At 40.3% G+C, this 72,089-nt stretch overlaps 2 protein-coding genes across 2 annotated transcripts; both read right to left on the reverse strand.

The window, feature by feature from the left end:
* Positions 1-26,057: 26,057 nt before the first annotated feature.
* On the reverse strand, positions 26,058-28,141 carry LOC113028873 (zinc finger BED domain-containing protein 1-like). The gene is made up of 3 exons (XM_026179305.1): positions 27,489-28,141; positions 26,674-27,221; positions 26,058-26,468 (listed from the first exon to the last, which is right to left on the reverse strand). The coding sequence occupies exons 1-3, from the start codon at positions 28,111-28,113 to the stop codon at positions 26,058-26,060; spliced, it is 1,584 nt and encodes a 527-aa protein (XP_026035090.1). The 5' UTR covers positions 28,114-28,141.
* A 23,081-nt stretch (positions 28,142-51,222) lies between these two features.
* LOC113029910 (uncharacterized) lies at positions 51,223-55,708 on the reverse strand. The gene is made up of 9 exons (XM_026180927.1): positions 55,149-55,708; positions 54,703-54,849; positions 54,289-54,470; positions 53,909-54,045; positions 53,694-53,787; positions 53,097-53,429; positions 52,732-52,906; positions 52,518-52,642; positions 51,223-52,319 (listed from the first exon to the last, which is right to left on the reverse strand). The coding sequence occupies exons 1-9, from the start codon at positions 55,231-55,233 to the stop codon at positions 51,993-51,995; spliced, it is 1,605 nt and encodes a 534-aa protein (XP_026036712.1). The 5' UTR covers positions 55,234-55,708; the 3' UTR covers positions 51,223-51,992.
* Positions 55,709-72,089: the final 16,381 nt, after the last annotated feature.

The raw sequence follows: 72,089 nt of genomic DNA on the forward strand, positions 1-72,089 counted from the left end.
TTGATTTGAAGTGGGTTTAACAAACACATTGCAATGTGGAGAGAGCATCCCAGTGACACACCAGGACCATCTCTGAATTGTGGCCACCACCCTTACGTCTTATATATAGGGACCAGTGTTGGGTAAGTTACTTTAAAATAGTAACTTAGTTACATTACTAGTTATTTCTCTCAAAGTAACTCAGTTACTTCAAGTTACTCGTTACTTTCAAAGTAACTGAGTTACTAGGGAAAGTAACTTTGGTTTTACTCAGAATTCTCTTGTTAATGTGTTTCTTCCATAACTTTGCCAGTCTTCTAGCTTGCTTACTTGCCACAAGTGCACTGTGCCACCTACCAATAGAAAGGAAAAGATAATGTGCATATTTCCACGAGAGAAATCCCACGCCTGGACCGTCATTGACTGCTGCCATGATTCTAGCCTACGTCATAGCGTCATGTGCGCCTTTTACATCCAATACAAAAACTGCAGTCGTGGTGCTTTGATTGTACTCAGAACTCGGAAATTCTGCCTTCTGAATAGGAAGATGTAGGTAACACCAGACTGCAGATGAGCTGCATACAGGGCTTGACTGGGACAGAAAATTGGCCTGGGCATTTTGACTAGAGACCGGCCCACCATTATAGGAAAAATCATAAAGCCTTTGAATGAAAATAAACACTGTTGTGACAGTGATGTACACTGTTCTGATGGTATATATGCATCAATCTATGAATTGTTTGTTGTAAGATTCAGATAATTATTTTTTAAAAGCTATACATTTTAAATGAGAATAAGAAAGAAAAGTATTTCTTTGTGCCCCCCTTTCCCCGTTAATGCCCTACATGCCCCCCTGGCAACACTTTGCTAGATCCGCACCTGCACAGTTACCAGCTGTCAGCTACCTAAAAAAGGATCCTGGTGTTATTTGTCTCTCAGAAACAGTTCATAACTTCCCTTCAACTCATTCATGTCACCTAAAAGGTAAACCTGTTTCTCCATCACCTGTTCAGCTCTGATGATTCAGTAAGGACATCTCCTGGTTTCATCTTCATGTTTCCCTCTCACCAGATAACCAAACCATATCATGACCAGCAGCTTTTTTGCAGCTGTGGCTCCAGCCAACATCAGCTGATACTAGAAATTAATATTAAATAAATTCTAACAACAGCTGATCAAGCTTAAACGTGCTGCTGTTGTTTAGCTCGACATCCGCTGGTTTCCTCTTTCGGCGCAAAGTGAGCGATAAACAAACAAGAGAGCCGATCAGCTGATCATTGATCAGTTTCATGATTGAAGTAGAAACAGGAGAGGGAGGGGGAGAGAATGAAAGAAGAAGAGGCAGCTGTGCAGCATAAACACAGAATAACTCCAGCTTTGTGCCTTTTTCATTGTAGCTGAATTACAGGACAAACTGTTCCTTTTCACCTCAATAAGAAACGCGTAATATTTTCTCTGAATATCAGACGGGACGGTTGGCAACTCTAATAACTTATGAACAAAATAAAGTTCAACATCAGTATCATAGCACCCACCCAGCTGTATAGAAACTCCGTCATACTAGCTAGCACGCAGTACGGAAAACGTCAGAATAACGAAAATAAACTCCACCTAAACTTGGTTCATATCTGACCCAGAGAGACTGCAGGTCATAACTTCTTACCTGAAGTTCAGTTCACACTTGGACCGGCGGCCGCCTCGGGTCTCTTTTCCTTCTGTGTCCCTTTTCCTTCATCCACCTGCTGGCCTCCACCACTTGCTAATGTTACTGAATCTGTGGAAGCTCTGCGATAGCCACCACACAAAGTAACGAGTAACAACCCTATCTAAATCCCAGTAACGACTAACGCGTTCCTGATTTTGGCATAATAACTAGTTACCGTGCTCGTTACCACAATAATAACGTAGTTACTGTAACGCGTTACTTAATAACGCGTTAGTCCCAACACTGATAGGGACACAGACAAAGAACATTCCACAAACTCTTACATGTTGCTCCCTGTCACGGGGGGGGGGGGGGCTATACCTCCTCCCTCACAGAGAGAAGTATGACCTTGTTTTCTGCTTGGCCGTCACCTAAGGATTTACATCCCTGATAAGGAGAAGGAGTCCCACTATCTGTTCAACGTCACCCATTACCATGGCCTCACTGTGTTAACATTCCACATGCATGCACACTGGTGACAGGAGTGCTCTTACTATAATAAAGTGAGAAAGTAATATTACTATAACTAATATGATATGATTAAACATGTGATTAATACATGAGAAAAGAAATCTGCCACCACATTCCACCCTTTGTGATACCACAATTAAGAATTGAAAATAATTAAGAATCACATAAAAACACATGGAGATTTCTTGTCTAACTACTGAACATCAGCACTATTGCGTACTCAAAGAATTCACAATGTATATAGTCAGAAGGAAAACGCAAATTCACATTTTATGGTCATCTTCTCTCCATCTGAGTCTCCACCCTTTGTTCGAATGATGGCAGTTATATCATAAAAGAAAACACAATATGAGATCATTTACAGAAATGAAACAGCATTTGTTTTTCATCCACAAAAGAAAACTTCAACCTTAGTTACATCAAGCTGCTTTTTCATAAGAACCTGTTGTTTAGACAAGGAAGTCTTTCAGTGTGTGATATATTTTCCCACTTTATCATTAAATCCATTCAACCCATGTTTCCCATTTTATTAACTGTTTCTGTAAAAAAAAACCCAACTCATCCCCAGTGTTATTAGGGATTGAGGCACACATGCCTCACCAAACATCACACGCACTCCTTTGTGCCATTCTTATTTTACTTGTCCAGATGTTTGCCATTAAGGACAGTGAATATGTCTGAACCTGTAAGGCAAGGCAAGGCAAGGCAAGTTTATTTGTATAGCACAATTCAACAACAAGGTGATTCAAAGTGCTTTACAGAGACATTAGAAACAAGAACAAATAAAAAGCATGATTTAAAATTGATTAAAACAAGCAAATAAACTAACTAACTAATTAACAAACAAACAAACAAACAAACAAACAACAGTATATAAAATCAAAACAGATAAAATCAGAACAGTAGATAAAATCAGTAGTTAAATGTAAGTTTTGAAATTTAAGCTTAAAAGTGTGGATTTGGTGCTTTATTCAAATGCAGCTGAGAACAGGTGAGTCTTCAACCTGGATTTAAATAAACTGAGTGTTTCAGCTGATCTGAGGCTTTCTGGGAGTTTGTTCCAGATATAAGGAGCATAAAAGCTGAATGCAGCTTCTCCGTGTCTGGTTCTGACTCTGGGAACTGATAAAAGACCGGATCCAGATGACCTGAGGCATCTGGATGGTTCATACTGGGTCAGGAGGTCATTGATGTATTTTGGTCCTAAACCATTCAGAGCTTTATAGGCCAGCATCAGAACTTTAAAGTCTATCCTCTGACGGACAGGCAGCCAGTGTAAGGACCTCAGAGCTGGACTGATGTGGTCCACTTTTTTGGTCTTAGTGAGGACTCGAGCAGCAGAGTTCTGAATGAGCTGTAGTTGTCTGACTGATTTTTTAGGTAGACCTGTAAAGATGCTGTTACAGTAATCAAGCCTACTAAAGATGAATGCATGGACTAGTTTTTCCAGGTCCTGTTGAGACATCAGATCTTTTATCCTTGTTATTGTCTTAATGTGTTTTTCTAAGTTTAGGTCTGCATCCATCACTACACCCAAATTTCTCGCCTGGTTTGTGGTTTTTAGATGTATAGATTGAAGTTCTCTGGTGACCTGTAATCATTTTTCTTTGGCGCCAAAGACTATTACCTCAGTTTTGTTTTTGTTTAGCTGGAGAAAATTGTGGCACAACCAGTCATTGATTTCCTCAATGCATTTACCAAGAGCCTGTACAGGGCCTCGGTCTCCTGGTGACATTGTGATATATATTTGTGTGTCATCTGCATAGCTGTGATAGTTTATTTTGTTGTTGTTTATAATCTGTGCCAGTGGGAGCATGTAGATGTTAAACAGAAGGGGTCCCAAGATGGAACCTTGGGGAACTCCACATGTGATACTTGTCTGCTCAGATGTGAAGTTACCTATTGATACAAAGTATTTCCTGTTTTCTACGTATGTTTTGAACCAGTTTAGTACAGTTCCTGAAAGACCTGTCCAGTTCTCCAGTCGTTTGAGTAATATGTTGTGGTCAACTGTATCAAATGCTGCACTGAGATCCAGTAAAACTAGGACTGACATTTTTCCACTGTCTGTATTCATACATATGTCATTAAACACTTTGGTCAGAGCGGTTTCAGTGCTGTGGTTCTGTCTAAAACCTGACTGGAAGGCATCGTAGCAATTATTCTGTTTTAAGAAGTAACTGAGCTGTTGAGAAACTGCTTTTTCAATGATCTTACTTAAAAACGGGAGATTTGAGATCGGCCTGTAGTTGTTCATTTGTGTCTTGTCAAGATTGTCCTTTTTCAGTATAGGTTTGATTACAGCAGTTTTTAGTGATTCTGGAAACACACCTGATAATAAAGAAAAGTTGACGATCTGTAACAGGTCTGACTCTAAAGTCTTTGAGACCTTTTTGAAAAAACTTGTTGGCAGGACATCTAAACAGCAAGAGGAGGAGTTCAGTTGACCTAAGATGTCCTCCAGGTCTTTGCTGTTAATAGGTTGAAACTGTTTCATGGTGTTTAAACAGTTTTTTGGTGGACACAGTACATATCCTGGATCTGCTGTTGATGTACCAATTGCTTGTCTAATTTTTTGGATTTTTTCAGTGAAGAATTTGGCAAAGTCATTGCAGGCCATGGTCGAATGAAGTTCAGCTGCCACTGACACAGGAGGGTTTGTTAGCCTGTCAACTGTAGAAAATAAGACCCGAGCATTATGGCTGTTTTTAGTGATGATGTCAGAGAAGTAGGACCTCCTTGCATTCCTCAGTTGTAAATTATAATTGTGAAGTTTCTCTTTATAAATGTCATAATGAACCTGGAGGTTTGTTTTTCTCCATCTGCGCTCAGCTTTCCTACACTCTCTTTTTTCATTTTTCACCAGTGTGGAGTTTCTCCATGGAGACTTTTTCCTTCCAGAGATAACCTTCACCTTAATGGGAGCAATAGTGTCCATTACATTTAACATGTTAGCATTGAAGCTATTGACGAGCTCATTGACTGACCCTCTGGGCAGGTCAGGTGTTAATGGGAAGACCTGGTTAAAAATTGCACTACTGTGTTCAGTACTGTAGGTAAATTAATACAACAAACATATACTAACACTGGTGTTAGTGCTTCTCGAGTTCTAGAGTAAAACTCAGAAGTAGCCATGTATTTCCACACAGCCAACATATATCAAACACTTCAATTTTTTACAACAGATTGATAGATCTTGCCTCTCTATCTATGCAGTGTACTGCACTCCTTACTATTGTAGGGCAATCGACCCATTTAAACAGTGTAAACCCTCTCAAAGGTATTTACAATTATCTTTACTGTGCCCACATCAGTGATTGGGGAAACCAAAACAACCACATTTAACTCTGGAAGAACTACCTCATTCTTTAGGTGCTTCCAGCATGTTTGAGATCAAAATCCCTCAATGAAATGTGATGAACCCAAATCTTTACCTTTAGGGTGTCAAACAATGTGTCAAAGTTCCATACACATGTCAAAAGAACTCACAACTGTTGTTACTATGTTTGCTCAGACAATGAGGGCCTATAATGCACTTAAGCATCGGGAACTGACATGCTAGAAAATCAGTCTAGCTACCCTACAAAATATACACAAGTAATTATTAGTTAAGTTGCTGTAAAACTTGCATGCTATAATTACTCCAATCACTTTTACTCAGGCTCAGGACTCTAACAGTTTGTGATGTTCAGAAAGTCATGTAAATGCCTATCATTTATAAAATGATTATTAACGTCACACCAACGACCTCCTTAACTTAAAAACATACTAAGCTTTCCAGGGAAACTGATTGGCTGTTTAAGCAGGTGTTATCTGCATTCATTCGCTGATCCCTCTTTGGGTGCCACGGAGTCTGCTCTGCAGTCGCTGAGTTGGAGCTTGGCATGCCATTGTTGGAAGAGGGCGCTCTTTTCACCCCTCACACTCTCGTTCCAACGCAGCTTTATGGTTATTGCTGTGGTTCTGGAATCTTCTCATGATGGCTGATAGGGTCCCAAACTGCACGACCTTTGACCTCAACCATTGCCTGGCCTGTCAGCTGTGCTATGAATGGTCCCTGCTTCTTGCTGAGTTTCTGAAGACCTCTGATCAGCACCGAGTCTCCGTCAGGAGATTCCAGCCTTGGGATGATTTCTTCCAGCAATACTCTGGCTACTGCACCTGTATAACCTTACTAGGAGGAAAAACTTCTAACCATTTGGAAAATTTATAACAGCCAACATCAATCCACATTCTCCTTTCAGTTTAGTGAACTTTACTTATAGGTTATCAAAACCTCACCTGAATATGGGTGTACCACCTGTATAGGTTTAATACCTGTACATGACCTGTTAATCCAACAAATAAGCCATGGAAAAATCATCATGAAAAAACTCATGGAAAACATAGAAAGAAATGTTTCATGTTAAACCTGGAATCCCTTCTTTTGACACATGGTCTCTTCCATGAGTCAACTCATCAGAATTAGGAGAATAACAAAAGAAAAGGGCTAGTTAGATCATTTCTCAGACAACATCAGGGCTTCTCCTCTGGAGTAACTTCGCTCCAGCCCTGTAAACCCTGTGTTAGAGAATAAAATTAGTATTAATGTTATGTTAAGTGTGTCTAACTCTTGGCTCTGCCTGGAGCCTGCATCCACACCACAATTACCTAGAAACCAAAATCAGTGAGTAAATACAAACTTCACAACAACTGTGGGGTCGTAGGAGTAATAAGGCATCCAACACCACAGACACAAGTGTGTCATGCGCAGTTTATTTCCTCAAATCATTAGAAACACTACTGTTGCCATAATTTGCCCAAACCACGGATCATCCCATGTGTTTAATCAAAACTACTGTAACCAGTAGGGGTGCAACGATATTCGTATCGATATTGAACCGTTCGATACAGTGCTTTCGGTTCGGTACGCATATGTATCGAACAATACAACATTTGTAATTTTTATCAATTTTCCTTCTGACGATGCTGTCTGTGTTGAGCGCTCAGTGAATCTGTGTTCGACTACTCCGCCTAGGCTGCACTGTCCAGCGCAGATCCACTGAGCGCTCAACACAGACAGCATAGTCAGAAGGAAGAGCGCAGGGCAAGCTAGCGAGACAGAAGTTAAGCTCTGCTTGCAACAAGCAAATTGAACCTCATTCAGATCTGGCGTTTGGAATTATTTTGGTTTTCATGTGACGTATGACCCTGAAGGTAAGCGAGTCATGGACTAAAGTAAAACAGTATGTTGGATGTGCCATGCAATGCTCAATTACATTGTGTGAACTAGTGTGTTAGCGCAGTTAGCTCGTTAACGTGTTGGCCGTCTAGCCCCATGCACGGAGCGATCGGCGGTAGCTCGTTAACGGAGATTTGCCGTGTTGTGGCGTTAAGGTCATTTCAACGAGATTAACCTGAAAGCACTAGTGGGAACACAACGAATATGACTGCACATTTACGCCGACATCATCCTAGTGCAAAGACAAAAACAACAAGCATGCTACTAACTTTAGCAGAGTCATTTAGACAGCTGTTAGCACATGATTCTCCTTATGCTGCTGAGAATATAGCCCAGAAGAAGCGGATAGTATAGCTTTTATTTTGGAAAGAGACATTTCTCTGTAATAAACTCTCTTTTCCAAAGATGAGTGATTCCTCAATCAGATACAGGGCTTGCAATATCGCTAGCCCGACGTCCCGGAGCTAGCGATTTTTTCAGTCGGGCTACCAAAATCTATCTCTTCCCTGCCTGTCGGGCTATTGTACAAAAAATATATGTCAATGCTTTTGCATTCTTTCAGAAATGTAGCTGGGTAATTATGTCATTGGCATCGGTGAGCCACTGTCAATATGTGACATATTGAAATCGCGTTTGAATTTGCGCTTGTTTTTTTGCTTTCACTTTGCAATCGTGCGAACTGTGTATAGAGAGCGACAGCACTGATCTGTGAGTGATGATAATTTGTGCACCAATTCCTCTGACATCGTCTTATCAATCGTTAGCTTACTATGCAAACATGACAAGTGAAATCTCCCGCAGCTTAAACATGTGAGAGGTTGGTCGCGCAGAGAATCGCTGAGCTTATGTGAGTGCGTGTGTAAAAGCATTTCAGTTCTGCTGAGCCAAATAAGACAGGTCAGGGTGAAGAAGTGACAGCCAAAGAAAAGCTTACCACAAAACGGAGAAGTTATGACAAATCAGACTATAAGGCAAAAAGAAAGTGCAGCTTTATGGTTTCATGGACAAAAGAATTTCTGTGGCTGCAATATGATGAGCTAAATAACCAGGGCTGCACATAAGTGGTCCGCAGGTGCGCATTCGCTGTCAAAATAAAAAACACGCACAAGGGTTAGGGTTAAATTTAAAAACTGTACTTTTGAGTTAAAATATATATTTATAATTTTAATAAATGACAAATTAAAAATGCATGAACATTTTTTTGTATCGAAAAAATATCGAACCGTGACACCAAAGTATCGAACCGAACCGAACCGAACCGTGAATTTTGTGTATCGTTGCACCCCTAGTAACCAGTGACTTTTCTTAAGTAATGTCACTCGTTTTCACACTATGAGCTCAACAGTGATATGTTCTGTGTTCACTGCAAATCCTGCTTCATCTTCACTCATGTCTGTCTGTGTCTGTGCCGAATCCTCCACAAAAAAAAACATTAGCAGCGGAGCGTCCAGAGGTCAGGTCTGGATCAACAGATTCCAGAGGTGCTGCTGTAAATCATGTGGTCAACCCTCCTTTTCTGTGAAAGAAGTGATGCTGATTTTAACACAGTATGTGTTTCACACTGAATACACATTTCCCCACTGTAACATTTAACATTTTCCAACAAAACAGTGTGATACTATAACCAACAAGCAGCCAGTAAAACCGCAGTTTCTTTCACACAAAAATCAGTAACACAGAAACGTGCTATCTAAAGGGTTAAGTCTGCAGGTCCCACACACTATCATGTGAACCTACAGTCCCCCTTCCTCTGGTCTCCGTCATCCTTCTGCTCCTGCAAAAACAAGCAAACTAAAACACATACATCCACCCTTTTTTCACTGTTTTGGGGTGGATTAGGCATTAGAAGTGACTAATCCTAAAATAACTGCATTCCTTAGTTTCAATCTCAAGTCAATCACACTTAGTCCACATCATCAGTCCAGTCACAGTCCAGTCATGTGCAGTCATCCAGTCACATGCAATCGTACCAATCATTGCTGATAGTGGAAAGTAGGGCTGCTCGATTATGGCAAAAATGATAATCACGATTGTTTTCAATGAAATTGAGATCACGATTATTTCACGATATTTATTTAACAATAACAATAACAATGCACTGAATAATTGCTTTAAAGATTGTCAAAAAATAATATAAAATAATGTGCAAATTCTGATATGCAAATGTTTGCAATATAAAAGATAAATAAAAAAATGTAAACATTAATGTTTAGTGAACTTCAAACTACTGCATAATATTTATGCATACAAATAACCAAACATCAAGGCAAGCTGTGTAGCCACACAATGCACAATTGCATCAAACTGACATTGAGGTATGTCAACTAAAGTTGCTGCCTGAACAAAAATAAAATTAAACAATGAAAGTAGTACCTTTTTATAAGAAATAAATAAAAACTAGAAGGCCCGAGTCCCAAACAATCTCAAAATGGCTCAACAAAACATGGTTCCTGCAACCTTTCAAAGGTTTTTAGCCAAAAACACCAGCCTATTGACATGATCAGGCTTCAGGGATGCACGCAGGCAGTTGACAACATTTCCACCAATGCTAAAGACCCTTTCTGATGAGGCACTTGTGGCTGGGATGCAAAGATATTTCTTTGCCAGGATGGAGAGTCGTGGGAAGAGGTTCTGTGATAGCTTCCACCACCCCAGTGGGTCTTCCTCAGTGTCCAGGGTCCCTGCCTGGAGGTAGGCCTGAAGCTCAAAAGCTATGGTCTGGTCCAGTTGAAGAGCATGTTCTGCACCTGGAGCTGTGCTGTGAGGGGCCTTAAAGAAGCTGCTTAGGCCCTTTTTCCTCTTCTTTTGGTTTGATGCACCATCATCAGCAACCTCCGTGTTACCAACGGGTGTCCCCATCACTGCAGCCTCCATGGGACAAATATAAAATGACAGCAAAACAGAATGAGGAACCAGTTTTATCTGTCTCGGGTTTGGCATTCTAAAATACAATCCTTAAATAATTACTATAAATAATGATAGATACATGGATAGATGGATAGATAGATGTTTAGTATCTTTATAAATACCATGATGGACTTCATTTCCATTGTCAGTCTGGCTTTTATTGTCTCTTGGCTGACCTCGCTTACATATCTCAGTTTGAACCCTGGGTCCAGGACAGTGGCCATGTCAAGCAACTCTTGTGTTGGTGAGTCACCATACTTTTCATTTAGGTACTCCAGTATTCTCCTCTTGATGTATTTTGAGAGGTCTGTGTCATCATCTTGCTCAGCCAAGATTGAGTTGTTAAATAGGTGGAGTGTTGGTTTTCTTAAAGACACACTCACATATTTCTCTCCAGAAAGTGCATCAGTGAATTCAACCAGAGGTCCCAAGGTCTTGTTGATGGCCTCAAGGACATCAATGTCCTGCCATGAGGGGATGAGGTGCCTAGTTCCTTTGTCTTGGGTGAGGACATGGGCAATGGCCTTCTGCTGCTCAAGGACTCTGGAAACCATGGCCTGCCTAGATCCCCATCTGGTTGGACATTCAGTCTTTAAGGAGTGGTCTGGCAGTTTGAGGTCTATCTGTGCCTTTTTCAGCTCTCTCTCTTTTTTAAAACTGAATGAAAAGGTGCTGACCACTTTTTTGCAGACCCCCACTGCACGCTCAATCCTGTGATCTTTCATGGCTCTTTCTATAAAAACATAAAAAATATAAACAAGCATTATCAGGATGATGATTGTCATTTCCTTGAGTGTGAATGAATAAGAAAAAGTGATGGTAGCTTATTTATGTGTTTGTATAATTCATAGAAAATGTGTATGACTGTGAGAATGAATAAAAGTATCTCTGAATTTAAATTGTTTTTTATTTATTATATTCATTCGAACCATTATGTTGTATACTTCTTGAAAGAAAATCACATTATGCATCATATTCAGTAGGAATTAGGCCTACTCACCTATGGCCAAATGTAATCTGTGCCCAAAGCACTGGAGCCTCATCCAGCCATTCAGTTGTGCAGCCAGTATGACATTTGCAGCGTTGTCTGTGGTTATACAGACGAGTTTACCCTCCTCCAGATCCCACGTAGCCAGTGCTTGTTTCAGACCTGCAGCTATGTTCTGCCCTGTGTGGTCTTCTGGGAAAAATGATGTCTGGAGACATTTCGTTTTCATGTTGAAATCCATGTCAATGAAATGTACCGTGAGGCTCAAATACGGCTCCGTGGTGCGGCTTGACCACAAGTCCGTTGTGGTGGCAAAATATTGGGCTGTAGCAACTTCCTTTGCGACACCATCATGACACTCATCATATCAAGCGGGAATCGCCACTCGACTAAAATAGTGATGAGATGGCAAGTTATACCATTTGTCGAAAGTGTTGATTAGTTTCTTAAAGCCGGGTGTGTCCACTGTGTTAATTGAGCAGTGGTCTTTGGCGAGGAAAAACGTTACCGCGTTTGTTATCGCCTTGTGTCTCTGGGAGCTGGTGGGATATTTAGTCGCGTTGTACATGGTAGCGTGAATGGAGGTCTGTGAGGATGAAGCATGTGTTGTTGAGGGTTTTTCTCTATGCTCCTTCCCAGTAAACACCAGTATGTGGGCCCCACATGGGCTATGGGGGTTCCAAGTGGGGATGGGCTTACAATGGGCATCCAATCTGGGACCCACCTGGGTTAGCCAAGTAGGACCCACTTGAGCCAGCCCAGATGGGCTATGTTCTATGGGCACCATATGGGTAACATATGGGAAGTTGCATGAACAGGCAACTGAGTTTAACGATCTTAGTTAAGTATAATTATTAGTCATGTGTAAGTATAAACATGAATTAAGATGAAATAACTGATAATAAATTATGCCAGAGGCAGCATATGTATATTTAATTAATAACAAAATATACATATAAAATATATTAATATAAGTGAAACACAAAGAACAGATGTGACTTTGTTAAGAGAATTTTTATTTTAGTTAAATCATTAAAGTATAATCAAGTAGAAACAAGTATGCCTTATAATCAAGTGTTTATATATTTTCACACGGTAAAGCTTACTGTTGAAAAGAACACAATGTATTCCTTGCTTAAGTGTGTGGGATGTTTGACAAAGACAGGATATATACATGCATTCTTTACTTCAGTGTCTGCGATGTCAGATAAGCATGAATACTGCTGTGTCGTTGTTTTTCAGTTTGTGTGCAGAAGTTAGATAGCTAAGACAATGCCTGAGCTCTCCCCTCTTCAGTTGAAAGAGGAAGTACTATGTAACCCATTTTGCCTTATAAATAAAGCGAGTAAACGGTGCTCGGTGTGTTAGTCTGCTCAGAGACTCTCACCCGTGCGCACGTCTTTGAAACTCTGAGTCGGTCTGTCAGTGTCTCATTTCTCTCTTACTGTGTTTGAACAAATTGTCAACCCCTTGACATTTAATTGGTCCTTCGTAGCCGGAGAACTGACTGTTATTTTTAACGTCTAGTTTTCCACAGACGGTCTCCATCGGATCCTGACGTCGTGACGCCTGCGCTGGAAGAAATCTGATCAGTAAAACGAAAAACCCGGGAACGTGAATTCGATCTCCGGTCAGCGTTCGGCCTTCACGGCTCCAGGACCCGATGAGCACCGGATCTTAAAACGCAGCGCCACAGTAGAGGTGAATATGACACGCATTCCACCAAGCGCTAAAATACGTTGATATTGAGATTTTCCTTTAAGTAGTGTGTAAACCTAGGTACGCCGACAGATCTCAGTGTCCATGCGGGACTAAGAAGACGACAGGCAAGAGCGAAATTCTAGAAAAATCGCTATTAAAAGTTCCGGTCGCTCTGGGAGTGGCTGCAACGGAACAGGTTTCCGGTCACTCAAGAAGAGTGGCTGAAGGTGAAGGTGTTACACAAATAAATAGGCCTACGGAAAATCTCAATAAAAATCATAGAAACGCGCTTTGTTTGTGAGGAGTGAGTTGTTTTTACGACCCAATACGCGGTCAAACCACTTCTCAAACTGTTTTCCTGTGTACACTCACGTATTGGTAAAGGTGGAAAAAAGGGTTGTGCTTCATCACGTAAAATTGATAACCGCTCTCTCAATTAGTGGGAGAGTAGAAGGCTGTTATCGAAAACCCATTCTCACTTTTTCATGCCAAAGAAGGTGTCACAGTTCTGACGTAATTAGTTCAAAATGGGTAACTCTAAAACTAAAGTAAAATTAACAGCAGATGAAGGATGGTTGGAAAAAAACTGTCCAAATGCAGGAAGAGTCAGTGCAAATAGGTGGAGAAATCCACATAAAATTTATTGCCCAGCCTGGCAAGGCAAATGCAATCAAGAATCAATAACTGCTTTAAAGGCTGCTTTACAAAAAGAACTATTTGAGGAAAAGAGCCAAAAGAAAAAAGCAAAACGCTTAGCAGAATGGCACCTTTTCAAGGCGTGGATGGTAGAAAACGATAAACGCATTGCCTGAGGCCCTACAATATGCTGAGCATGCAGTCAAAATTCAAAAACAAAAAGAAAAAACAGAAGGAGTTTTCATGATTGATCCAGAGACAGGCTTTATAGCCTTCTCAGGACAGCAACACACGGCAGGTTTTAAGCAAAGTAGGGGAAAGCAAAAAGCAGGACAAAGAAGAGATAGAAGAGATATGAGATGTTATAACTGTGGTAAAATCGGGCACTTTGCTCGAAACTGTAGAAATGTAAGCCAAGAACAGGAAGGTGGAGATGACAGGCGCAGACGCCGTGATGAATGACTAGCACAAGAAAAGGGAAGTGAAACAAGTGAAGGGGAAGTTTACAACATTGAACAACTGCTGCTAGGATCAGAAGCAAAGCCCACCGTTATAGTGCACGTTAACGGGGTCCCAATAAAATTCCTTTGCGACACAGGTGCTTGTAAAACTGTCCTAACAGTAGAAGTCCCAAATTTAACCTTTTCAAAAGATACCTTAATCGTGAAATCAGCCTCAGGACATGTGACAAAACAGCATCTAACCGACCCCCTTTTTATGTCACATAGAGATAGTGGCCGTGCCTGCAAAAATCAGTGCATCTATGATCCATCTTGTCCACTAAATTTGTTAGGAAGAGATGCTTTAACAAAATTAAAAATAGGAGTTTTTCCTGAAGAAAGTGGCATGAAAGCCAGACTCCTACTCTCTGAAAGTCAGAGCCAAACTGAAGACATTTTTGTTTGTGAAGGTTTAGGTGAGCCAAATTATTACTGGGCCTTAGATTTACCAAAACTTGAACCATTAGAGGCCAAAGCTAATATGTACTTACCTGAGCACTCACATAGACAGGACCCAGCAAAATATCACAACACCTTGTGGTATAAATATGTCCCAGGTCCAGACAAAATTTATGATCAACAAGTGCACAGACTAGGACCGCAAAAACTAGTCCTACAACACCTGTATGTGACACAGAGTGGTAATGCAGTATGCTCAGTGTTACAGACAGATGCAGTGCAGCGCTTAAATAAGATGTGCAACCCTCATGTATCTGTTGCACGCAACGACCAAACGCCTTGGTCTGAGTTAGGCACAGTGCTGAGAAATGTAGAAATGGACAGATATGACAAAATAGAGTGTGAGGACTGGCAAAAAGGCCGTAGAACTGGGTGCATGAGGCTAACGCTGTGTTGGCCGGTGACAGCCACACCAGCCACACATTTAGCCACAACAGAGCAAGATGAATGACAAGTATTAACAATTGAAGCACATCCAGAACTAGAGAAGCTGCCACAAACATTATGGTCTCAAGGACCCACGGATGTAGGCCTAATAAAAGGAGCAGATCCAGTAGTGGTGAAAACTACAACCTCATATAGGCCTGTAAAACCACAATATCCCTTGAGTGCAGAGGCAAAAGAAGGTATCAGACCAGTCATAGCAGAGATGCAAAAAGCAGGTATTCTCGTGAAAACTAATGAAGCCACGTGTAATACACCAATTTTTCCAGTAAAAAAGGCTAATACAGGAAAATATCGCTTAGTTCATGATCTAAGAGCAATAAATGAGGTAACAGAGCAAATACCTCCAGTGGTTGCAAATCCACACACAATTCTAAATCAAGTAACACCAAAAGAACGGTGGTTCTCTGTAATAGACTTGTCCAATGCCTTCTTCTCCGTACCTCTGCACCCTGACTCACAGAAGTTATTCGGATTCACTTTTGACAATCAAAAGTATACTTATACAAGGTTGCCTCAGGGATTCCAGAATAGCCCAACTCTGTATGCAGAGGCTTTGAGAAAATCAATGTCATCTTGTACGCTCCCTGCCCCAGGGCAGTTCTTGTTGTATGTAGATGATATATTGATCACAGGCCATACAAAAGATGAGTGCAAAGAAAACACATTAACAGTTTTGCAACATCTCGCAGAGCAAGGCCATAAAGTGTCACAGCATAAACTGCAATTGTGGAGCCAGGAAGTAACATACCTTGGCCACAAATTGACAGGACAAGGCAGGCAGCTGTTAGAGAGCAGAAAGATAGCAGTCCAAAATGCCCCAAAACCAGTAACTAAACAACAAATGATGAGTTTTTTAGGACTGTGCAATTTCTGTAGATGCTGGATTCCAGAATACGCATTACTAGCTCAACCACTACAGAACCTCATTTATGGTAAAGATCTAGCATTAAAAGACAAAGTACAATGGACTCCAGAAGCAGAAAAAGCTTTCGTTGATTTGAAAATAGCACTGCAGACATGTACCGTCTTAGCATTACCAGACTATGGAAAACCTTTCGTTCTCCATGTTGATGGTGCAGGAGGGTATATGAAAGCAGTCTTAACTCAAGCTTTTGGAGAAAAACAACGTCCATTAGCTTTCTACTCATGCAAACTTGACTCTGTAGCTGCTGGATTACCTACCTGTGTTCAGGCATGCGCAGCAGCAGCAGAGGCAGTTAAAAAATGTGCAGACATTGTTCTAGGACATAAATTGATCATCAAAGTCCCACATGCAGTGACCTCTATTTTGCTCCAAGCGAACCTCTCTTTCCTCACGCATGCAAGACAACTTTCTTATGTGGGGATTCTACTTACACAATCACACATAAAAATAGAGAAGTGTGGCCAGCTAAACCCAAGTACACTTTTGCCGACTTCTCTGGACGGAGAACAACACTGTTGCATTCAAAAATTAGAGGAAGATACAAAACCTCGCACTGATATATACAGCTCCCCCCAGAGCAGTTTCAGTAATGTTTTTGTGGACGGCTCAGCGTCAAAAGACATTCACGGTAGAAATTGTGTGGGTTATGCGGTCACAACTGTTGATAAAGTGATAGAAGCAAAAGCTCTCAGCTCCTCAAACTCTGCTCAAAGCGCAGAACTAACCGCAGTCATCAGAGCATGTACTTTATATAAGGGTCAAAGTGTTAATGTTTACACAGACAGTCAATATGTCTATTCAGCAGTTCATCATTTCGCTAAAATATGGCATAACAGAGGAATGACAACTTCCTCAGGCAACACAGTTCAACATGCAAACCTTCTAAAAAAGCTATTAGAAGTAATAACGTTGCCAAAAGAATTAGCACTATGCAAATGTGCAGCTCATCAAAAGGATGACACAGAAATTACGAGAGGAAATAACTTTGCTAACAAAGCAGCAAAAGCAGCTGCAGAAAAACAAATTGATGTTTTAACAACAGAAACCATAGATCTAATACCTTTAGAAATACTAGCAGATGCACAGAAAACAGCATCGCTGAGTGAACAAAAATCTTGGGTGAAAGATGGAGCAGAATTAAAAGACAACCTCATGATGTGTAATGGCAAACCAGTGCTTCCAAAATCTTTGCATAGAACTGCTGCTTTAGTGACACATGGGAAAACTCATGTGTCATCAGGAGGGATGATTAATATTCTTAATAAACAATTCTATACAAAAAATTTTGAAAGTTCAGCACAAGAGTTTATCAGAACATGTATGATTTGCCAAAGACACAACGCACAGGGAAATCTACGTCCAAAGCGAGGGCATTTCCCTATACCACCGCATCCATTTCACACTGTCCACATGGATTTCATAGAATTAAATGAATCACAATCCTCCAAATATGCACTTGTGATAATTGATGTATTTTCCAAGTGGCCAGAAATATACCCAGTGAAAAAAGCAGATGCAATATCAGTAGCAAAATGTCTATGTAATCATTTTATTCCAACGTACGGTATTCCATCTCTGATAAGATCAGACAATGGCACACATTTTGTAAATGAAGTAATAAGTAAAGTTTCTGAAGCTTTAGGCTTCAGCATAAAACATCACTGTTCTTATCATCCACAAAGTGCAGGATTAGTCGAGAGAACTAACGGCACAATTAAACAAAGGTTGAGGAAATGTATGGAAGAGACTAAAAAACCTTGGCCTGAATGTCTAAGCTTGGTTAAATTATGGATGAGAATAACTCAAGGAACAGGTGGTCTAACGCCATTTGAAATCGTACATGGCAGACATTTTCCACTCCCCATAATGAGTGAGCCAATTAATAAATCTATTGCAGAAACAACAATGGCAGAATGGATGACAAAACTATTTGAGAATAAAGAAGTGAGATTAAGCAATCAACTGCCGAGTGACTTTTCTTCAGTTTCTTGCAGGTTGAACCCCGGTGATTGGATTCTGATTAAAGTCCTCCAGCGGAAAAACTGGAGTGCTCCAAAGTGGGAAGGTCCCTTCCAGGTGCTACTTACCACACCCACAGCGTGTAAGATAGCCGAACGAGTTTCGTGGATTCATCAATCCCACGTGAAGAAAGTGTTTGCACCACAATAAGACGCCGGTTCCCCTGACTCTTACGTGAACCCCTGCTGGAGGACAGGGCTGAACGGGTTTCCCGCCCTGTGCTTCCTCGGCAGTGCTACTCACGTGGGAGCTCGGGTGTGCCTGGTCGCCCTGAAGATCAGACTGACCTATCCCACCGAAGAGCAGAACCAATAATAACACCAGGGACGCCTGAATAAAATCTCAACAAGATGACTGAGGAAAACAACCTGATAAATCCAGAAGAAGAACCAGCTTCAGAATCAATGCTAGCACCAGTTCCAGCCCCAAAGCTGTTGTGCATGGGCGCTTGTGACATCAAACGAAAACTACTCATGTGCTACATATTCTGTCTAATGGCTATCCTCCTGATGACGACACTCTTTTGGTTGATGCCCAGTGGAACCCACAAGACAGTACCAATTATTCTCCGACCTAAGAGGTGGACCCACGACAACTCGCACATGAAGGAGATAGACAAAGAACACAACCACCCGTGGCTGAACAATGCATGGTACCGGTATGTCCATGACAGAGTGCACAGAGAAGACAATGCCGCAAACTGCTATGTCTGCTCACATATGCCCACGACAGCACTCCATGCCACAGTGTATGGAAAACCCCCAACCAAGGCTGAAGCACTCTGCATATATGACAAAGCCATTACCGGGACCTGCTCAACACCAGGAAAACCTGTGATGGTGATAGGTGGATCCATAAAGGACCAAAACAGCAACACATGCCACAACACTACACAATATATAGTCCCACAGAGTGTAAAGTCTTTAATCTACAACATAACAAACTGCACCCACCAGTACCCAAATATAAACTACACCTGCAATGAAGCCTACTGGGTGCATATAAACGTCAGCCATAGAAAACTGAAATCATTCTCAGTTGTTTTGCCACCTGACATACAACACCCAGTGTGCTTTAACTTCACAGGAGCAACCGGACAAACAGGTACGCCCCAGGGTCTGAAGAAATTAGGACAAAACCGAAACTGCTCCATGATCCTGGCGGCACCAGATTGGGATGGCATCGGCTCATCAACAGGTACATACTGGGTACAGGGCGCAGCTTGGGCGTGTGGCCTGAAAGTCTATTTCATGCTGCCACCAAACAGCACCGGACTCTGTGCCCCTGTTCTGGTATCTGACCACACCTTTAAGATGTCAGTGAACAGCAACACCAGAGCTAAACGTAACACAGGCCTCAAGCCCCATGATCCATATCTTGGTTCTGATGTACCAGATGACTTCAAACTCTGGACCAAGAGCCAGAAGGTAATACACGCTTTGTTTCCATGGATAGGAGTAGGGAAACACGCACTACAGATAGAAACCCTGGACTATCGTTTTGGATTATTTTTAAATGCTTCAACCCGCATTAATCAAGGACAGAATGAAGAAATTGATGCAATTCGCATCACTGTCATGCAGCACCGAGTGGCTTTAGACATCATTCTCGCAGAGAAAGGTGGTCTCTGCGTATTGTTTAACACTACATGTTGTACCTACATACCTGATAACATCCATTCATTAAACATGACAAATGCTTTGAATGTTTTGAAACAACTGAGAGACGCTCAGCAGCAGGACTACGTTACCGATACTCAAGGTTGGTGGGACTGGCTGCTGAGCGGCTCTTGGAAATCTCTACTGATTAAAGGCCTGTTGGCCCTTTTCAGTGTGATGTTACTATTTTGCCTTTTCATTGCTTGTATTATCCCATGTCTGAGAAGCATAATGACAAACATGTTCAAGCGTATGTTAGGAAACCATGTCTTGGCTCAGTCAGTTATGGAGGATCCCTATCGTCAGTATGATATGCTGAGTGTGGGAGAGAGAGAAGAAAATCTCTATGACAATCTTGACAAGCTTGTTGTTTAATTATTTCACTGAATGACGTGCAAGTTGAAAATGTGACTAACAAGTGACTATGCATTGAGTAAAACATGTGAAATATATTAACATCAGGAGGGAATGTTAAGAGAATTGTTATTTTAGTTAAATCATTAAAGTATAATCAAGTAGAAACAAGTATGCCTTATAATCAAGTGTTTATATATTTTCACACGGTAAAGCTTACTGTTGAAAAGAACACAATGTATTCCTTGCTTAAGTGTGTGGGATGTTTGACAAAGACAGGATATATACATGCATTCTTTACTTCAGTGTCTGCGATGTCAGATAAGCATGAATACTGCTGTGTCGTTGTTTTTCAGTTTGTGTGCAGAAGTTAGATAGCTAAGACAATGCCTGAGCTCTCCCCTCTTCAGTTGAAAGAGGAAGTACTATGTAACCCATTTTGCCTTATAAATAAAGCGAGTAAACGGTGCTCGGTGTGTTAGTCTGCTCAGAGACTCTCACCCGTGCGCACGTCTTTGAAACTCTGAGTCGGTCTGTCAGTGTCTCATTTCTCTCTTACTGTGTTTGAACAAATTGTCAACCCCTTGACAGACTTAAAATTGTAAGACGCTTAATAAAATAAAACAAATGGTTTTACATTTGAGTGGGAAAAAAATTTCACTCCATGTAAGAGTGCTTTTCGAAATCTCGCGTTATTTCGCCCCCCATTCTGGAACATTCTTCATTTCGCGCCCTTGGACAAAGCTGACAGTTAAGCTGGCAATTTTTGGATTAAGTTCATCTTTGAGCTACGGACTTATTTTCTGCACTAACGGTAAGAACTTTTTGACTTAATTTGAATCCCTAAGTATAAATGAAATGTTTACAAAGTTATGATGCTGCAAAGTAATGTATGGCACAAGTGCTGGCGAACTTTTTCCTAGCACTCACGCAAGGCTAAGCTAGTTTAAATTTTTAGGTAATGTTGGATTTAGCCAATTTTCACAGTTTGAAAGCATTGTCTGGTGTCCTGTATAGTGCTTAACTAGCACCAAAATTAATGACTGCATGTACTTAACATCAAGTTGTACTTAAACATTATCTTGGTTTTTCTCTATGATTAGTATTAATAAAGGACTGTATTAGACCAATTTAACAAAGTTCTAGTTTTTTAGGAGGAATATGGGAGGGTATTTTCACTATCAGAGCAACCAAAATTGCTTTGGTGTTGTCTTTATTAGCTTCATTCCTCAGGGCTAAGTGAGGAGGGTAGGCCATGGCCATGAGCAACTAGTCCCCAGCTTTTGCCCCTGTGTCAGGAGCATGCACAGCAGTCAGAGAGGCAGATCAGTGAGCACTCTATTTCTGTAGAAGACATAATCATCATTTTTCTTGCCATTGTTCTCATTTTTCCAGAAAAAGCAAAAAAGAAAATATAGGTATTCTTGATTTGTTTGGGGTTTTTTTTTTATACACACTTTAGTATGCAACTTTATATGTGTAGTTGTTTTAGTGAGAACTTCATCAGAAATACTGTACTGACTCAAGAATCTGCCTCTTACTGTTGTGCAAGCTCTGTACATGAGGGAAACTGATTATTTAAGCAGAACTGGTCGGTCTTGTTAGGGCCACAGTGCCAACTCCTTTTACTATGATTGCTGTGGCCCTCCTTTTTTCCTTTTTGTAATGTATATTTGGCTAGAATCTACACATTTATTTATTTATAAAAAAGAAAAGCAATTGCTCTTTGGATGTGGTCCTAAAGATCTGTGATCTTTAAGTGTTTGTCTGATGCCTTATTTGTGCATGCGCACTGTTATTTTAATTTGTTTCATTATGGCTTAAATTTGTTTGAATTTTGTGCATGCTCCTTTATCAGCCTTCCTGCATGGACAGCTTGTGTGGTTATTGGCCAGGAGGGTTTGCAATTATCTCAAAACTTGAGATGTTTGTTGTTTTGATTATGACTATGGCTACTTATAAATTGCATAGTCACACTATTACAATAATATGTTATTAATATCTGTATATTGGTTTGATTTTGCTGTTGGACAGTGGAGTGAATAGTAGCAAGGGTTATGTGTGATTTCTTTCTTTCTTTATTTTTACAGACTTTGACATAAGAAGCAGTGTATATTTCAAAATTCATTTCTATTTAAAATTTGATGCATGCCAGAAATATACTTGTAGGAATCTTTTTTTGAGTTTGTAACAATTAGAATTGTTACTTTATAAAGTGATGTCAGGGTCTTTTATTGTAATACAACAGCTTTTAAGGCTGGTGTAAGCATCACAGGAGATGTCTTTATGCCAAAGTAACTGAGGATAAAACACAGAAAAAAGGAGATTTTCCTGGAGTGGCTTTTTAAATCAGATAGCCTTAGAAATATTCTGCAGTTGAACAAAAACTGAAGAAAACCATGAATCAATATATGAACATTACCTGATGCTGCTGAAGTAAAGCAGAGCAAAGTTACAGAAATTTTTTTTAGAGGTTTTATTAGTGAACAAGGTGAGTTTTTTGCAATTTGGCATAATTTGGCACAAAAAACAACTGACAACAGCGCTAAGCACAACTGTACACTGATGTATAATAAGCAAGGGAATAATGTGGAAAACATATTTCAGATGGGGAAACTTTTCTTGAAGTATACTACGAGAGAGCTGTGCAAGAAGTATGATGTTTTGTTTTTTTTTGTTTGTTTTTTTTCAATCGTGGTGGAAACAAGACAGGAAGAGGGAATTAATGACAGTATTTATCAAATGTGAAGCATAGTTTGGATCTTCTTTTGCTGCTGGTTCAGTTAATTTTGAATTTTGATTGGAGAGTGATGAAACCTGGAGCTTCAGAATCTGTGAGCTGTCTTTCAGAAAGCAATGGAGCAATCTCAGAGGACAAAGAGCTCAGAAAGTTGTTGAACATTTTAGTTTCGTTTCACAGTAAAATGAGTCAGAGCATCATCAGGACTTAATATTGTACTCTGATTCTTTTGAGAATAAAACACTTGAGGAAGAGCACTACGATTGTGATGAACATGCTAAAGATTATGTTATCATGAAATTTCTGTTGACTAAAGGACTGATGAAACTTTGTGCTATGGCCAACAAAGAGCACCAGGTTGGGGTGTCACTTTGAACGAGCTGGGTGTGGGATATGGGGGTAATGCGCAAGCTTATTTATCTTTGGTTAAAAAGTCCCCGAAAATGCAGACAGTCTATGCAAATTCTAACTAATTTCAGCATTCATGGTTTCTGTCAGGCAATATCTTCCTTAAAGTTTTGCAAGGAAACCAAGGGCTCTCATTGAAATTAGCACGTAGAAAGCAACTGAATTGAGACAAGTTTTGCTTTACACAAGCCCAGTTCTACTGAATAATATACCAAGCCAAATGTATAGATACTTTATACTGTTATCTGTATCTACAAGAATTCTTCTAAGTCCTGATTTGTATATTGATAACTGACTGTGATTATGCAGAGGATGTTTTGAAGCAGTTTGTGAAAGATTTTGCTTTGATTTATGGTCTTGACTTTGTTGGTTATAATATACATTCTTTAATACACCTAGCTCAAGATGTACGGAAGTTTGGCCCTTTAGACAGCATTTCCTGCTTCCCATTAGAAACCTTCCTTGGTGGAATTTATTTGGATTCTGGAAGCAGATTGGGAAAGGGAAGCGGAAAAGGAGGTAATTATGTTGAAAACACCTTAAAAGCAAAAATTTATTATTGAGATTATAAGAAAAAAAAAAACCTGACAGTTTCTTTAGCAGACCCTTGCTCATCAGGTTCAGATATGATTTCAAAATAGCGCTTTATAACTTGTTGACTTTTAAAAATCTGTTTTAGACTTTTTTTTTGATGCCATTATATACATTAATGTTTTTAGTTTGTAGGACTAACCAGTACCCTAAATTATGTGTTTGGTTTATTATTTATTTGTGTGTGTATGTTTGTTGTATTTTGTTTGTTTTAAGGCCAGTGATCCCGTCGAGCTCTGATGAGGATTGGGACAACACTGCGGAACAGCCAGAGACCTCACCACCATCAGCAATGGAGAATAGACATTCAAGTGAAACTCACTTCCTGAACATCACTCATCCATTTGTTCAGCCGCTACAACCCTCAACTCCTTCACCTGTGGTTTCACAAACAGTTCCAAGACAACTTCTACAAGCCACCAATACGAGCATGTTTGTACATGTTCTAACCCTCCTGGAAGACATTAAGGACACTCAGAGGATCCACAGTCGAATGCTACAGTCTCTCCTTACACAACGTGATGGACCAGTTGCTGCAGTATTACCCGAGGGTGCTGTATTTCCCATCCGGACAGTAGCAGATGTGGCAGCACTGGAGCAAAAACTGGCAGACCCTGTCTTCCTAAAAGAAGTGGTAAATAATAATGATGTAATAACAATATTCAATGATTAATGCCTCAATCAGTCTGTGTTTCATGCTAGCAGTTATGATCAAGGAAAGTTGCTGTTTGTTCGAACATGGTCAGTGCAATGAAGGAGTGGGAGGAGAGCTGAACAAAAGTTGCTATTTTTGTTAATAAAATAACTTCTCCAAACATTACCTAGTTATAAGTTGTGCCATGCCAAACCCAAAACTTAAGAAATTACTTTTGGTGAATCATTTAGCTCTTTGCATTCACATCAGACAGTGTTTGACTTTGACACCTAACTCTTTCTCAGTCAATTAGCATCAATATTATAGAGCCTAATTACTGTGTAGCTGTGCTTGCTTTCTTTTAGGTGTGACTGATGGTACTACTGTCAGTAAAATTATTGTCCTTGCGTGTCCTAAGGTTGCTGTTGTGGCAGAGATCAGAGGGAGCACTGTTGATGAAGCCACAAGAAGAATGATGGCCTACATTATGGACAATGCTCTTTTTAGGCAATATAACTTCGTTGGGTGCCATGGAAAGCGGGAATTTCGAGGGCTTAAAGTTTTTGAAGTGCTATATGGTAAGTTCATTAGTTGTAAGATATTTTGTTGATGTTTGAATAACGGATGCTCACTACAGCTGCAGTCATTCAGAATCAACTTTTCTCTCCACCATTGTGAGCGGCTAGCTTCGCAATAACAGAAGTTTGACTTGATTGACGCGGGAATGTTCCCAGTTAGCCTAGCGGTCAGCAAGGAGGCTTCAGCGCTGCATTATGGGATCTGTAGTTTGTATATTATTAGCGCCTCATATCGCCGGGCCATGCATAACAATAATAGTACATCTATATAAAATGATCTTGCGGGCCGGATATAAATGTATGCCAGGCCGGATGTGGCCCGCAGGCCTTGACTTTGACACGTGGTTTAGATAGACTGTACAAATTGTGGAGATGAAACCATCAGCTCATGTTGTTCTGGAGGTTGGTGGCTGCTGGCAGGAATGACCACGTTTCTTTCTGGCTTGTAGCATACTTGAAGAAGTCTCTCACTAAACAGTTTTTTGGTTGCTCACAGAATGTGAATAAGCTCCATGAACTCCAGAGCCAGCCTCTATTTTTTCCAGTGTAATTAGTAACACACTGATTTATCTGATGGCCCTATTTTTGATTTACATGAAAATTATTGGCGCCCGCCTGGCACACACCTCAAGAAGTGGAATCTGTTTTCTCCTTGGTAGATGTAGCCCTTGTTAGGGCTGCTCGATTATGGCAAAAATGATAATCACGATTATTTTCAATGAAATTGAGATCACGATTATTTCACGATATTTATTTAACAATAACAATGCATTGAATAATTGCTTTAAAGATTGTCAAAAAATAATATAAAATAATGTGCAAATTCTGATAACCGTGCAAATGTTTGCAATATAAAAAATAAATAAAAAAATGTAAACATTAATGTTTAGTGAACTTCAAACTACTGCATAATATTTATGCATATAAATAACCAAACATCAAGGCAAGCTGTGTAGCCACACAATGCACAAGTGCATCAAACTGACATTGAGGTATGTCAACTAAAATTGCTGCCTGTACAAAAATAAAATTAAACACTGAAAGTAGTACCTTTTATAAGAAATAAATAAAAACTAGTAGGCCCGAGTCCCATACAATCTCAAAATGGCTCAACAAAACATGGTTCCTGCAACCTTTCAAAGGTTTTTAGCCAAAAACACCAGCCTATTGACATGATCAGGCTTCAGGGATGCACGCAGGCAGTTGACAACATTTCCACCAGTACTAAAGACCCTTTCTGATGAGGCACTTGTGGCTGGGATGCAAAGATATTTCTTTGCCAGGATGGAGAGTCGTGGGAAGAGGTTCTGTGATAGCTTCCACCACCCCAGTGGGTCTTCCTCTGTGTCCAGGGTCCCTGCCTGGAGGTAGGCCTGAAGCTCAAAAGCTATGGCCCGGTCCAGTTGAAGAGCATGTTCTGCACCTGGAGCTGTGCTGTGAGGGGCCTTAAAGAAGCTGCTTAGGCCCTTTTTCCTCTTCTTTTGGTTTGATGCACCATCATCAGCAACCTCCGTGTTACCAACGGGTGTCCCCATCACTGCAGCCTCCTTTAATGGGACAAATATAAAATGACAGCAACACAGAATGAGGAACCAGTTTTATCTGTCTCGGGTTTGGCATTCTAAAATACAATCCTTAAATAATTACTATAAATAATGATAGATAGATGTTTAGTATCTTTATAAATACCATGACGGACTTCATTTCCATTGTCAGTCTGGCTTTTATTGTCTCTTGGCTGACCTCGCTTACATATCTCAGTTTGAACCTTGGGTCCAGGACAGTGGCCATGTCAAGCAACTCTTGTGTTGGTGAGTCACCATACTTTTCATTTAGGTACTCCAGTATTCTCCTCTTGATGCATTTTGAGAGGTCTGTGTCATCATCTTGCTCAGCCAAGATTGAGTTGTTAAATAGGTGGAGTGTTGGTTTTATTAAAGACACACTCACATATTTCTCTCCAGAAAGTGCATCAGTGAATTCAACCAGAGGTCCCAAGGTCTTGTTGATGGCCTCAAGGACATCAATGTCCTGCCATGAGGGGATGAGGTGCTTGGTTCCTTTGTCTTGGGTGAGGACATGGGCAATGGCCTTCTGCTGCTCAAGGACTCTGGAAACCATGGCCTGCCTAGATCCCCATCTGGTTGGACATTCAGTCTTTAAGGAGTGGTCTGGCAGTTTGAGGTCTATCTGTGCCTTTTTCAGCTCTCTCTTTTTTTTCCAACTGAATGAAAAGGTGCTGACCACTTTTTTGCAGACCCCCACTGCACGCTCAATCCTGTGATCTTTCATGGCTCTTTCTATAAAAACATAAAAAATATAAACAAGCATTATCAGGATGATGATTGTCATTTCCTTGAGTGTGAATGAATAAGAAAAAGTGATGGTAGCTTATTTATGTGTTTGTATAATTCATAGAAAATGTGTATGACTGTGAGAATGAATAAAAGTATCTCTGAATTTAAATTGTTTTTTATTTATTATATTCATTCGAACCATTATGTTGTATACTTCTTGAAAGAAAATCACATTATGCATCATATTCAGTAGGAATTAGGCCTACTCACCTATGGCCAAATGTAATCTGTGCCCAAAGCACTGGAGCCTCATCCAGCCATTCAGTTGTGCAGCCAGTATGACATTTGCAGCGTTGTCTGTGGTTATACAGACGAGTTTACGCTCCTCCAGATCCCACGTAGCCAGTGCTTGTTTCAGACCTGCAGCTATGTTCTGCCCTGTGTGGTCTTCTGGGAAAAATGATGTCTGGAGACATTTCGTTTTCATGTTGAAATCCATGTCAATGAAATGTACCGTGAGGCTCAAATACGGCTCCGTGGTGCGGCTTGACCACAAGTCCGTTGTGGTGGCAAAATATTGGGCTGTAGCCACTTCCTTTGCGACACCATCATGACACTCGTCATATAAAGCGGGAATCGCCACTCGACTAAAATAGTGACGAGATGGCAAGTTATACCGTTTGTCCAAAGTGTGGATTAGTTTCTTAAAGCCGGGGGTGTCCACTGTGTTAATTGAGCATTGGTCTTTGGCGAGGAAAAACGTTACCGCGTTTGTTATCTCCTTGTGTCTCTGGGAGCTGGTGGGATATTTAGTCGCGTTGTACATGGTAGCGTGAATGGAGGTCTGTGAGGATGAAGCATGTGTTGTTGAGGGTTTTTCTCTATGCTCCTTCATTGTTTGATCGTATGTCACTTTGTGAGCTGTCTTCAAATGATTGAATAAATTTGTAGTGTTGCCCTGTGATGCAGCTACAACACCGTAGCAAAGTTTACACACTATATCGACTTGATCCACGTCGGACTCCGCGAACCCATAATGTTTCCACACCACTGAAGTAGTTTTACCTCGCTTTTCAACCAACGGCATTCTTTCTTTAGCAGCCATTATCCTCTCCTCTCCAAATAACGTCTGCTTAGCTCTCCTCAGGTACTCTTAATTGATGTGACGCGTGTTCGAAACGCAGAGAGGTGCGCTCGATTTGCCACCTCGCGAGAGTAAAGCACGAGGGAGGGGCTAATAATCGGCTCAGTCATTTTTAATGATCGTTGAAAGCTCAGATCGTAATCGTGATTAAAATTCGATTAATTGAGCAGCCCTAGCCCTTGTTACATTTTACTATTTTGTTTTGTGTTCATTATGAGGTGCTGTACCATGCAAAAAACTGGTTAACCACTTGCCTGTTCTAAGCTCTGTGCCAATCACTGAGACAGCCCACAACACCAGTTATCATTGTAACTATGTCGACATCTTTTAAACATTTGTCTTAAATGTTTTAAGGTAAAATATTTCACATTAATTTAATTTTTGAGTGCGTACTTGGTAAATCATTTTGTAAATAGCTTTTCTGTTTCCATGAATACTCATGGTCTTCAAAGAGTTCAATGTAGGAGGTCAAACAACTTGAACAGCACAACCTCCAAAACAACTTCAGTACTATCGCAAATCTGATTTTGTTTGTGAAAATGCACTAATTTTTTATTTTATTTTATTTTTTTCAGGACCAATGGATTGGTGAATGAGTGAGAAGCTGTGGTTTGCTGCATTTGTTTTTCCTTTAAACTGTATAACATTTATTTGTTATTGTTTTGTGTATACTGTGGACATTTTTGTCAACATGTTCTCCAAACAAAAAATGTATTATATAAAAAAGCATACTGTTTTAAAATTTCATAGTAATCAGTATTAATAAAAAAGATAAACTGGCTTTGTTGTACAGGGGATTTAAATTATAGCTTACTTACATTATCCAAGATTCCATCTGGGCAAACACACTTGGGGCCACCATGGAAACTGAGGACAAAAATAGCTGGGTCTCAGGTTGGTAACCCAAGTGGGCCCCAAGTATCAGACCTGCTTCTATCCATCTGGGCCCCATACTCATTTATTGTCTGGGGCTGATTTGGGACCCATCATTAACCCATCTGGGAAAACACATTTGGGGCCATCATGGAAACTGAGGACAAAAGTAGCTGGGTGCCAGGTGGGTAACCCAAGTGGGCCCCAACCATCAGACCCGCTTCTACCCATCTGGGCCCCATACTCATTTGTTGGCTGGGCCTGATTTGGGGCCCATCCGGGTCCCATCAATAATCCATCTGGGCAAACACATTTGGGGCCACCATGGAAACTGAGGACAAAATTAGCTGGGTCCTAGGTGGGTAACCCAAGTGGGCCCCAAATATCAGATCTGCTTCTACCCATCTGGGCCCCACATATTTTTTTTGACTGGGCCTGATTTGGGGCTTATCTGGGACCCAGCATAAACCCATCTAGGAAAACACATTTGGGGCCACCATGGAAACTGAGGACAAAATTAGCTGGACCCCAGTTGGGTTTCCCAAGTGGGCCCCAAATATTAGCCCTGCTGCTCCCTATTTGGGCCCCACATATGTGTGTTGACTGGGTTCATTGTTTGATCGTATGTCACTTCGTGAGCGGTCTTCAAATAATTGAATAAATTTGTAGTGTTGCCCTGTGGTGCAGCTACAACACCATAGCAAAGTTTACACACTATATCGACTTGATCCACGTCAGACTCCTCGAACCCATAATGTTTCCACACCACTGAAGTAGTTTTACCTCGCTTTTCAACCAACGGCATTCTTTCTTTAGCAGCCATTATCCTCTCCTCTCCAAATAACGTCTGCTTAGCTTTCCTCAGGTACTCTTAATTGATGTGACGCGTGTTCGAAACGCAGAGAGGTGCGCTCGATTTGCCACCTCGCGAGAGTAAAGCACGAGGGAGGTGCTAATAATCGGCTCAGTCATTTTTAATGATCGTTGAAAGCCCAGATCGTAATCGTGATTAAAATTCGATTAATTGAGCAGCCCTAGTGGAAAGCCGTGCACAAATTTAAGTATCCACTGACAGCAATATTACGTCATTCCAAAAATAAAAACAACATGTTAAAAAAAGAGACTTTTCCATTTGATTACATTTTGTATGATGGATTATGCAGGAAAAAGTAGAATTGGGCTGAAAGATCTATCACTTTATCACCTCTTCAGGTTGTAAATTGTGTTGTAAATTGTGTTTTTAAAAAGTAACTAAGTAACTAAGTAATTAATTTTTGAAAATAAGTCATTTTTGAAAATAAGTCATATATATATATATATATATATATATATATACACAGTGGGGCAAAAAAGTATTTAGTCAGCCACCGATTGTGCAAGTTCCCCCACTTAAAATGATGACAGAGGTCAGTAATTTGCACCAGAGGTACACTTCAACTGTGAGAGACAGAATGTGAAAAAAAAAATCCATGAATTCACATGGTAGGATTTGTAAAGAATTTATTGGTAAATCAGGGTGGAAAATAAGTATTTGGTCACCTCAAACAAGGAAAATCTCTGGCTCTCACAGACCTGTAACGTCTTCTGTACGAAGCTTTTCTGTCCCCCACTCGTTACCTGTATGAATGGCACCTGTTTGAACTCATCATCTGTATAAAAGACACCTGTCCACAGCCTCAAACAGTCAGACTCCAAACTCCGCCATGGCCAAGACCAAAGAGCTTTTGAAGGACACCAGGAAAAGTATTGTAGACCTGCACCAGACTGGGAAGAGTGAATCTACAATAGGCAAGCAGCTTGGTGTGAAAAACCAACTGTGGGAGCAATCATCAGAAAATGGAAGACATACAAGACCACTGATAATCTCCCTCGATCTGGGGCTCCACGCAAGATCTCATCCCGTGGGGTCAAAATGATCATGAGAACGGTGAGCAAAGATCCCAGAACCACACGGGGGGACCTGGTGAATGACCTGCAGAGAGCTGGGACCAAAGTAACAAAGGTCGCCATCAGTAACACACTACAACGGCAGGGAATCAAATCCCGCAGTGCCAGACGTGTTCCGCTGCTGAAACCAGTGCATGTCCAGGCCCGTCTGAAGTTTGCCAGAGAGCACATGGATGATACAGCAGAGGATTGGGAGAATGTCATGTGGTCAGATGAAACCAAAGTAGAACTTTTTGGTATAAACTCAACTCGTCGTGTTTGGAGGAAGAAGAATACTGAGTTGCATCCCAAGAACACCATACCTACTGTGAAGCATGGGGGTGGAAACATCATGCTATGGGGCTGTTTTTCTGCCAAGGGGACAGGACGACTGATCCGTGTTAAGGACAGAATGAATGGGGCCATGTATCGTGAGATTTTGAGCCAAAACCTCCTTCCATCAGTGAGAACTTTGAAGATGAAACGAGGCTGGGTCTTCCAACATGACAATGATCCAAAACACACCGCCCGAGCAACAAAGGAGTGGCTCCGTAAGAAGCATTTGAAAGTCCTGGAGTGGCCTAGCCAGTCTCCAGACCTCAACCCCATAGAAAATCTGTGGCGGGAGTTGAAAGTCCGTGTTGCTCGGCGACAGCCCCAAAACATCACTGCTCTCGAGAAGATCTGCATGGAGGAATGGGCCAAAATACCAGCTACTGTGTGTGCAAACCTGGTAAAGACCTATAGTAAACGTTTGACCTCTTTTATTGCCAACAAAGGTTATGTTACAAAGTATTGAGTTGTATTTTTGTTATTGACCAAATACTTATTTTCCACCCTGATTTACCAATAAATTCTTTACAAATCCTACCATGTGGATTCATGGATTTTTTTTTCACATTCTGTCTCTCACAGTTGAAGTGTACCTCTGGTGCAAATTACTGACCTCTGTCATCATTTTAAGTGGGGGAACTTGCACAATCGGTAGCTGACTAAATACTCTTTTGCACCACTGTATATATATATATATATATATATATATATATATATATATATATATGCATATATATATATATATATATATACACGCATATATATATATATATATACACGCATATATATATATATATATATACACGCATATATATATATATATATACGCATATATATATATATATATATATATATATATATATATATATATATATATATATATATACGCATATATATATATATATACGCATATATATATATATATATGCATATATATACACGCATATATATATATATATATATATATATAATATATATATATATATATATATATATATATTTGAAACCAAGGGGTTTCTTTTACAGCTTACATATTTCCCTGCCCTGCCACCTTCCTTTCATCCTTTGACGACTGTCTGTTACAATTGACTTATGAGTCCAGCTTAACTCTTGGCCACAGTAAATGTCCTGCTGATAGTTTTGCCATAATATCATAATTTGTCTTGCAGGTCACGGTGGGCACTTTTGGAAGATGAGTGCATGTGAGAAAGGCCCAGAGGAGCACAGGTGGCAGGCAGGTGAACGATGACATGGCTGCATGTCTCTTTCATTCAGCTGAGCAGCTCAGCTCGCCTTGCTAAGCTGAACAGCAGGCACAGACACAGTGGCACTTCACCTAAATTAATAGCTGACCTGCTCACCGCGTTGCAGAGTGAAGAGTTATGGCCGGAGTGCCGCAGCAGGACAGGCAGCAAACATCACTAACAATAGGGCAGTGGGATGTTTGATGAGGGGAATCAAAGCAGAGGCCAGGAGGTTAAGATGGATGGATTAGCTTTGTTATCAAAGGGGCCACGAGGCGCTGCACTGGCCGTCCTCGCTGGCTTATCATCACATCCAACTGGCTAATCCAATTTCTGGCCTCCTTTGTCACCCTCCTGCATTTGCAGTCATGTTTCTAAATTTGTAGTCACTGACTGGGGTGACACTTTTAAGGATTCCTTAGCTAACCATTAACACAATTTTATTTTTAAACTTTATTTGACCGGTTATTCTTGCATACTTGAAGTAAGAATGAAAATATATCATTCAAATATATTTTAAAGTTACCACCACTATCAAATTCTTAGTAGCTGGCTGAAATTTCCTGATAAATGCTATGTCTCATATACCATGCAGTCAGTGTTGGGAAGGTTACTTTTAAAATGTATTCCATTACAGATTACAGAATACATGCCCCAAAATGTATTCTGTAACGTATTCCATTACGTTACTCAATGAGAGTAACGTATTCGGAATACTTTGGATTACTTAATATATTATCATGCTTTTTACAACTACGTGAATGTATTATTGCTGTGATTTATTACTGTTACTGAAGGTCCGCGGCTCCGAACGGGACCTCTGACTAATACGCAGTGTTGGGGAGTAACATAGATACAGGACTGTTTGGGTTTTGTTTGACAGCTATGTTCTGTTGTTCCAGGTGGCAGCGTTACGGTTGCCATGGTTACAGGGTGACGCTCTCTCTCTCTGCGTGTTTCCTGGGTGAGAGAGAGCGCCTTTTTGTTGTTGTGCTAAGCTAATAGGCAGAATGCTACAGCTCTAAAGAATGTAGCCTCATAGGCAGTGTAATCCGTGCTGCTGGGAGAATGGACTGTCATACCCGTTATGTGTCTGTGAGCGCGAGAAGGGAGAAAAAGGCGAGTGGAAAAGTATAAGTTGTCATCGAGCAAAAACGGGAGCTGGAAGCATGTAAATATAATAATAACCACTGCAGCCAAGAAGAGAGCCTGACGAGCCCAGTTGTAAGTTGTTTTTTTTTTGTTTTTTTTGCCCAGTTGTAAGTAAGCTATTAAGACTCGACTGTACGCTGTGTTCGTGTTTTCCTCCGAAACAATAAGTTCCGTTGGAGCAGCCTTTCAACGCCTCTCTTTGGAATATGCTGTCAAAACCTACTTATTTCCTCATACTTTGACAGCATAGTGTGCTATTGGATAGAGAAGAATATCTTAGACATACCTAATACCTACTCATACCTAATATTGAAGTTAAATGACTCCTGGCTTAGAAGTGTTATGTGGGAATTAATCATTTAGATAAAATCTATGAATCAGTTATTTAATTAAAAAAATGGTTTATACAGGGAGTGCAGAATTATTTGGCAAATGAGTATTTTGTCCACATCATCCTCTTCATGCATGTTGTCTTACTCCAAGCTGTATAGGCTCGAAAGCCTACTACCAATTAAGCATATTAGGTGATGTGCATCTCTGTAATGAGAAGGGGTGTGGTCTAATGACATCAACACCTTATATCAGGTGTGCATAATTATTAGGCAACGTCCTTTCCTTTGGCAAAATGGGTCAAAAGAAGGACTTGACAGGCTCAGAAAAGTCAAAAATAGTGAGATATCTTGCAGAGGGATGCAGCAGTCTCAAAATTGCAAAGCTTCTGAAGCGTGATCATCGAACAATCAAGCGTTTCATTCAAAATAGTCAACAGGGTCGCAAGAAGCGTGTGGAAAAACCAAGGCGCCAAATAACTGCCCATGAACTGAGAAAAGTCAAGCGTGCAGCTGCCAAGATGCCACTTGCCACCATTTTGGCCATATTTCAGAGCTGCAACATCACTGGAGTGCCCAAAAGCACAAGGTGTGCAATACTCAGAGACATGGCCAAGGTAAGAAAGGTTGAAAGATGACCACCACTGAACAAGACACACAAGCTGAAATGTCAAGACTGGGCCAAGAAATATCTCAAGACTGGTTTTTCTAAGGTTTTATGGACTGATGAAATGAGAGGGAGTCTTGATGGGCCAGATGGATGGGCCCGTGGCTGGATTGGTAAAGGCAGACGCCAGCAAGGTGGAGGTGGAGTACTGGTTTGGGCTGGTATCATCAAAGATGAGCTTGTGGGGCCTTTTCGGGTTGAGGATGGAGTCAAGCTCAACTCCCAGTCCTACTGCCAGTTTCTGGAAGACACCTTCTTCAAGCAGTGGTACATGAAGAAGTCTGCATCCTTCAAGAAAAACATGATTTTCATGCAGGACAATGCTCCATCACACGCGTCCAAGTACTCCACAGCGTGGCTGGCAAGAAAGGGTATAAAAGAAGAAAAACTAATGACATGGCCTCCTTGTTCACCTGATCTGAACCCCATTGAGAACCTGTGGTCCATCATCAAATGTGAGATTTACAAGGAGGGGATAGGTTAATTGGATAATCCAAATTGCCACTAGGTGTGAATGTGCGAGTGAATGCGAGTGTGAATGGTTGTCTGTCCCTATGTGTTGGCCCTGCGACAGACTGGCGACCTGTCCAGGGTGTACCCTGCCTCTCGCCCAATGACAGCTGGGATAGGCTCCAGCGCCCCCCGCGACCCTGAAAAGGACAAGCGGAAGCGAATGGATGGATGGATGGATGGAAAACAGTACACCTCTCTGAACAGTGTCTGGGAGGCTGTGGTTGCTGCTGCATGCAATGTTGATGGTGAACAGATCAAAACACTGACAGAATCCATGGATGGCAGGCTTTTGAGTGTCCTTGCAAAGAAAGGTGGCTATATTGGTCGCTGATTTGTTTTTGTTTTGTTTTTGAATGTCAGAAATGTATATTTGTGAATGTGGAGATGTTATATTGGTTTCACTGGTAAAAATAAATAATTGAAATGGGTATATATTTGTTTTTTGTTAAGTTGCCTAATAATTATGCACAGTAATAGTCACCTGCACACACAGATATCCCCCTAAAATAGCTAAAACTACAAACAAACTAAAAACTACTTCCAAAAACATTCAGCTTTGATATTAATGAGTTTTTTGGGTTCATTGAGAACATGGTTGTTGTTCAATAATAAAATTATTCCTCAAAAATACAACTTGCCTAATAATTCTGCACTCCCTGTAATGTTCTTATAAATGCAGCAGTCTAAAACCCTCACTTGTTTATTTGATTTTCAGAAGTCTTTTAAAAATGTTATATTTAGAGCAGCAATAATTCATAGATATTTCATAGTCAACAGGCCCACTACCCCACTTACCAGTACTCTTGACACTATCCCATTCACTAAATTGTCAATTACAAGAACTATTACATTATTTAACATTTCAAAGATCTGTCAGTAAGGTCCACAATTTTAACTGATCTGGAGGTGAGATTATTTCAGGTTCTTGATTCACCTGAAAGGACACTTACTGGCACATTTTATGTTTCCATAGCTTTGAAGTTTTTGTTTTTTATTATTTTTTTACTTCATTTCAGATTTCATGAACGATCGATGTGTCATTTTTTCAGTTCATTTTGCTGTATGTAAATGTTTGTGACAAAGCTGCAAAAAATAATCCCTGAGATTTTCCCTAATTAAATAATGGTAATAACTGTACACACATGAATAAATAGTACTGCATACAGATATATGATGATAATAATAATAGAAGACTAATAGAAGAAAAGAAGGCTGTATCCTTATTTCTCATGGCATTGCTAAGGTCAAGATACCCTTCCTGATAAAAACCTCCTCATTTATCCGAACTTGGGACCAGGGGTACCACGAGCTTGTCACCCCTGAATTGGTGTTTGTTAAATAATAATGAATAAATAATAATGATAAAAATGATAATGATAGCAATGAGGATAAAACTGTTTTGTTTTGTAGAATGATAGACCTGAGCGGTGTTCTTTCATTCCACACGTTAGTGTGCCATAGATGTGTGGTTTACAGTCATTTACATACATACCCATTGTTGGTGCAAGCATAGTACAACCTGACTTATCAATTTTTTTCTCATCTTTCCCCCCATTATTTCATTTATTTGATTTGCTCTCAAAAGACCTTTTTAAAATCACGTTTGGGATTTTCTATGGACATGAAAAGAACACTGTAGAATATTTCAAATCCCTGAGAGGATAATTAATTTTAAAGAACAGCATTTTAATTTTAGTGTAGGTGTAGCCAGGTTAACCATGCGAATATGAAATCAGTAAGACACGTAAATAAAAAATAAATTGGGTTTTCTTTTATTCTCTGTGAACAATCATTTTAAATTGATAGAAAACTGGACTCCATGCTTTAATGGTCCAGCTCAAATCCAGCACTGCTCTATTCAGTGTGTATAGCACTGCCTGGATTTAAAACAATTTACTTCTCGGGTTAACTAGGCTAATGAGATATTCATTTCCTGCAAGGGGAGGCTTCATAGAAGCAAATGAGCTTTCCATTGTCTACTGGCACCCACAGACCCCTTTGTGGAGGCCAGTCTGGATGCAACAAAGGCCGTGAGGGCTTAGATTTAAATGATAATAGGGTTGATCTCTCAAACTTGAAACTATGGTGTGAAGTTCTAATTTATAGCCACTTCCATCTGGTCAATCCTCTTTGAAGGGCATGAGGAAAAAAGTAAATAAATATGCTAACATGGAACTCACAGTGTTGAATAAATGACCAAGTAGATGCTCCATGTTGAGTTGTGACACACTATTAGTGCCTGTTGGGGGATTCTCTGATCTGTTGGTTGTTGGGCTGGTAAGCTGAATTTTTCTTTTGTGTTGCAAGTGCCAAGTTGGTGTGGTTGGGTCATCACAGACTGGCAATATCTGGGTGCGGGGTTCCACAGTATTAAAAACACACTCTGCTTCCTCCTTTTGAGAGAAGAGCATCTCTTACTCCCAATACTGACAGACATATCTCATAATTTTAACTTGGGCAATTTTATCTGGTTATAGTTCAGGTGGTAGAGCTGGTCAACTGCTAACTAGAAGGTTGGTGGTTCAATCCCAGTAGTGAACAATGTGCGACAATTCCAAAAGGTGGTTGCCTTGGTTTCCTTGGCATGCTCTCCACTCCCACTCCGTGCCAGGTAAGCAGTTCCAATGCAAAATTCCATAATTGCTCCACTCCCATGATGCACTCCTCTCCAAAATCTGGTTAAACCACAAAACGGGTAGATCAGTGACGTACTCACAAAACACGAGGAAACAGCGTAACTGCTTATAGCTGGGGGCTTCACTAACTCGACAACTCAACTATCCATTGTCGACTGAAGGTCAGCCACCCAGTAAAGTAGTGGCCGCTGATGTAGATGATCAGTGGAAGCTGGTGAGACCGGATAGCCGACAGGTGTGGCAGACCTCCACGTTGAAAACCTTTCTGGCCACTAACTGGCCACACACATACACACAACATGACAGTTGTGTTGTTTTGTTTATTTTATTTTTGAGCAATAGTGATACAGTCAGAGTCAGAGAGACTTTATTTATCCCCAAGGGGCAATTAAGATAGATACCTTGCCGACATAAAGTTACGTTGAAACCAACACACCATTGTTTTTCTTGTGACATTACCAATAAGTTTGATGTGTCACATGGCCCTCTTCCTATTGAAAAAACAAAAGTTGTATCCAAGATGGCCGACTTCTAAATGGCCACCATGGTCACCACCCATCTTGAGGAGTTTTCCCCCTCACATATACTAATGTGCCATGAACAGGACTTTAATATCATCAACCATTCCCATTTTATTACGATGTATCCATATAAATGGCCCACCCTGTAGATGAAAACATATTTGCAACAGATTGCATGTAATTGCCAAGTCCACTCAGTTCAGTCAAAATTGGTGTCCTGGTCCGGCGGCGTACGGAGCTCTGTGGGAAAAAGCAGTACATTCACTTATTCCCTATTAGAACTTGGCATTGTTCTCATGGCACCACTGTTCATGCTGAGCTGATAAGGAACTGTATGGAGATTTTGTTCATGGTCACCGAAAAAACCCTGTTAAACATCATGGATTATCCTGACTACTCTCCACCACATACTCGTCAGGCTGCCTAGCACTTCTGATTCACCGCTGCCACAAGGACCGATACCAGAAGTCTTTCAGACCACATGCAATAACATATCCAATCAGAATGACTGAATGATTGTATTTATTTATTTACTAATTTCATGTTATTATTGTTTTTTGTTCTTGCATTTTGGCTGTTAGGAGCAAAGTGCAATATAGAGAAATCCATCTCCAAGGTTTGGGATGAATTGCAGCCTCAAGTACAGGAAATTAAGTATGTCTTGGTCTTGTTTACAAGTGGGGGGGAAAAGTGGAGAAAGATATTGACAGATGGATTGGAGCATGACTGCAGATGCTGTACCAGTTTGCTGTAGTGAAGAAAAGCCTATTGATTTACTAGTCAATCTTATCGTTGTATGGCTGGGTCAGATCTGAGTTTCCTTCAAAAAATATCGGCGTTCACACTTCAAGACTAAGTCTGGAGTACAGACATCATGGTCTCCCCCAAAAATCCCTCCATAAGCTTCAACTGGTTCAGAACTCTGCTGCTCGCATTATCACCAGAACCCCCTCCTTTTTTTTTTTTTTTTTTTGTTTGAACCCCCTCCTACCAGCACATCACCCCTGTTCTTCAGGAACTTCACTGGCTCCCTGTGAAATTCCGGATAATTTTCAAACTTCTTCTGCTCACCTTCAAGGCCCTTCATAACCTCGCTCCTTCTTACCTTTCTGACCTGTTAACCACCACTTGTTCTGCCCGTTCACTTCGTTCTTCTTCTTCTGTCCAGCTTACTGTACCTTCCTTCCGCCTCACCACCATGGGAAGCAGAGCTTTCAGCTGCTCTGCTCCCAGGTTGTGGAATTCTCTGCCCCCTGAAATAAGAAATATTGGTTCTCTCCCCCAGTTTAAATCCCAACTCAAAACTCATCTGTTCAAATCTGCATATTCACTGTGAATCCACTGTTTGTTCATTTTATCTTGTGCTTTATTTTATTGCTCTTATTCTGCCATTGTTTTACTAAGTGTTTTATCCTATTGTAAAGTGTCCTTGGGTGACTTGAAAGGCGCTCATAAATAAATTTTATTATTATTATTATTATTATTATTATATGAAAGGGGCTGCTGCCCCAGCACACTGAAAGGAGCCAGTTGAAACAATCTTAATTGTATGAGACCCTAGGACAGAACCAGGACAAGATGGAAAAAATATGCATCCATCTGATTTATTTATCCTATGATTTAATCTTTCTTCCCTAGAAAAGGCTGACGCGCGTTACTCAGCAGAACAATTCTTTCCATACAGTCCATGCTATCAAGAAGTTTATAAGGGTGAATATTGCTGACTGTCAAATTCTGTAACAACTGAGCTCTAGATCTTCCTAAAGTCTAGACAAAAGGTAGATGGATCTACATGTAAAAGAGCTGTGGATGAAAACCTGGTAAAACACAACAGTGTCATGTTTCTGGCGTTTGAGTTTGAACTTTTGAGTTTTGTTAATTCATGATTGTTTTGGCTTTTGCTTTGTTAGTTCCCTTTAGTAAACCCCTTCCTGTTCCCTTGGTCTTCTCTGCATTCATCAGTGTTAAGTCTGTCTCTTCCTAATTTTTATGTACCCCTTTTATTTAATCTGTACTTGTTATGTGTCTCCCTGTGCAGTCCTCTTGTGTTAAGTTAGCCATGGTCCCTGTGGTGGGGTGTGGTCTGGGCCTTGGCTGAAGGGGAGGGGTGGTGCAGTGGGTTCAGGGGACAGTGCACAGCACAGCTGGGATCCATCATTCCAATCATGCCTTCCCTGTTTCGGTAGCTGCCAGGGCCTGGGGAAGGTGTTAGAGTAGCTGACAAGTAAATAAATGTTACAAAGGAGGGCTGCATGTATCAATTATTTTAGTAATCAAGTGTTCTATTTATTATTCCATCAATTAATCGGATAAGAAATACTTATGTCTCATTGATGAGCAATAATAAATATTCAAAAGGAAAAAAGACGGGTATTTGAAAATGACCTGCTCATTGGTTTCCTTTTTAAAAATTGCAGTGGTTCGAAGTTTAATCGCACACAAGATCTGTAAAAAAACATTTGATTGTATTTATCTGCAGTATTCACATTTAATTTCAATACTTTTTATGAAGGGGGCAGCACGGTGGCATGGTAGTTAGCACTGTTGCCGCACAGCAAGAAGGTCCTGAGTTCAATTCCACCATCAGGCCGGGTCTTTCTGTGTGTTCTCCCCGTGTTTGCGTGGGTTCTCTCCGGGTACTCCGGCTTCCTCCCACCATCCAAAGACATGCAGCTTGTGGGGATAGGTTAACTGGATAATCCAAATTGCCACTAGGAGTGAATGTGAGTGTGAATGGTTGGCTGTCCCTATGTGTCTGCGTGGTTTAGTGTGTTAGAAATTGAACAAGTATGTGTGTCCTTTTAATCCAAGAAATGGAGCTGCACATTGAGTCGACGCAGACCACCATGACTTGAATGGTGTGGAAGGTTGCAGTGTAGGGTTAAAGTGGAATGTATAGTCCCACAAATGTGTCCATCCATGCACACTTTTCAGTCAGACAGAGGGGGGGAAGGGTTTTCACTTACCCAAGATGCACTCCCATGCAGTCCTCTAAAATCTTGACTGCATGTTGCTGGAAGCAGATGAGGTATGCCACTGCTAAATGTTGATTGGCTGACAAGTGGGGTAGAGGCTAAAGACTAGAGAAGGCAGCAATAGCACAGTTCACAGGGTATGGGGGAACTGTGAAAAATCTTCAAAGATCTAAAAAAATAAAGCATAAAAAGCACAGACAATGATTGTAGTGGACACTTTTTATAGATTTTAACACCGTTTCACTTCAGCCTTAGTATGTTATAACTTTGTTCTCCTCCGCAGCTGGCTTACGGAAGAAGAATGGCCCACAGACCAGTTGTAGCACACACTTTGCCACCATCTGACAGCAGAGTTCACTGCAGGACGATGGGTAGTACCTGGAGTGGAGCGGACAGCGACCACGATCCTTTTCAGCTTAAGATGAGTTTCCGGTTACGTCACATGTTATGACGGAGATGTCCCACAGAAGCCTAAATCAAGCTGAAGAGAGGCCAAATTATCAGTAGCATTACAGTGGATCCTTCTTGTCACAAATTGGGTTAGAGTTTAAATTTTCTCTTAAACAACTTGGGACGATGTTAAAAGTAGGAATTTTTTAAAAACTTTTCACACTTTAGTGCTTGTTGTTCAGCTGCTCCACATCATTTGCATTACTTTGTAACTTCTGTCACCTCTTAATGATGTTATGTGAAATAATAGGCTTACTATGACAGAGAAGGAGCAACTCCCATCTCTGCCTATCTGTAAAATTTAGTACCATCGAGGAGCTTTTTTCTTTAAAAACATTTATCACAGTTAAAAGTATGCAACTCAACGTATATTAATTAAACTGGTGCAAAGACATCTGCAAACTTTGTGATGTCATGTTGAATTATAATAATGTGTAACTTAAAAATATGCAGAAGTTGTTTCCACTTAAAGTGATCTGACAAGTCAGTTTATTTGGGTCCCCTCAATCAGAGAAAATAGTTTTCAGTGCAGAACTGCAATCATTAAAATTCCAACAACATCCCCATCATGGGGACTGAAGTGAAAATGATTATAAAAGCTCTAGAGGTAAAGTGGGTCACTTACTGATCGAGAAGGTTAGTAGTTCGATCCCTGGCTGCTCAAGTCTGCATGCCAAATATCCTTGGGCAAGATACTAACCCCAAGTTGCTGTTTGATTCATCGGAGTATGAATGGGTTTGAATGGTAAATGGAAAGCCATAGAGTAAAAATGCTTGTGTAAATGAGGCATGCTGTACAAAATGCTTTGAGAGTGCAAAGGTGCTCTATAAGAATCAGTGCATTTACCATTGAAATAACAACTTTGAATGGACAAATCATAATGTTTGTAACTAACAGAAAAAAATTGGGTCATGCTTCATAATTCAACTTAATGCTGAACAAGTAGCAACCTGGCAGAGGATGAATTAAAAACTAAATCCTACCCGTCTCAAACATAACCTCCACATCTGGTTTTGAATCTTTGAGGAAGTTTGTGTGCAATTATGTTTTCTATTTCACTGTTTTTCTTTTTAACCCTACATATTTATTAAATTAAAGTGAAAAAGATGAATGGAAAATTGGGAATTGTTTTGTTGATGTCTCCATGGTCAAACTGACTAGTGTTTTATCTGTTTCACATTTATATTTCATGTGCCTGTTAAGAAAAAGGTTGAAATTCTTTTGTTAGCTTTCAATTTCAAATATTTCCAACTATGTAAGTCAAAGTTTTTGTGAAGAAAGGGCCCTCTCTTGGCAACTCTGCAATGATGTGCAAGGAGCATATTGGAAAGTAGATATTAGACTTGTAGTCAAGACCGCCTAAAGCGAGACCAAGACAAGACCAAGACTGGTCTCGAGACATCCAACTCTAGTAGATATGTCCCAGGAGGAGCACAGGGGACTCCCAATGGCTGGCGGCTGGTAGAGGCAGTTCAGAGAGTGTTGCATCTAAATGTGAAGAGACACATCAAGGCCTGGAAGAACTGCAGAAGAGCACAGTCAGCTAAGATACTAATACAAATATGTGTATGTGTGTTACTGGCACCCTGCGGTCTTTGTCCTTCAAGTTTGGGTGCTCTACCAGAGGCCAAGGAGCTTGAGGGTCCTGGACAGTGTCTTAGCTGTTTGTAGGACTGATCTCTTCTGGACAGAGAAAGAGAATCTGCTGGAGCCACTCACCCAGTTTGGGGGTCATTGCATTGCATTGTGCCTCGAGTATATGTGTATTAATTTTAGATATTTTAAAGAGAAACTTGTATAACCAACCTTTACAATTTATCAAATTATGTTTGATAAATATAAACAAGCTGGACAGCTCACACTTCTTCCTCATTAACTAATGTAGAAATGAATAATGATCATTTTTTCCTTTGAGACACACACTGAATAATTAATAAACAAGTTCTGCAATGCGTCTCTTGATTTGTAAATGAAACCAAATGAGGAGACACAAGGTTCATTTTGACATTTTCTGTTTTTCTTCAACTTCTAGGTTTATGCTAACTCTTTGCATAAGTGTGGAAACATTCTGTTTGAACATGTGGCTGCATCTTTATGATGGTGGAAAAAAAACCAAAATGGACACAATCAATATAGAAATCAATATACTGTATAGCCTTGCAGCAAAGTTTAAAACTTTTAAACTAATCCTTACTGACAGCTATTTTCCTCAAGTTCATTTTCTTTTATAGCTGCTTGTGCTGTCAGCTCTATACACAGCTACCTTTTTATTATGCCAGCTGAATGGCATTCTGGTTTGAAACTACTGATAACAACTGGAAATGTGGTGTACTGTACATACACTGCAGCTGTCTTCTAAAAGGTTTAACGGAAACAAAAAATAAGCAAAAAAAATTCTAGTTGAAAACCTAAGATTAACTGAAGTCTGCTTGTTCCTACTAAGGTGCGTCTACCCTGGATGCTGTTGATGGACATATATGTTTCCTCAACATGGCATTGCTGCTTGGGAGGCACAATGCAAACAGGCCTGAAGCAGTGGACACTGGCAGGAGAGAAAAACAAAAGACAAAAGACACAAGGAAGGAAATTTCAGCTAACCCAGCAGTCTCCTCAAATGACAGCAGGAAATCGCTGTTTGAACTTGTGAAAGTGAAAAGAGCTTATCTAGAGGAAAAACTCTGTGACTGACCTAAATATATATTTTTTATGGATGGTGTTGGTTGAGTTTGTGAAAACATATTTATGCATGTACCAATGAGAAATCTAATTTAGACAGCAGTGAAGGGAAAATCAGGGTCCATATGGCTTCCCTTTTCCTTTTAGTACATCCTACATGTAGACTGATGGACATCATGACAACTCCTCATATATTAAGACAAAATGGCAATCTGGCTGGTGGTGTGGTATTAAAGCTCTACCTCTTAGCCTTCATAAGTGCCAGCGTATGAAGAAAGAGTATACAGGAAAGTCAACTCAATTAAGGTCCATTCCGGTAAAGTAAAACACTTTTCTCTGGTGCGATAGAGAAAAATGTCAAATTCAGGGCTAGTGCATCCAGTGTACTACAGACTAAATGAACCAGCCTTTGGGATGGATGGATGGATAGAACCGGTAAATCTGGTCCCTCTCTGATATAATAATTTCAAACCTTGTCCATCAGGGTCACTCCCAATGAAAATCTGAGCATCAATAACTCTGGCACCTCAGATTTTGCCTCCTGTCTTTTTGTTAGTGCCACTGTCTCCAAACTGTGAATTATAGCAGGTCTCACTACTATTACTTTTACTCTTGCTGCTATTCTTCTTTCACAAATAACCCCTGACACTCATCTCCACCTGCTTCTGCACACTGCTCGTCTTCACCTCTCTTTTGCATCTAGTGCTTTGTATGGTTGACCTGAGCATTTGTGATGGCGTGAGCAACATAAACTACCATCCAGTTGGTCTTTGTTTAGTCCTTGCACCAAATTGATTCCTGTGACAGCTTAGCATATACAGTGGAAACACTTCAACACCTTTTTGTTTTTAAAAAAAATAATTCTCTAGGTATGTACTTCGTAAGTGCTAGGCTGAAAAACAGTCCTGAATGGCCCTCTTTTGACACTGAATTAATATAGTAAAAATCATTGCACACACTCAGTGAGTACCTCAGGCAGCAGAAACCCAAGAAAGAGAAGCAAGAGGAGGAACCATCATGGAAGGACAGGCCCCTGCACCGTATGTACCACTGACAGATAGAAGAAGTAGCTGACATCCAGAAATCCTACCAGTGGCTGGACAAAGCTGAAGTGAAAGACAGCACAGAGGCACTAATCATGGCAGCACAGGAACAAGCTCTGAGCACAAGATCCATAGAGGCTGGGGTCTATCACACCAGGCAAGACCCCAGGTGCAGGCTGTGTAAAGATGCCCCTGATATAATCCAGCACATAACTGCAGGGTGTAAGATGCTAACAGGCAGAGTATACATGGAACACCATAACCAAGTGGCCGGCATAGTATACAGGAACATCCGAGTGTGCCGAGTATGGCCTGCAAGTCCTGAGGTCAAACTTGGAGACGTCCCCTAAGCTGGACAAGAATGACCGAGTTAAGATCCTGTGGGACTTCGAGATACAGCAGAGAAAATGGTGATGGCTAACCAACCGGACATAGTAGTGGTAGACAAACAGAGGAAGACAGCCATAGTGATTAGAGATGGACCGATCCGATATTACGTATCGGTATCGGTCCGATACTGACCTAAATTACTGGATCGGATATCGGAGAAAAATAAAAAATGTAATCCGATCCATTAAATATCACGAAAGCACCTCACAAAACTTGCAACACGCCGTAACTCACCTCAGAACGTTAGCACGTCGGAGCAGTATGCATCACGTGATAGAGCGGCTGTGGCATGCGGGACCTGTCGGTGCTCTGGATAGCATGTGGAGCTTCGCTAGCAACCCGGCATTTCATCTCCGACAAAGTTATCCCGAGAGAAGTAAAGCAAGTGTGTAAGTCCATCTCTGAATGTTTGTAAAGCATTCCTGCGTTAAGCTTACCAAACGATATATGGAGCGACTGCCTCTTCTTGCTGCTACTTCAATCATGAAACTGCTTAACGATCAGCTGATCGGCTTTTCTGTCGCGAGTCCGTGTCTCTAGTTTGCTTTTGGCCCACTTTGCACCAGAAAGAGGAAACCAGCGGCTGAACAACAGCAGCACGTTTAAGCTTGATAAGCTGTTGTTAGAATTTATTTAATATTACTTTCTACTCCAGGATCTTTTTCTACGTAGCTGACGCTGGTAACTGTGCAGGGGCGCATCTAGCAAAGTTTAGCCAGGGGGGCCGATAGGGCATTAACAGGGAAAAGGGGGCACAAAGACATACTTTTCTTTCTTATTCTCATTTAAAATGTCTAGCTTTTAATAAATAATTATCTGACACCCAAAGTTTTAATTTGATGCAAAATGAATAGAAGTCAATTACTGTATATAGTAACTATTAAGTCTAATATATATACCCTAGTATGCTATAGTACTTTTTACTTTGGGAAGGTACCATCTGTGCAGTCTGCAATTTTGTTGAAGAAAGATATTGAATCTATTTAATATTTCTTGAAAAATAATTGATTTCTGTGCATTTTTTTTTCACACTGCATCAAATTAAGGTTGATTACGTTGATTAAGCATCATGAGGTGGAGTGTGAGGGGTGGTTCCCTATTTTTTATTTATTTATTTTTGTTGTTGCTGGGAGTTGGAACCCTATTAGTTAGGTTGCTTAATATTTACGCTAAGTACTCTTTAAAATACCAGAATAGGGAGGATGGTGTAGGTTTAAGTTTATTAGATTGATCAGTATTGCTGAACTATGAAATATTTTTTTTTTTGCATATAGGTATAACAGAATAGCTTTAGTGTAGTTGTTGTTTTAAACTTGAGTATGAACTTATACAAAATGCAGCAAGATATTTAAAAAAAAACAGTTTTGTTGATTAAAAAACATTATATTGGATTCATATCGGTATCGGCAGATATCCAAATTTATGATATCGGTATCGGTATCGGACATAAAAAAGTGGTATCGTGCCATCTCTAGTAGTGATAGACGTAGCGACGGCAACACCATACCAAGGGCTCAGAGAAGAGCTCGAGAAGATGTGGAAGGTGAAGGAAACAGTGGTCCCAGTGGTAATCGGAGTGCTCGATCCAGTGACCCCCAAGCCAGGCGAGTGGCTAAAGCACATCCCAAGAACAACATCCGAGATCTCTGTCCAGAAGAACGCAGTCCTAGGAACAACAAAGATATTGTGCAGGAACCTCAAGCTTCCAGGCCTCTGGTAGAGGACTCAAGCTTGAAGGATAAAGATCGCCCACAGGGGCGAGAGGGGAGAGGAAGCATTTGTGACATGATTCTCTGTGCAGTAGTATTAAAGCACACAGCAATATTAGACAGATGGTTACATGGCTAACACAGGTCACCTTTTGTTAATGATGAATGTGGTGGTCACACCAGCCCTCAGGCCACACTGATGACTGGCTCTTTCCTGTTTATGGTAGTAATGGGAGAAAAAAGCTGGAAAAAGGCATCAGTTGCTACAGCATGGTCACCGAGATTACAAATTAACCAGTAACTTTGTTCTTTGGGCCCTTTCTGAACTTTTTTACTAATATTTCTTTGATTATAATTTTTTTCAGCCTACTGTTCAACTGTTATGTTCTTTATCTGTGATTCCTGTGTTTAAAACTATATGATGCCCATTTTTTTATTTCTTCAGACATAAAACTTCATGTTTTCTTCTTTCATGCTACTGCTCAGATATTTGACCAAGGTTTCAGGATTAAGTATGTCTAGTGTTTAGAAAACTTGAGGAAAACTCAGGTTGACTTAAAAGTGTTGCATAGAAACAGTAGAAATCACAAGTGCTTCCCATCAAGGTTTGCTGAGTGCTCTTTGTTGAAAATTAGGTGATTTCAGGACACACAGGACATATTGTCATCCATATAGGTCTAATATAAGTCTGTTTTATTGGCATTTGTCAGACCAAGCTAAAAAGAAGTATTGTCTTTTGTGAACCAGCATTTCAGGTCCAAATTGATTTCCTGAGTATCTTGAATTCTTCAAACATTTGAATCATCTCAAGAGCGGATAGAGAGTTTGCAGTCAGTTGCGTAGCAGCCAGGGTGAGAATCCAGACCATTAAATGTGAGACAATGACATGTGGAAAAAGAAGACTATTTAGTCAATAAGTTACAAGCTGTTGCCCCAACCAAAGAAAGAGTTCATTTAAATTACCTTTATTTATTTTTTATCATTTATTAAACACAAAGACTGAGTACAGTGATGCCACAGTGTTTAGCACCATCTCCTCACAGTAAGAAGATGCCCCTACAACTAAGTTAAGCTAGCTATTGTGCTGTGTACTGTTTCTGTGAAGTAGAACAGCCTACACAGCAAAATCTCCAGTGTTAATTCAACTCCTATAGTGTTAAAGTTAACACTTTTCCAGTGTTTATATAATTCTCACTGGTTTAGAGTTAAAGTAACACTTTGCAAAGTGTTATTATTTTAACTCCATTGTAGTGTTAAAAATATAACACCCATAGTGTTAAAATTTCACTCTGTATGGTGTGAAGTGTCTTCACTCAGAGTGTAACTACCTAACATTTATAGTGTTGTTTTAGGACACTGATAAGTGTTCACTTTTACACTGGCTTGGGTTAACTCTTTTCACTGAGGGTGTTACTACACAACAACTATGGTGTTATTTATGACACTTTTAAGTGTTTATTTTCACACTGGATTGTGTTGACTGTTTTCACTTAGAGTGTTATTCTGTAACTTTTACAGTGTTATTTTGGCACTTTAAAGTGACATATATGAGCTTTTAAATACTAGTCTGTATTAATTGTCTGAATACAAAAATGCATTAAAGTGCAATTACTGTATGACTACTGTGTTACATTCAGTGAAAGTCCTTGTTAAGTCCCTTTACAGGATAAAAGGAGAAAACATAAAATTGGTCACATAAGAATTTTAATAAATATTAAATTCCAAGCACCATACAGCATACGTTCACAACAAAAATAATGGCACAATGTACAGACCATCATCATCACCATAAGCACTTTGCAAATCAAAGGGCTTGTATATTTCAATACAGTCTGCTTTAACAACATCTTTTTCATCCGTTTCAAACACTTTATAAGCATGGCAATGTTCACTGAAATTTTCAACCACAAGCTTCTGAACTATGAAGTAGGTGTGACTATTGACCAAAACTATTGTTTTTATTCTGCAAAACACCGGCATCTCATGTTCAGAACCACAACAAATGACCAATCCTGTTCTGTACTCAGTCCCATTAATGTTAACCCAATTAGCAGAGAAAGCCTCTTCTGCAACAGCAGGCAAGCCTAGGGAGATCATTTCACTATTTTCCTCACTATCAACATCAAATGATTTCAAGGGCCCATACTCAACATGGCTTAAAGGACATGTCTCCCACTTGTATGCTATGGATGTTTGATGTTTTTTGGCAAGTGACACTGTGATGTTCTTAAAGTTCTTAAGGGTGTCTTTGAACACCCTATGTTTAGCCTCACCTCTCATGCTCCATACATGCAATAATGGCCCAATTTTTCTGATGCAAGTTGGGTAGTGCAACATAAAGTGGTGTTTGGGAATCATGTTCCTACCTGGATACAACAATTTGAACAAGTCATGATGTTCCATTGTTAAATGTTTTAGAAGCACAGTCATGCCATGTGTAACAGATGGAGAGAATATGATGTTAATTATTTGCAACAATAGCAATAGCATAGTCCAGTTCTGATTTCCTTCTGGCACAATATCACCAAAAATTAAAGGAATGTTTCTTATCAGACAAAGAGTCTGAATGGAGTTAAGACCTATACTATTACCACTACTGTCTAAGTTCACCCTTGTTGGACGATTTTTGCTCTCCAAGTAGCCATAGTCAAAAGCATAGATCCGTGACAAAAGAGCAGGTTTCGGCAGAAAATTGTCTGACAGATATTCCAACAGTAACTTTATCTCATATTGTGCTACCCCTTCGAGAATATCATGCATAATGTCCAAGGAAAAGTTCTGGCAAACATGAAAGAATTGAAGAGTGTTCAGTGTAGAATTCTTTCTTAAGCCAAACACATGTAGCTTTTGAGGATCAGATTGCAACTCACTGCAGTGCATTTCAAAAAGTTCTTTCCCTCGTAAGATGATCTTTGGATCATCCTCAGTATACACACTCTGTGCATCCTGTTTTGCAATTAAACACAAACGACAAAAGTAACGTCCACTGAAAGACTCAACAAAACCCAAAATTGAGTGCATCCCCAAGTTGTCCCCAGTTATCTGACATATAGTGCCATGGACCTTTTCAGATGAGAAGGGTAAATCAATGCCATGGCTCTCCAAAAACTTTATGTCATCAATCAGAGGCTGTAAAATAGGATCAAAGCCGTATTTTTTCACATCTTCTGCATGAAACAATGCAACCAAATGAATGTTCATCAATGCAGAATTTAACTTTGGAGGCAGATTTCTGAGGACAAAATAGATTGCACCAACTTTGTGAACACCACGTTTGGAACCAAGTGGATTAGCAGTCTCAAAGTCATCATAATATAGCTGAATTTGCAAAGAAGTCTGTGGTTTTGAAAACAATGGATGAGACTTATAGTAACTCCCATCACAAAAGTCTTCATATCTGTCTTTTTTTGATACACATGGTTTAGCAAGCAGCTCGCAAATATAAGAATTGCGACATATAAATTTGATTGTTTCCAAAATTGGAATGTACACAAAAGTGTCTTTTACTGGTACCTGGTCATAAGTGCCTGATTTTTTATTTAACCTTGTATCATAGCGTATTCCTAAAGTCTTTTCCACTGGATCCACAATTCCCCATTTTTCACGGAAATATGACTTTCTTTTAGCTTCAGTGTCGAACTTCTCAACTGGATTGTCAAAAGTCTCAAGACATTTTTCCACTGGAGATCTAACAGGATTTTCTGTTGGCACAACGTTCAGTACTTTATGTTTAAACTCACAGTGCAGTCCATCAGCAAAATCTTCCAAATCACAAACAAGTGATGACACAAAACTATTTGCCAAACCACTACCATTGAGTTTACCAATAATTTTAGTGCAAATTGCTTCAGAATTTTTTTTAATTCTTTGACCTGACCCATTGTTTTCAGAACACCCAACCTCTAGGCTCTGAGTAACACTTGTTCCTGCAACTGCTATGTCTGTATCTTGTAATCTGTCAAAATCAGCTTGAAATGACTCTGAGGGTTCTGCATCACCACTTTGACAACAATCTTCATCATGAACACTATTTAAATGTTTTTTTAAACCAGAATATGTAGTGAACTGACGGCTGCAACCATCTTGTGAACAAGCCAACTTAAATTTGGTGCTTGGATAAAAACTGTGACCTAGTCGCAAATGACTTATCAAAGCCTGACTGGTGCTATGCAGAGTTTGACAGATAAAACATTTAAACATGGTTCTCATTCAACATTTTGGCACGCAACTCACGAACACGTGGTGACTCATCTGTTGAGGTGGCATCAATGTTGAATATGGTGGTCTGCACAAAATTGTAGAGATGAACCAGTGACTCGTCGTAAGATAAGTTGAACACGTAGTGGGAATTGAAAAGTTCATCAAAAGCACTGAGTGAGCTGGTGGCTTGGCAGGGGATGAGCTGTTTGTCCACTGCGATGTAGAAGGTGTCAATGCTGTTCTGGGTTCGACCAACAGCGAGGATGTATGGTTGTTTACCATCTCTTGCTTGCAAGTGTTCATCAATGCTGCAGCATGACTAAAAACAAATGAGATATTGACATATAGGCCTAGCTTATACTTGCTGAGTATGAACCATTCATTCAGTTTGACATTATGTGCCTTGCTAACTTATTACAAAATACTAAGACACATACTTCATGGAGAGGAAAACTAAAAAGTGCAAAAACTGAAAAAGTGTTTTGTAGGATTTTAAAAAGTGAGACAACATATTTACCTTGTGAAAGTGCACCATTTTGTGTGCTGCATCAGTTGGACTTATTTTGGTTCTCCTCTTTCGTCCAGCTGTGGGTGGCAAAAGTTGAAGGAGTAGCAGCAGAGAGGCCATGTCACTGTCCCAGTCTGTGTATGGTTGAATTTATAAAACAATTTCAAAATGACAGGTAAAAATAAATATTATTAAAATCAAACAAGCATGGTGCGACGCCTACCATTTACATCACTCTCTGTTGGTTTCTCAGCAGCTTTTATCAAACGACACAGGTCAGTTGACTGAGTCAGCTGTTTGGCTTCTTTAATAACCTTTGGCTTGAATGACATGTCCCACTTCTCAAGCAACTCGGTGGCTGTTTCAGCACCAAACAGCAGCAGGAAGTCTTGATTGACCTGTTCATCATACACACAGGACATAAAGACAGTGCTCAACATTGTTTACATTGCAATGTGATTTTGACCAATATGGGATATAGCCTGACTGGGATGACCAATGATCACATCTTTTACTGTTGCCATCCACATCAGCAAAACAAAAAAAAAAAAGGATTAACAGTTGAAAATATCAAGTGATTTGACTTACTAGTCCTTTGACATCCAAAAAGCGTGGAAATGTTTTGAAGACATCTGCAGTTCTTTGTGGATCATGCACCAGATCCTGGCGATGTTGGAACGTCATTTTCATCTTCTGAAATACACTTGCTTCATCAGGAGAGTGAACAAGAAATGAGATGGCCTCCTTGCAGGCATCTCCATCAAGTTGCTGAGGCAATGTGGTTGCTAATCTTCTGCGCTTAGGCCCTTGTTCTTGATGCACTGGGACTTCCTTCACTGGCCGTTTGGTTGTAGACCTGGACATGGTTTTGAGGCGCCACGCTATATATCCAGTGCCTTTCACTCCGTCGTAGAAATGCTCCTGTCACATTTAAACATAGATGAAAAATAAACATCAAATGCGATCTTACAGACTTTGCAGATTCAGCAAAAAGAAACCCAAGGACTATTATCATGTAACAGGTGCAATACATGTTAAACAACATCCACAATTTCAATACAGTTTTATGACAATAGTTATTACGAAAGAGGAATTAAGATTTTTCTTTTAAATCATTTAGCTGATGTAATTATTCCATGATGAAAACTAAATAATGTGCTGTTTTACAATCACTGCATGACTTACATAGCCGTTTGGAGAAAATGGATCCTTCAATGAGGGAAAGAGTGTAATTATTCCAAGGGCATATTTCTCCTTTTGCTTACGGGAGGGAATTCTGCTATAGAGGAAATACAATTGACAATGTTAAATCAGAAGTATGTGTCTTTACTGCAGTATACATTACAAGAATATTCCATATGGCCCATCTTTACTTTTTTATTAGGTACTATTACTCTTACCCATGTCTCTCAGTCATATCACTTGCCAATATGTTAACAAGCTGCAGCCGGGTGCGGTGGCTCAGTGAATTTTCGGCATTGTATTCTTCAAGAATTTCCTCTCCACCAGGTTTCCTAGTCAAGGCATTTTTAACCATCTGCTCATATAAAAGGGAAAATAATAACAATAAAAACTTGTTTGTCAGTAAAGGTGAAAGTTTAGAGGAATGTCAACAAACCTGTGAAAGACATATCTAGCAAGAAGCACTAACTTCTACTAACATTTTTTCATACAGGGCAAGTTGGGAACCACCATGTTTTGAATTTCAATTTGTATAACAATCTACAGTATAAATGGTGTCAACTCAAAAATACAAAAGACATTTTCTGTTCTCAATTACCTCTTTTGCAGCCTCTGACACAGAAACATTTGGTGCAGAACTGTCTTTGCTGGATCTACTGCGGCCTGCAGGAATGCCCTTTTCCCTGAGGTCACTGTCACTTGATGAAAGTGATATAGTGTCCGTGAGGGAAGATAATGTATCCGAGGAGGATGGTGTGGAATGAGCTAAAGGACAAAAATCTTTGGGAGAGATGATTTGGTTAACTTTCTTTAGGCTACTCCACAATGCCATTAATAACACAATTTCAATGTTCATGTTCAGACAACATTCTATACAAATATGACCCAGCCCTGTCCACTGTCATGTATATTGCATGAAGACAGGTCAATGTCATCTGCATCAAGAGCAAAAGAACTTGGCTCTACATTGAGTGGGCTATACTCTGAAAATTTAAGTTATGATAACATTTACCTTCATCTGAAATCTTTTCACGTATTGTCAGGCATAGGTCTGGTTGGGCCTCCAGTAACTCCAGAAAAATGTCTTCTTCGACAGCTGTGTCAGTTTCATCGAAAATATCAAGGTCAGCAGCATCCGGAAGTCCAAACTTGGTTTTGGCTTTACAAAAAGATAAGCATAATGTCACCTAAAACGCCTGAAAAACTTTTTTAAAAACTAATTTTGACTTTTTTATTTAGCTAATATTTATTAACAGCTGTTTTACCTGTCTTTAAAATGGTTAAATTAGACAAGTCTGCAGCAACAATATAGGCCTAGGCCTACTGCTCTGTACTGTTTTTAATGTCACACATTAAAATAAAATGTGTTAACATTTAATTCATTTTTTAAATAGATGAGATGCAAACATGATGAACTGATACATGTGCAACAAATTTTGTTCTGCCAGGTTATCTTACCTTCACTGATGAATTCTAGATAAGTGAATCCTGCGTGCAATTTAATGTACTTCTTTACATTGAGGTATTTCACTTTCAGCAACATGTCTTACAACAGCACCTGGTGGAGAGAAGGGGGCACAGAATATTTTTTACCATATATTTAAACCATAGCTTAAGTGGCAACAAATCCGGACAACTTTAAGAAAATATTAGGCTATACATTGTGTGATGATCTGTGAAGGGGTGACAGACCACTTCAACCTCAGGAACATAATTTGGCTTCCCCCTGCGCACTAAAATAGCTGAACTTGGGTACACAGAAATAGCATCCAATGAATTATCCACCCATCCACATGTTTATAAGACGACAACGGCGATCTTCTCGTCTGCACGCAGGCTAGATACTTAGTTCTGCTATGTTGCGAGTAAATCGCTGTAGCCTACTTGGGGAAAAGCATCTCTGTTTAAACCATGTCAGGATGATAATCCACATAAAATTTCCTGTTGAACGCACACCTGCCTTCATCACGCTTTCACTTATGACAACAAATATCCCTTATACTGTAAATTAATGAGTGCAAGTCTTACATTTATATTGGGAGTTTCTGACACATGCACAGCCGTCTGGCTAGTTGCTACTTTGTGGTGGTTGTTTTGTGACACGACATGCTAGGATTATCAGTGGAGGCGACGTCAACGACCCTCAGTCGTTATACCGCTTTGTCTTAAACACTGGATGGTAGCCTATTTCACTAAAACTGTAGAAAAGGGGAAAATGTTCCCTTAGATTAGGCCTACTACAACATAGGGCTGCTCGATTATGGCAAAAATGATAATCACGATTATTTTCACTGAAATTGAGATCTCGATTATTTGACGATATTTATTTAACAATAACAATGTATTGAATAATGACTTTAAAGATTGTCAAAAAATAATATAAAATAGTGTGCAAATACTGATAACAGTGCAAATGTTTGCAATATAAAAAATAAATGAAAAATGTAAACATCTATGTTTAGTGAACGTTGCAGTGTTGCTCTGTGGTGCAGCTACAACACTGTAGCAAAGTTTACACACTGTGTCTACTTGATCCACGTCTGACTCCGCGAACCCATAATGTTTCCACACCACTGAAGTTTTTTTTACCTCTCTTTTCAACCAACGGCAGTCACTCTCCTCTCCAAATAACTTCTGCTTAGCTTTCCGAGCTTCCCTCGGGTCCTCTTAATTGTTGTGACACGTGTTCGAAATGCAGAGAGGTGCGCTCGATTTGCCACACGGAGCAGCGCGAGAGTAAAGCACGAGGGAGGGGCTAATAATCGGCTCAGTCATTTTTAATGATCGTTGAAAGCCCAGATCGTAATCGTGATTAAAATTCGATTAATTGAGCAGCCCTACTATAACATGTATGATATATCCTAACCGTTAGCAAGCAACCCATGCACAAACGCAACGCGCCTTGCTTGGTCACTAACATCTAACAGAATTCCATAACCCCCTGCCACTTCAAAGATTTGTAGGCTAGGCTACTGCTAAACTCGCTGGTAGCACGTGTAATTAGCCTATCTTGACGCTTTCCAAAACTTGACTTGAACGTCTCCATGTGATTGTTTAGTTCACTTTTAAATAGGATATTTCTGAGGCGAATGTTCGCTTCCCTTAAAAGCAGTGGGCTAAACGCATTTGTCTTAGCTGCCAGCTAGGCTACCACAAATTCAAATTTTAACATTACATTTAACATATCCAGAGGATAGCTAACTCCTCCCTCGTTTCATTTAATAAGCATTGAACACTGGAAAGCATTTCTCTTATGACATTAGAACTAACTAGAATTGAGAATTATATTAAGCACGCATTTATTTTCGCTGCAATATTAACTTGTTATAGAGGATAGTTTAGCTACCTAAGCTAACGAATCCCATCTCTTACCGCAGATGAATACACTCCACATTAGGAAAATATTGCATGCTTCTGATAAATAATGTTATAGGCTAGTTAGTTACAATATTTAATAATGATAAAATAACATAGGTCTTGTTGTATAGTTCTTACCTGAACAACCTCCTCGATCTTGACAGCAAACTTCTGGCGGACTCCTCATGGCCATGAGCGCGAAAAACCCGGATGTGGAAATCAACTCCAAATGAGTGTTATAGTATTGACTCTTTGAAATAACTCCGGCTACAGAGCTTTTTCAGCACCGTTAGTGTTACTGTAACTCTCAAACCAACACTTTTCAACTCGAAATTTTTAACACCAGTAATTTTAACTCACATCAACACTTCGGATTTTGCTGTGTAGCCTTCTTTTCCCATTAGTAACAAAATAAAGATTTATGTCACTATTTAAGGCAGATTAAATAATTCGTAGGGAAAATAATGTAGTTGTAGATCATAAAATGATGAGTTTTAATTAAAGGTCTGTGAAGATATGTAAACTCCTCTCTTCCACAAGAAGACTTAAATAACTATCCACCACTACACGTCAACATTGCTGAGTGACATTATGTTTTGAGGGTTTTGGGGATGGAGGGCGCTCCTATCATGTGCCAGAAAGACTACAAATACTCATAGAATAGGAGTATATGTAAATATCTGACCAGAACTGTCTATTATCTTGTTCTTTATTTCTTGGTCTTCTGTCTTAGACCTTAAAAAGTAGTGTAGGATGGCCTTTTAAAATAGAAAATATGTCTACTCTAAAATACTTGTTAAATTAAGAGGCTACAACTTTTTCACAAGTAATCACTTCTTGTTGATAAATATCAGTATTCATCTTATCTCTGTAATGCAGCAGTAAGATAAAAGCTGTCCTTTAGTTCTTTGAAGCCTTGATTGACTTGATGATACTCCTAGAATAATGAGAAACAGCTGTAGAAGAATGTCAATGGTAGGATCTTTTTAGTGAGCCGAGCTGAAAGAGCCGGTTCTCTAAAAAAGAGCCGGAAATCCCATCACTAATCAGCATCACTGAGTCCTGTTGCTCTTAAATCTTTTTTCCCCTTTTTAGCAGGAGTGGGGCGGGTGGAGGTTTGTGCTGCAGCGGTCATGTTAGTGGGGGGATCCGGGGGTTTCTCTCTGAATTTCACAGAGGGCCCGTGGCGGCTTGCTAGGTCTAGCTTGCTAAACTTTGAAGTTTAATTTTTCACTGTAGAAAGAAATTTTCTTCCCACGCAGAGTGTACAGCGGACGCTAATGTTTTTGTCACTTTTTACGGACTGAAACTTAACGTTAACTTAAGTATGTCCACGCTTTAAATGCTGCATGGCTGTACTCTTTCCAGTACTCTATATTATCCATGGTTGATCTACACATGTCTGTTGCTGCCACGGATGTCACACGCGCTTACATCATTGTCATCAGACACTCTCACAAACAAAATCACAACTGTTTGGTAACGCAGTAACGCAGCGTGCTTTTACTTTCAGCGTACTGAAAGTAACAGTAATCTAATTACTGGTGCTGTCAGCATAAATCTCGTTAAAATTATGTTAATGCCACAACCACATTAACGCGGCAAAGCTCCATTAGCGAGTTACCGTGTATATGACTGCACAGCATCAATGCGTTAATGAGATTACTAATAGTTTTAAAATAGTAATCCATTACTTTTCTTGTTACTTGAAAAAGTAATTGGACCTCTGTTTATGACCCTGTACAAATGAACTTTCTGACATCTTGATTCACAACAAGAAAGATAATTTGTATACAACATTCCACAGACAGAAACACATCGACACTCATATCACATCACATTTAAAAAGAAATCTTCCTATTTCCCAGTTCCACCAAATAAAGGCTCCTGGAAGTGATTTTAAAAACCAAATACTAAATTTAGAATAAAGATTAGTGAAAAGAAGATGCAAAAATCAGTGGGTAAAACAAGCATCAGATGCTCCCTCAGAAAATCCTTAAAAAATGGATGAATAGAGGGGGCATTTGGACAGATTTTACCTATATGGAAAGTTATCATCAAATAATACTATGAAATAACATTAGAACCCTAAATGGCAGCTAAATCCACACTTCCCTTTGGTCACTTATTGTTTTTCAAATAAATAAAAAAATCTAAAATATCCAAAATTGTTTATTTTATTTGCCCACTTAAAACTGGAAATCGCATGGAAGCTTTTCATGGTAAACTGCTTGGCATAAAGAACACACTACCACTCAACACCTTCACCAAATTCAAAAATCATTTGGCAGATAATAATGTTCTTTTCAGACTCTGACTCATCATGCACAACACAAGTTTTTATTTTTCACATATATCAGAAAAACCAAAATAAATTTTGCATACAGACATTTCGAGGAACAAGACATTTTGCTTTTAACATAAAAAGGTACAAATATCCTCTTGATAATGTTGGCCACCCGCTGAGGTTTTGAAAGCCTCTTCAGCTGCCGCAACATCCCATCTCATCACCGACTGTCTCATTTCTAACCCTAATATAGATCAGAATCAGAATCGTGTTTATTGGCCAAGTATATGTGCAGACACATACAGGGAATTTGGTTCTGGTAGATGGTGCCATGATGGCACCGGTTCTGACATAAACGGTAGTAACCAGACCGAAAAGCAGCGCACATTTCGGTGCTTTATTTCGGTGCTTTTTTTTCCTGAGCTGTGATACATTTTAGATTCTAGCCAATCATTTTACGTTTCCGAGGATAGTAGGCGGGGCCAGGTACGTACGTTCTGTTAGAGCAGAGCTACAGATTAAAAATGTCCAAGGCGAAGCGGTCAAAAGTCTGGCTGTACTTCATAGCAAAATATGCAAACTCAGCAGCCTGCAACAAGTGCTTTAAGCTGATACTGTGATACTGTCAAAGGAGGTAACACCTCAAATCCGATGAAACACCTGGCGACGCATAGCGTTTTTTTTTAAAGCCCAGAAATGCGCCGTATTTGATAGCTTGCTGCGAGACCTCGCACCGAGCGCATCTACTGCGGGCGGGTTGCCTGTTATGCAACATCCCCCAAAAACACGAAGAGGAGAGTCCTGGCCCCTAGCCCTGCCAGTGTAGCAGAAATGATGACGGATGATGGTGGCAGCAGCCGTTCTTCTCTGCGTGAGTAGCTAATTTACGTTGAGTAGGCTAACCACGTTATTACATTAATGCATGTAAGGTGAACTAGCAAACATCATCATAGCTACATGCGGCTGTCTTCTTGTTTGATGGCAGATACTCCCTTCACCCTGGCTAAAAAGGCTAAAATGACCAAAGAAAAAGTGGAAACAGTTAAACATGAGAGGTTTAGGACAAAGTTTGTGTTTTTTCCATTGTTTAAGCACTGCTTCCAGCCAAGAGTGATACCATATATGCCCCATAGCTGCAAAAAAGGCTAACATTGTTATATTTTTACAAAAAACAGCTGAACATGAGAGGTTTTTGGACCAATTTTGTGTTCTCCATTCTTTAAGCACCGGTTTGAGCACCGTTTGAGCACCGGCACAGTTTCAAAAGTACCGATTTGGCACCGGTATCGGATAAAACCTAAACGATACCCATCCCTAGAAATGAATGAGGTGGAATGAATACTGCAGAATGTACATAAGGTGCAGCTGCAGTCTGGCAGTGGGAGCCGTGTGACAGGTCAACTGTTTAGGAGGGAGATGGCGAGGGGAAAGAAACTGTTCCTGTGTCGGGTGGTCCTGGTCTGCAGGCTTCTGTACCGTCTGCCAGAGGGCAGCAGATCAAAAAGTCTGTGTCCAGGGTGTGAGGGGTCTGTGATGATTTTCCCTGCCCGTTTCCTGGTTCTTGAGAGGTACAGATCCTGGATGGAGGGCAGGGGGGCGCCGATGATCCTTTCTGCTGCCCGTACAGTCCTCTGCAGTCTGCTCCTGTCCTGTTTAGTGGCTGCTCCATACCAGACTGTGATGGAGGAGCACAGGACATACTCAATGACCACAGTGTAGAACTGGATCAGCAGCTCCTGTGGAAGACTGTACTTCCCCAGTTGTCTCAGGAAGTACATCCTCTGCTGGGTCTTTTTGAGGATGGAGTTGATGTTGGTCTCCCACTTCAGGTCCTGGGAGATGGTTGTACCCAGGAACTTGAAGGTCTTCACAGTCGACACAGGGCTGTCTGATATGGTGAGGGGGAGCAGAGTTGAGGGATGTCTCCTGAAGTCCACCGTCATCTCTACAGTCTTAAGAGTGTTCAGTTTTAATAGTTGCTGAGAGCCACATGGAATGTTGTGTAACTTTCATTCTTAGATGTTTCACTCTTTCTTGATAAATGCTCGATGTACATTTGTCTCTCTTAAATCACACACATCTTGCCACCCACTTTCTTTTTCAAAATCATGCTGTTTTACAGACTTTCACCTTACATTCGAAAAAAACAAGTTAAATGCAAAATTATACTGGATAAAGCATGTACATGCTCATTGTGTTCTATTCTGGGCTTTTATAGTTTGTGTGTAAGACAGCGGTCAAGTGCACCCACTGGCATTAAAATGGAGTAGCATAACAGCTGGAAGCAGAATAAGTGCAATTCAAAGTGCTGTATAGACACCAGGAAATCCATAATGACAGTGTTCAGTGTGTTTGTTATACAAACAGACTTGAAGCTACCCTAAAGTAAATTCCACTTATCAAAAAAGACTAATATTCATAGAAGTATGAATACTATTTGGTTTGTTTTTCAATTAATATGATTGGGTAAGGAAGGAGGTTAAGTCCTCACTGGCTTTCTGAAAATCAGGAATGAAAATCAGTAAAAGCAAGCCAGAAAACATGCTTGTGTTGAGGGAGACGGGTGTAACAGTGAAGAAACAATGAACAGATGTTTCTATTCTTTTGGCTTACAAAAAACAGAAGCTAAATGTAAACTATGGCGTTATTTTTGTGCCTCTATTCTGAGCGCACGTAAAAAACAAAATTGCAAGTGCAAGTGTTGCATTTTGAGGAGAAAATTATTTTGAGGGAAGAAAAGTTTAACTTGAGTGACCAAAATTCATTTCTGCGTGCAAGAAATGTATTTCAGTGTTTGCTATTATCCATATACACACAATAACAGCCACTCTCGCTCAGTTGTTGGCATTTGCTCTTGCTCAGATCTGTGCTCTGTGTGTGGACCTGCTCTCAACATCTCTGCTTCGTGCACGCTCAACTCTCTGCAACACCGTTATAAATGTGCCACAAAATCAACCAATCACAGACTTGGATGCAAAAATTCTGATTGGTTCTTTTTGTCTCCAATCAGCTGCTAGCTACTGCATTCCAGAAACACGGTCCAGAACGTAGCTAAATCCAGTGGAGTGTATGCTTAAAATGCAATACTAAATAAGTGGTAGTTAAAGTGCTTTTAATAAAGTTCAAAGGTGCTCCTAAAGTGCTGTACAAGTTATAATACAAATAATATTAGTGAGAGAGTTCTCTTCTTTACAGGTATAGAAACATTTCTAGAACAGTAAAGGACCTAGTGAGCACAGTGGGCTCTATCCGAACTCCACCAGTCTGTATGCTAGAGTGGCCAGATAGCAGCCAGCTGAACTCTCAAATTATGAGAAAAAATTATCTGGTCTGATGAAACAAAGAATAAACTCTTTGGCCTGAATGCTAACCATCATGTTTGGAGGAAACCAGGTATTGTCCATCACCTGGCCAATAGCATCCCTACAGTAAAGTATGGCGTGGGATGTTTTTCAGCTACAGGAACTGGGAAACTAGTCTGGGTCACAGGAAGATCCAGCAATATCCAGATCGGGTTTATTGACGCTAATAATAATAATGGATTGCATTCATATAGCGCTTTTCAAGGCACCCAAAGGGCTTTACAATTCCACTATTTATTCACACACTGGTGGAGGCAAGCTACAGTTGTAGCCACAGCTGCCCTGGAGCAGCACGTCATTATGAGACGCAAGACTGAGACCTAGGCATCTGAGCCTCTTAATGCGTGTTTTGTTTGGGTTTCCACCGGTGTGGAATTACTAAAAATAGAGAGGACATAGCCTAACTTATGAAACAGGAAAAGACCGCCGTGTAATCCCATTATTTCAACAAAGTAACTGTATTCTGAATACCACCTTTTTAAACAGTAACAGCGGTACATGTTTTCCATTACTCCTCAACACACTGCTACCACAGCTTACTTCAGCTCTTTGCAAGCCTCTGCAAAGACACCATCCAAATGCTGAGTGAATACCAACCCCAGCCCAGCAGACAGACCCTGAACTTCAACAGGTAACGAACAGATGAGCAGCCAGACTGAAGCTTCTGTTTTTACCCTTTTATGTAGCTAAAGTAGAATCACTGTGGCGGTCACTTTAAAGTCTCTTTGAGCTGGTTTTCATCTTTGTTTTGTGCTGTCAGCTTTGTGTTTATACTTAAATACAAAAGAAAAGATCGTATGTGTTTCATCATTAGGGCAGAAATTTGTGTTGTTCTGCGTACCGTATAGATTTATATTATTGACTCGTATTTATAAGACACTCAGGTCACTCAGGAGAAATGAGAAAGTAATGTAATGAGTTGTGTAGCAAATTACTTTCTCTGGTAAGTAATTACATAATATAGTACATTCTTTTTAATAATTAACTATCAGAGCCCAGCCAACGAGAATGGCTTACCAGAGTCGCTTAATTTCCATCCTTGTTCTGTTATCATCAGTATATGAGCTAAAATCATTAGAGGCATTTTCAGTAACCCGCAAACAGCACTAACACTGGAAAGAACAGGCTCACCTATAGAAAAGATCAGGATATCCTCTACAACTAGTAATAAAAATACTGATGAGAATAAATGTGTCATATCATTAACAAATGGGATTTTAAATATTTCTCTCAGGGACTTTATGTGCTGCTTTTTTTAACACAACAGGTTTCAGAAGCTCTTTATGGATCATGGTGAATGAGTCCTTCATTGAAACCTTAAACTTAAATCAGCCAGATTCTTTCAAAGTGTTGGTGTGATGACGAAGGAATATATTTATTAAAGAATTGGATGATTAAAAATGAGCCTGTACATGGATCTCTTCTGTTCAGAAAACTGCACTCTGCAAGCAGTTAGCTGTAGCCAACTCCCAAAGGAGAGTGCCCATCTTAGCAGTACACAAAGTTTAATATGATAATGTACATCGATGTGATTGGTTAGAACTGCTGGGGAGAAGTTGCTTGTTTTGCAGAAACTGAGCTAAGAGTTGGCCGGGACGATATCAGGCGTCAGTTATCGTGTCTTCTGCCCCACACATTCTTTTACACTGATATTGATATAGGTTTCTAAGTAGTGTGAGCAACTAAGCATTAATTACCAGTCAGTGAAAAACTATAGATTCTACTGATCCCAAATAAAAATCAAACTCAACAAAAGACATTACAGTCGAAATAACCAGATATTTAAATATGATTTAATTATTTAATTATGATTAGACTCATAATGACTAACGTAGTCATTTTGATTTGCTGTATCCAGGGGCGCCTCGAGAATTTTTTCATAGGGGTGGCCATATGAGGGCCACTAAAAATATTGGGGTGGCTTACTAAAAACAGAACTTCAAGTTTAATTATGCTGTTGTCAAATATAGGTTACATGAAAAATATGGCAATAAAGAGAGAACAAAAATAATTACATGCCTAGTTAATTTCCTATTATTAAAGTTGATGTCACTAAAAATAGGTACATATGAAAACTAAATAAGGTTTTAAAAATCCATAACACTTTTTTAAGCATGAATAAACAAGTTAGTGTTTCAACACACTGTAGGGTGTCTTTCTCTCTTGTGCTTACCTTTATTCTTATCATTACCAACATAGGAGAGTCTTGCAAAAGATATCTGCCTCCCTTTGTGGCGGCCCTGGCCGTATCTGTCTCAGCTTTCAAAAGACTGAAGGTCTGCATGAAAAAAATAAATAAATACTTTCTTTCATGCCCCAAGTTTTACTTACTCCAAAATGTAATGAAGCGGATACAACGTTACATACATTGATTTCTGAACTTTCACTACCTCAGCATGACCCATTGACCTAATTGGTCGCATTCCTCATTTGTGGAACAGTCCAAAGCCAAAGATGGAGTTGCATCACTATGCTCTGTGCTGCAACTACATCATTTAAGCACTGACCATAAATGCTGTCTGGCAGAAGAGGGTTTTGAGTGATGAAGCGAGACTAGAGAGGGGAAAATGACAACACACTTGCGCTCGAAAACCCTCCATTAAATGTCTCAAGAGGAGAACAAACAGAGACTGTGTGTGTGTGCATGTGCGCACTCGAGTGTGTGTTTAAGCTGTATGTTACAAGGAGAAACTGTTGGCTTCTGCTTCTTTAAATTTGGAGAACTGTTCACATGCTCTCAGCTCGTTATAACTGGCTTGTTATAGTCAGTTACATGCAAAACACGAAAGTTTTGACTGTCTGGCGAGTATGATTAGTCACACTTACCCATTTTAACTTGGTTTCACTTCTACATCAGAACATAAAAGTAGATTAGAACAAAAGTATATTTTTACAATAACCAAATTATTATTTATTTACTTAACTTTACCTCTTCTTCTTCTTTCAAATGCTTCCTTTAACAATTACAACAGCAGGTCATCAGCCTCATATTAACATTATTATTATTATTATTATTTAGAGAAGGCTGCCAGGCAGCACAGTAATTTGGTGGTTAGCATGGTCACCTCGTAGCCAGAAGGTTTACTGATTTTGAACTCAAGCTGTGGCATTTCTGTTTGGAGTTTGCATGTTACCCTGTTCCCCTGGTGGGTGCTTGGGTTTTCTCTTTCCACTCTGGCTTCCTATTAAAGTCCAAAGATATGAATGACAGGTTAATTGGGGATTCTAAATTGGCCATAGATATGAGATAAAGGCCTTAAATTATACAAAATAATAACATTAAACATTGTATGAATGTATTGTTAATGTATTTGTACTTTAAACTGCTTGGAGTTGTCAGTAAGATTAGAAAGGCACTATAAGACATCTATCTATCTATCTATCTATCTATCTATCTATCTATCTATCTATCTATCTATCTATCTATCTATCTATCTATCTATCTATCTATCTATATTTATATATATTTATATATATATATATATATATATATATATTAATGTGAGTAAAATATGTAAACACTGGATGGAGCTTGAAAATTATTTAAGGATAAAGGAGGAGGACCTAAGGGGCCAAAGTCAGAAGAACAGATATATATTTATATATTTTCTATTATATATATTCTAATCTGTTAATTCTTGAGGTGTGGTTGTAGCTCAGGAGTCAGAGAACGACTTCTACTAATCAGAAGTTTTGTGGTTCAGTTCCTGGCTGCTCCACTCTGTGTGCCAAATGTCCCTGGGCAAGATAGGTGCTCTCCTATGCATCCATCAGAGAGTGAATGTTAGATAGAAAGCACTTAAGCACTTAATAAATGTTATGTTATGTTAATAGCTGTGAAATTGGCATGTTGTATAAAGCAGTTTGAGTGCTCAGGTAGAGTCGAACAGCGCTATGTAAGAATGAGCTCATTTTCCAGTGGAGATTTTACATGAAAATATAGTGAAGCAGGTAACTTTTGTTGTCAGTCTCATAATAATGATATTTAATGCGCCAATAGGAAAATTGTCACGGCCCTTTTGTGTCTTTCTCTCCCTCGTGAGCTCTCCACTACCTGAGTTTGTGTGCGTGTGTGCACGTGTGTGTATGTCTTCTTAGTGTGCTGGTTGCTGTGCAGTTGCTGGACTGATCCTGAGTTCCTGCTTTTCGGTCTCTACACATCTACTGTACAGGCGATCACAAATCTGTCCCTGTTAACCTTGTTGGAGTCACTACCTAAAGGAGTAGCTGAGCTTCATTCTTCGCTGATAGTTAAACTACTACAGTCAGTGTAACCTGATAAGTCTCATGCTAGTTGGCTTATTCCATATTTTCCTGTGAAGAAAACTTACCTTTGTTCTTGTGTGTGCAAATACTTAAAGAGTAACGGTGGCATGCACTGCATTAGCCATCACATCATCATGCACACAGTATTTGTGGTGCTGCAGCTGGTCATGCGCCGTGGTCCCGGCTGCAGAATTGAAGACACAAATGTATGATTGTATCGGTTTCTACCACCATTTTAAGGATATTCTGGTTTTTCAGCTTTATCATCTGAGTGTCAACACCTGTTGTTCAGAAGAACACTCCAGTGGCTTTGGTGCCTCAGGGTGGCCTTAAATGGCTGTTATTGCATGATGAAATTGCCGCAGTGTACAAAGTAATTAATCTGGAGGGCATACTGGCACCATAATCCTTTTGTTAGGTGACAAAAACTGTCTTTACAAGAGATAAATCTATACTGGCACTTGGGAATCAGGTTCATCACTACTCTAGAAGTCGTGTTTTGGATTGTTGCGTATTACTTTGTAATTGAGATCACTAAAGAAATAGTCTTTCTTACTCTCATTGTGTAACGTAATGGAATACATTACAAAATACATTTTGGGGCATGTATTCTGTAATCTGTAGTGGAACATTTTAAAAGTAACCTTCTCAACACTGTTCACAGTGGATGAAAGGTGGCAACTTAAGCAAAAACTGACATGACACAACACACAAAATACAAACCAACTAAATTATATTGGCAGAATTAAGCAGTGGCTACACCGTCAGATTCATTATACACTGGCAAGACTGTAACTGTAAAGTAACTATGGACAGGCGAATGATGTGGTTATGAATCAAGTAACAAGTTACTGTAATATGATTAGTTTTTTCAAGTAACGAGTAATGTAGGGATTGCTTTTGCAAAAAAAGTAACTAGATTACTGTGACTTAAGTAATCAGTAATAATCAGTAATCAGTAAATAATCAGTAATCAGAAAATAAGTAATCAGTAAAGTACCAGAATTGCTTTTTGAAGAAGTAAACAGTAATTAATTACTAATTACTTTTTTGAAGTAAGTTGACCAACACTGGTCTCCGTGTTGGGCGAGTGCCGAGTATTTGTATATATGTGCATGTTGTCTGTGTCTATTTGTCAGGTCGGGTCTTAGACTCCACCTCTCTGGGAACATCTCAGGCCCTCACAGTTATGGGGGCCTATCTCCTTTTGCCGGTGGCTGACACCCTCAGACGTCGGCACGTTGGTGGTTCTCTGTGTCCAGGGCTAGGTGCTCAGGTATGTACTGACTAACTCCCGGTGGTTGCTTGGCACCTTTAGCTGAGGCTGGCTTCTTCCAGTGGGCGGGGGGCCCTCGGACCTCTGGTAGCTGGGGCTCTGTCCACTCTGGCCTGCTTAGCTGGTGGCAGAACCTGCAGGCACGTCACTGCAGCCCCCTCTGGCTTCTGCACCTTGACTGCTGGGTGACCCCACGTTTGGGGCTCTCCTCAGCTCTTTCCAGTAGAGTGGCACAGTTGCCCCTCCGTTGTTCCTCTTTGGGCTCTTGCACTGTGGGGGCTTCTGGATGTCTGGGGCCTGGATCCCCTCCATGCCTGCCATGGGGGATGGGGCTATCGTCCACATTTATATAGTCCCACACCCTCTAGCAGATCGTTACATAAAGAAACCTTTTGAATACAAGCGTACTTCATCCACACAGGAGTGTTCACAGACATGGACTACACTTTTCATGGCTGCTACCTCAAAGCACATTGTGCGCTGTCAGTCTTGCGTGGTGCACAATAACATTCAATATTTAGTATTTGCTGTTATTTACAGTTATCTACGTTATTACAGTGGTGTTGTGTTTATTGCATTGCTCTCTTTTTGCTTGTTTTCTTTCTTTCAACAGGCGATCCAGCGAATTTTTGTGTCTTCTCTCACTGTCCCTCTTCCTCTCTCTGTTTTTCTTTCACTCCCTTTCTTTCTCCCTTTCCTATCCCCCAGTCATGTCTGTCCCCTCTGTAATAGCTTAAAATAAAATAAAACAAAATATAATATAATAAAATAATAATAATAATATTAACAAAGGTCAATCAAATGGACCAATATGCAAGGCTGTGATGATCCACTTGGTAACGTAAATCTGTTGGCCCGCTTTCTTGGCCTTCAGATAATAATTCTGATTGCTTAAGAACCAAACAGGACAGGCAAAAAAACCCCCAAAAAACAAACCTAATAAGAAGTGAATATGAAAACACATGCAATATATGGTTGTAGAACTGCAGAAAGCCATTTTCTTACATGTATTGCTGTTCCGAAATACATTCAACATCACTTTATACGTTTCAGACTTCGCAATGCTTCATGAAGGCTAAAACTCTCAGCTCTGTAGTGAGAGGTAATATATCTTTCTCTGTCTCACTCTTAAATGTATTTTAATGTCATTTGATTTTGTGTCTGCTGTAGTCAGTGTGCCAGCCCAACTATAGCCCAACTATAGGCAAGAAGCTGTTTTTCACTGCTATTCCTGCCTCTTACAAGTGAGGTCTCCAATGTATGTTTTGTTTAATCACACTGTGTAGAATCTCACAAATGGAACAAAAAAATATTGGAGCTGGATGGCGTTCCAGGAAATTCCGTATTCAGATAGGTTTCTCTTGAGACAACAACAACAGTCTTGGCAGTGAGTTTTTAATCAAGAAAGAAAATCATTTCCCTTTTGTGAAAAGGATCTTAGGTTTACCTTTTCACTCACTACTTAACAGGTACATTTTAGAGTTTTAAACATTTTAGCATTTTTATAAGCAAGAGGTTATGGACAAAACACTTACTATTGGCCTTTGACTACTATGTTAATTAAAATAAACAATACAAAAAACAGTCCTGCAATTATAAATTGTTAACAAAATGGAATGGGCTTGTCCTCTGGGGAGAAGGAATATGGGTGAATTACACAGCAACAAAAACAAATTTAAATAACACTGGTGGCTCTAGGGGAGAAGAAAGAAGGTTGTCAGTAAGATAATGGGTGCACTGTTCTTACATTAAATCCAATGTTTGTACTTCATGTTAATCAACACAACGCCCTTCATACCTAAAAAAGCCTTATACAAGTGATGAATTATTCACTCTCAAAAAATAAAGAACATTATAGCACCTTCGGTGATAATGGTTCCTTATAACATGCCTAAGGCACTGTATCCTTGTCATGGTGTACTTAGTGATACCGCTGTGGCTTAGTCTTAAAACTTGTAACAATTTTGTATTTAACTGTAAGCAAATAGCATTTATATATAATATATATTTTCAAGATGGCGCCGAGTATGGCAGCCTCGTCGCGAGCTCCCCCAAGCAACAGCTGTTTTCTGTGTTTAATTTTACTTTTCCTTTATTCTTTCACGACTAGCACGTGTCTCCTTATGTACGACCGACAAACCTTATTGGACATAAAAGACGGTCTTTCTTATAACTTTCCGGAGTTCAAGTTTTGCAACACGGACGCTCCGCTCGCAGACCCCCCATTCATCTCACCTGAGACGCCTTTGTTCTCTGGCCCTGGAGGCCGCAAACGCCGACGCAGAGGGAGAAGATCTGGCGTTCTGGTTCGACTGAGACGGCGCACTAACAGACCACCGTTACCCAGTTTATTACTGGCTAATGTGCAGTCTCTGGAGAACAAGCTATGCGAGCTTCGGGCACGGATCTCATTCCAGCGAGAGATGCGGGACTGCTGTATGATCTGCCTCACAGAAACCTGGCTATCGGACAAGGTACCGGACTCCGCAATACAACTACCGGGGTTCTCTGTGCACCGCGCGGACAGGTCACATGATCTTACTGGGAAAAGCAGAGGCGGTGGTGTATGCTTCATGATCAACAACAGCTGGTGTGATTATGCGAACGTGCACCCGGTCAAATCCTTCTGCTCACCGGACCTGGAGTACCTGATGATTAAGTGCCGGCCATTCTGGCTACCGAGGGAATTTACAGCAGTGATTATTACGGCTGTTTACATTCCCCCACAAGCCGACACTACGTCAGGGAACTGTACAGCGCGATCAGCAGCGAGGAAACCGCACACCCAGAGGCAGCGTTTATCACAGCCGGAGACTTTAATAAGGGAAACCTGAAGAAAGTCTCACCCAAACTCCACCAACACATCCATTTCAACACTCGTGGAGACCAGCTACTTGACCACTGCTACACCTCTTTCCGGGATGCGTACAAAGCCCTCCCCCGCGCCCCATTCGGCCAATCAGATCACCGCTCCATCCTGCTCTTGCCCGCCTACAGGCAGAAGCTGAAAAAGGAAGCTCCAACCCGGAGGACGGTGCACTGTTGGACGGACCAATCGGAGTCTACGCTGTTTTGATGTTTTGATCATGCGGACTGGGAAATATTTCACGTGGCTGCTAGGGACATTGATGAGTACACAGACTCGGTCTGCGGATTTATCAGGAAATGCGTGGAAGATGTCGTCCCATCCAGAACAGTTAAATCCTTCCCAAATCAAAAACCCTGGATTAACGGAGATGTTCGCGCGGCACGGAGCACCGCTTTTGCCTCCCCGAACACATCGGACTACAAACACGCACATTACCAACTCCGGAAGACGATCAAAGCAGCCTAACGTGAGTACAGGGACAGGGTGGAGCAACAGTTTGACAACCCTCGGAGTATGTGGCAGCGACTAAACACGATCGCAGACTTTAGAGGGAAAACCAGCACACCGCAGACCACGGCCTCTCTGTGTGAGGATCTAAATGTATTCTACGCTAGATTTGACACAGCGTACACCACGAGACCGGACAGCGTGCGCACCGCGGATGACGTCAGTGCGCACACTGTGTCTGAGGAGGATGTGCGGAAGTGCTTCAGGAAGGTGAACGCACGCAAAGCTACTGGTCCGGACGGGATTCCCGGCCGCGTCCTCAGGTCATGCGCGGATCAGCTGGCTGGAGTGTTCACGCACATCTTCAACCTTTCCCTCTCTCTGTCTGTAGTCCCAGCCTGCTTCAAAATGGCCACCATCATCCCTGTACCCAAATCCTCCACCATCTCCTCATTGAACGACTGGCGACCTGTAGCCCTGACCCCCATCGTAAGCAAATGCTTCGAGAAGCTGGTCAGGGACTTCATCTGCTCTG

This window comes from Astatotilapia calliptera, chromosome 9 (assembly GCF_900246225.1).
Source record: "Astatotilapia calliptera chromosome 9, fAstCal1.2, whole genome shotgun sequence".
NCBI classification, from domain to species: Eukaryota; Metazoa; Chordata; class Actinopteri; order Cichliformes; family Cichlidae; genus Astatotilapia; species Astatotilapia calliptera.

Excerpts from the sequence above, each read along its gene's own strand:
- LOC113028873 (XM_026179305.1), bottom strand. The coding sequence starts at position 28,113 with ATGAAGGAGCATAGAGAAAAACCCTCAACAACACATGCTTCATCCTCA. Across the intron at positions 27,222-27,488 it reads CAGATTACATTTGGCCATAG|AAAGAGCCATGAAAGATCAC; the intron begins GTGAGTAGGCCT and ends ATGTTTTTATAG. Across the intron at positions 26,469-26,673 it reads CAAGGTTCAAACTGAGATAT|GAGGCTGCAGTGATGGGGAC; the intron begins GTAAGCGAGGTC and ends GTCCCATTAAAG.
- LOC113029910 (XM_026180927.1), bottom strand. The coding sequence starts at position 55,233 with ATGTTGCTGAAAGTGAAATACCTCAATGTAAAGAAGTACATTAAATTG. Across the intron at positions 54,471-54,702 it reads TGAAAAGATTTCAGATGAAG|ATTTTTGTCCTTTAGCTCAT; the intron begins GTAAATGTTATC and ends TCTCTCCCAAAG. Across the intron at positions 53,430-53,693 it reads CATTTTCTCCAAACGGCTAT|GAGCATTTCTACGACGGAGT; the intron begins GTAAGTCATGCA and ends TAAATGTGACAG.